We start from the raw sequence: 72,089 nt of genomic DNA, 5'->3' as shown, positions 1-72,089 counted from the left end.
CTCTCTGGAGTCACTGCACTGCATCACCATTGGTTCCAGTGCACTCTCTGGACTCACTGCACTGCAACCACAGTGGTGCCAGTGTAGTCTCTGGACTCACTGCACTGCATGAAAAGTGGTGCCAGTGCACTCTCTGGACTCACTGCAGTGCAGCTCTGTGGTGCCAGAGCACCCTATGGACTCACTGCAGTGCATCCCTAGTGGTGCCAGTGCACTCTCTGGACTCACTGCACTGCATCCCCAGTGGTGCCAGTGCACTCTCTGTACTCACTGCAGTGTATCCCCATTGGAGCCGGTGCACTCTCTGGACTCACTAAACTGCATCCCCAGTGGTGCCAGAGAACTCTCTGGACTCACTGCAGTGCATCCCCAGTGGTGCCAGTGCACTGTCTGGACTCACTGCAGTTTATCCCCAGTGGTGCCAGTGCACTCTCTGGACTCACTGCACTCCATCCCCTCTGGTGCCAGTCCACTCTCTGGACTCACTGCACTGCATCCCCAGTGGTGCCAGTGCACTCTCTGGACTCACTGCAGTGCATCCCCAGTGGTGCCAGTGCACTCTCTGCATTCACTGCAGTGCATCCCCAGTGGTGCCAGTGCACTCTCTGGACTCACTGCACTGCATCCCCAGTGGTGCCAGTGCACTCTCTGGACTCACTGAACTGCATCCCCATTAGTGCCAGTGCATTCTCTGGACTCACTGCACTGCATCCCCAGTGGTGCCAGTGCACTCTCTGGACTCACTGCAGTGCATCCCCAGTGGTGCCAGTGCACTCTCTGGACTCACTGCACTGCATCCCCAGTGCTGCCAGTGCACTCTCTGGACTCACTGCACTGCATCCCCAGTGGTGCCAGTGCACTCTCTGGACTCACTGCAGTGCATCCCCAGTGGTGCCAGTGCACTCTATGGACTCCCTGCACTGCATCCCCAGTGGTGCCAGTGCACTCTCTGGACTCACTGCAGTGCATCCCCAGTGGTGCCAGTGCACTCTCTAGACTCAGTGCGGTGCATCCCCAGTGGAGCCAGTGCACTCTCTGGACTCACTGCAGTGCATCCCCAGTGGTGCCAGTGCACTCTCTGGACTCACTGCACTGCATCCCCAGTGGTGCCAGTGCAATCTCTGGACTCACTGCACTGCATCCCCAGTGGTGCCAGTGAACTCTCTGGACTCACTGCAGTGCATCATCAGTGGTGCCAGTGCACTCTGTGGACTCACTGCACTGCATCCCCAGTGGTGCCAGTGCACTCTCTGGACTCACTGCAGTGTATCCCCTGTGGTGCCAGTGCACTCCGTGGACTCACTGCACTGCATCCCAGTGGTGCCAGTGCACTCTCTGGACTCACTGCAGTGCATCCCCAGTGGTGCCAGTGCACTCTCTGGACTCACTGCAGTGCAGCCCCAGTGGTGCCAGTGCACTCTCTGGACTCACTGCAGTGCAGCCCCTTAGGTGCCAGTGCACTCTCTGTACTCACTGCAGTGCATTCCCAGTGGTGCCAGTGCACTCTCTGGACTCCTTGCAGTGAATCCCCGGTGGTGCCAGTGCACTCTCTGGACTCACTGCACTACATCCCCAGTGGTGCCAGTTCACTCTCTGGACTCACTGAACTGCATCCCCAGTAGTGCCAGTGCACTCTCTGGACTCACTGTACTGCATCCCCAGTGGTGCCTGTGAAGTCTCTGGACTCACTGCAGTGCATCCCCAGTGGTGCCAGTGTAGTCTCTGGACTCACTGCACTGCAACCCCAGTGGTGCCAGTGCAATCTCAGGACTCACAGCAGTGCAGCACCAGTTGGTGCCAGTGCACTCTCTGGACTCACTGCACTGCATCCCCAGTGGTGCCAGTGCACTCTCTGGACTCAACTGCACTGCATCCCCAGTGGTGCCAGTGCACTCTCTGGACTCACCGGGGTGCATCCCCAGTGGTGCCAATGCACTCTCTGGACTCACTGCACTGCATCCCCAGTGGTGCCACTGCACTCTCTGGACTCACTGCAGTGCATCCCCAGTGGTGCCAGTGCACTATCTGGACTCACTGCACTGCATCCCCACTGGTGCCAGTGTACTCTCTGCACTCACTGCACTGCATCCCCAGTGGTGCCTGTGCACTCTCTGGAGTCGCTGCACTGCATCCCCAGTGGTGCCAGTGCACTCTCTGGACTCACTGCAGTGCATCCCCAGTGGTGCCAGTGCACTCTCTGGACTCACTGCACTGCATTCCCAGTGCTGCCAGTGCACTCTCTGGACTCACCGGGGTGCATCCCCAGTGGTGCCAGTGCACTCTCTGGACTCACCGGGGTGCATCCCCAGTGGTGCCAGTGCACTTTCTGGACTCACTGCACTGCATCCCAAGTGGTGCCAGTGCACTCTCTGCACTTACTGCAGTGCATCCCCAGTGTTGCCAGTGCACTCTCTGGACTCACTGCACTGCATCCCCAGTGGTGCCAGTGCACTCTCTGGACTCACTGCAGTGAAACCCCTTTGGTGCCAGTGCACTCTCTGGACTCACTGCAGTGCATCCCCAGTGGTGCCAGTGCACTCTCTGGACTCACTGAACTGCATCCCCAGTCGTGCCTGTGCAGTCTCTGGACTCACTGCAGTGCATCCCCAGTGGTGCCAGTGCACTCTCTGGACTCACTGCAGTGCATCCCCAGTGGTGCCAGTGCAGTCTCTGGACTCACAGCACTGCATTCCCAGTGGTGCCAGTGCACTCTCTGGACTCACTGCAGTGCATCCCCAGTGGTGCCAGTGCACTCTCTAGACTCACTAAACTGCAACCCCAGTGGTGCCAGTGCACTCTCTGGACTCACTGCAGTGAATCCCCGGTGGTGCCAGTGCACTCTCTCGACTCACTGCACTGCATCCCCAGTGTTCCCTGTGCACTCTCTGGACTCACTGCACTGCATCTCCAGTCGTGCCTGTGCCGTCTCTGGACTCACTGCAGTGCACCCCCAGTGGTGCCAGTGCACTCTCTGGACTCACTGCAGTGCATCCCCAGTGGTGCAAGTGCAGTCTCTGGACTCACTGCAGTGCATCTCCAGTGGTGCCAGTGCACTCTCTGGACTCACTCCACTGCATCCCCAGTGGTGCCAGTGTACTCTCTGTAGTCACTGCGCTGCATTCCCAGTGGTGACAATGCACTCTCTGGACTCACTGCACTGCATCCCCTGTGGTGCCAGTGCACTCTCTGGACTCACTGCACTGCATCCCCAGTGGTGCCAGTGCACTCTCTGGACTCACTGCAGTCCATCACCAGTGGTGCCAGTGCACTCTCTGAGTCACTGCACTGCATTCCCAGTGGTGCCAGTGCACTCTCTGGACTCACTGCAGTGCATCCCCAGTGGTGCCAGTGCACTCTCTGGACTCACTGCACTGCATCCCCAGTGGTGCCAGTGCACTCTCTGGACTCACTGCAGTGCATTCCCAGTGGTGCCAGTGCAGTCTCTGCACTCACTGCACTGCATCTCCAGTGGTGCCAGTGCACTCTCTGGACTCACTGCAGTGCATCCCTACTGGTGCCTGTGCACTCTCTGGACTCAACTGCACTGCATCCCCAGTGGTGCCAGTACACTCTCTGTAGTCACTGCACTGCATTCCCAGTGGTGCCAGTGCACTCTCTGGACTCACTGCACTGCCTCCCCAATGGTGCCAGTGCACTCTCTGGACTCACTGCACTGCATCCCCAGTGGTGCCAGTGCACTCTCTGGACTCACTGCACTGCATCCCCAGTGGTGCCAGTGCACTCTCTGGACTCAACTGCACTGCATCCCCAGTGGTGCCAGTGCACTCTCTGGACTCACTGCAGTGCATCCCCAGTGGTGCCAATGCACTCTCTGGACTCACTGCACTGCATCCCCAGTGGTGCCAGTGCACTCTCTGGACTCACTGCAGTGCATCCCCAGTGGTGCCAGTGCACTATCTGGACTCACTGCACTGCATCCCCAGTGGTGCCAGGGCACTCTCTGCACTCACTGCACTGCATCCCCAGTGGTGCCAGTGCACTCTCTGGAGTCACTGCACTGCATCCCCAGTGGTGCCAGTGCACTCTCTGAACTCACGGCAGTGCATCCCCAATGGTGCCAGTGCACTCTCTGTACTCACTGCACTGCATCCCCAGTGCTGCCAGTGCACTCTCTGGACTCACTGCACTGCATCCCCAGTGGTGCCAGTGCACTCTCTGGACTCACCGGGGTGCATCCCCAGTGGTGCCAGTGCACTATCTGGACTCACGGCACTGCATCCCCAGTGGTGCCAGTGCACTCTCTCCACTTACTGCAGTGCATCGCCACTGTTGCCAGTGCACTCTCTGGACTCACTGCAGTGAATCCCCGGTGGTGCCAGTGCACTCTCTCGACTCACTGCACTGCATCCCCACTGGTGCCAGTGCACTCTCTGGACTCACTGCACTGCATCCCCAGTCGTGCCTGTGCCGTCTCTGGACTCACTGCAGTGCATCTCCAGTGGTGCCAGTGCACTCTCTGGACTCACTGCAGTGCATCCCTACTGGTGCCTGTGCACTCTCTGGACTCACTGCACTGCATCCCCAGTGGTGCCAGTACACTCTCTGTAGTCACTGCACTGCATTCCCAGTGGTGCCAGTGCACTCTCTGGACTCACTGCACTGCCTCCCCAATGGTGCCAGTGCACTCTCTGGACTCACTGCACTGCATCCCCAGTGGTGCCAGTGCACTCTCTGGACTCACTGCACTGCATCCCCAGTGGTGGCAGTGCACTCTCTGGACTCAACTGCACTGCATCCCCAGTGGTGCCAGTGCACTCTCTGGACTCACTGCAGTGCATCCCCAGTGGTGCCAATGCACTCTCTGGACTCACTGCACTGCATCCCCAGTGGTGCCAGTGCACTCTCTGGACTCACTGCAGTGCATCCCCAGTGGTGCCAGTGCACTATCTGGACTCACTGCACTGCATCCCCACTGGTGCCAGTGCACTCTCTGCACTCACTGCACTGCATCCCCAGTGGTGCCAGTGCACTCTCTGGAGTCACTGCACTGCATCCGCAGTGGTGCCAGTGCACTCTCTGGACTCACTGCAGTGCATCCCCACTGGTGCCAGTGCACTCTCTGGACTCACTGCACTGCATCCCCAGTGCTGCCAGTGCACTCTCTGGACTCACCGGGGTGCATCCCCAGTGGTGCCAGTGCACTCTCTGGACTCACCGGGGTGCATCCCCAGTGGTGCCAGTGCACTTTCTGGACTCACTGCACTGCATCCCCAGTGGTGCCAGTGCACTCTCTGCACTTACTGCAGTGCATCCCCAGTGTTGCCAGTGCACTCTCTGGACTCACTGCACTGCATCCCCAGTGGTGCCAGTGCACTCTCTGCACTTACTGCAGTGCATCCCCAGTGTTGCCAGTGCACTCTCTGGACTCACTGCACTGCAACCCCAGTGGTGCCAGTGCACTCTCTGGACTCACTGCAGTGCATCCCCAGTGGTGCCAGTGCACTCTCTGGACTCCTTGCAGTGAATCCCCAGTGGTGCCAGTGCACTCTCTGGACTCACTGCACTGCATCCCCAGTGGTGCCAGTGCACTCTCTGCACTTACTGCAGTGCATCCCCAGTGTTGCCAGTGCACTCTCTGGACTCACTGCACTGCAACCCCAGTGTTGCCAGTGCACTCTCTGGACTCACTGCACTGCATCCCCAGTGGTGCCAGTGCACTCTCTGGACTCCTTGCAGTGAATCCCCAGTGGTGCCAGTGCACTCTCTGGACTCACTGCACTGCAACCCCAGTGGTGCCAGTGCACTCTCTGGACTCACTGCAGTGCATCCCCAGTGGTGCCAGTGCACTGTCTGGACTCACTGCAGTTTATCCCCAGTGGTGCCAGTGCACTCTCTGGACTCACTGCACTCCATCCCCTCTGGTGCCAGTCCACTCTCTGGACTCACTGCACTGCATCCCCAGTGGTGCCAGTGCACTCTCTGGACTCACTGCAGTGCATCCCCAGTGGTGCCAGTGCACTCTCTGCACTCACTGCAGTGCATCCCCAGTGGTGCCAGTGCACTCTCTGGACTCACTGCACTGCATCCCCAGTGGTGCCAGTGCACTCTCTGGACTCACTGAACTGCATCCCCATTAGTGCCAGTGCATTCTCTGGACTCACTGCACTGCATCCCCAGTGGTGCCAGTGCACTCTCTGGACTCACTGCAGTGCATCCCCAGTGGTGCCAGTGCACTCTCTGGACTCACTGCACTGCATCCCCAGTGCTGCCAGTGCACTCTCTGGACTCACTGCACTGCATCCCCAGTGATGCCAGTGCACTCTCTGGACTCACTGCAGTGCATCCCGAGTGGTGCCAGTGCACTCTATGGACTCCCTGCACTGCATCCCCAGTGGTGCCAGTGCACTCTCTGGACTCACCGGGGTGCATCCCCAGTGGTGCCAGTGCACTCCCTAGACTCAGTGCACTGCATCCCCAGTGGAGCCAGTGCACTCTCTGGACTCACTGGAGTGCATCCCCAGTGGTGCCAGTGCACTCTCTGGACTCACTGCACTGCATCCCCAGTGGTGCCACTGCAATCTCTGGACTCACTGCACTGCATCCCCAGTGGTGCCAGTGAACTCTCTGGACTCACTGCAGTGCATCACCAGTGGTGCCAGTGCACTCTGCGGACTCACTGCACTGCATCCCCAGTGGTGCCAGTGCACTCTCTGGACTCACTGCAGTGTATCCCCTGTGGTGCCAGTGCACTCAGTGGACTCTTTGCACTGCATCCCAGTGGTGCCAGTGCACTCTCTGGACTCACTGCAGTGCATCCCCAGTGGTGCCAGTGCACTCTCTGGACTCACTGCAGTGCAGCCCCAGTGGTGCCAGTGCACTCTCTGGACTCACTGCAGTGCAGCCCCTTAGGTGCCAGTGCACTCTCTGTACTCACTGCAGTGCATTCCCAGTGGTGCCAGTGCACTCTCTGGACTCCTTGCAGTGAATCCCCGGTGGTGCCAGTGCACTCTCTGGACTCACTGCACTACATCCCCAGTGGTGCCAGTTCACTCTCTGGACTCACTGAACTGCATCCCCAGTAGTGCCAGTGCACTCTCTGGACTCACTGTACTGCATCCCCAGTGGTGCCTGTGAAGTCTCTGGACTCACTGCAGTGCATCCCCAGTGGTGCCAGTGTAGTCTCTGGACTCACTGCACTGCAACCCCAGTGGTGCCAGTGCAATCTCAGGACTCACAGCAGTGCAGCACCAGTTGGTGCCAGTGCACTCTCTGGACTCACTGCACTGCATCCCCAGTGGTGCCAGTGCACTCTCTGGACTCACTGCACTGCATCCCCAGTGGTGCCAGTGCACTCTCTGGACTCAACTGCACTGCATCCCCAGTGGTGCCAGTGCACTCTCTGGACTCACCGGGGTGCATCCCCAGTGGTGCCAATGCACTCTCTGGACTCACTGCACTGCATCCCCAGTGGTGCCACTGCACTCTCTGGACTCACTGCAGTGCATCCCCAGTGGTGCCAGTGCACTATCTGGACTCACTGCACTGCATCCCCACTGGTGCCAGTGTACTCTCTGCACTCACTGCACTGCATCCCCAGTGGTGCCAGTGCACTCTCTGGAGTCACTGCACTGCATCCCCAGTGGTGCCAGTGCACTCTCTGGACTCACTGCAGTGCATCCCCAGTGGTGCCAGTGCACTCTCTGGACTCACTGCACTGCATTCCCAGTGCTGCCAGTGCACTCTCTGGACTCACCGGGGTGCATCCCCAGTGGTGCCAGTGCACTCTCTGGACTCACCGGGGTGCATCCCCAGTGGTGCCAGTGCACTTTCTGGACTCACTGCACTGCATCCCCAGTGGTGCCAGTGCACTCTCTGCACTTACTGCAGTGCATCCCCAGTGTTGCCAGTGCACTCTCTGGACTCACTGCACTGCATCCCCAGTGGTGCCAGTGCACTCTCTGGACTCACTGCAGTGAAACCCCTTTGGTGCCAGTGCACTCTCTGGACTCACTGCAGTGCATCCCCAGTGGTGCCAGTGCACTCTCTGGACTCACTGCAGTGCATCCCCAGTGGTGCCAGTGCAGTCTCTGGACTCACAGCACTGCATTCCCAGTGGTGCCAGTGCACTCTCTGGACTCACTGCAGTGCATCCCCAGTGGTGCCAGTGCACTCTCTAGACTCACTAAACTGCAACCCCAGTGGTGCCAGTGCACTCTCTGGACTCACTGCAGTGCACCCCCACTGGTGCCAGTGCACTCTCTGGACTCACTGCACAGCATCCCCAGTGGTGCCAGTGCACTCTCTGGACTCACTGCACTGCATCCCCAGTGGTGCCAGTGCACTCTCTGGACTCACGGCAGTGCATCCCCAATGGTGCCAGTGCACTCTCTGTACTCACTGCACTGCATCCCCAGTGCTGCCAGTGCACTCTCTGGACTCACTGCACTGCATCCCCAGTGGTGCCAGTGCACTCTCTGGACTCACCGGGGTGCATCCCCAGTGGTGCCAGTGCACTCTCTGGACTCACTGAACTGCATCCCCAGTGGTGCCAGTGCACTCTCTCCACTTACTGCAGTGCATCGCCACTGTTGCCAGTGCACTCTCTGGACTCACTGCAGTGAATCCCCGGTGGTGCCAGTGCACTCTCTCGACTCACTGCACTGCATCCCCAGTGTTCCCAGTGCACTCTCTGGACTCACTGCACTGCATCTCCAGTCGTGCCTGTGCCGTCTCTGGACTCACTGCAGTGCACCCCCAGTGGTGCCAGTGCACTCTCTGGACTCACTGCAGTGCATCCCCAGTGGTGCAAGTGCAGTCTCTGGACTCACTGCAGTGCATCTCCAGTGGTGCCAGTGCACTCTCTGGACTCACTCCACTGCATCCCCAGTGGTGCCAGTGTACTCTCTGTAGTCACTGCGCTGCATTCCCAGTGGTGACAATGCACTCTCTGGACTCACTGCACTGCATCCCCTGTGGTGCCAGTGCACTCTCTGGACTCACTGCACTGCATCCCCAGTGGTGCCAGTGCACTCTCTGGACTCACTGCAGTCCATCACCAGTGGTGCCAGTGCACTCTCTGAGTCACTGCACTGCATTCCCAGTGGTGCCAGTGCACTCTCTGGACTCACTGCAGTGCATCCCCAGTGGTGCCAGTGCACTCTCTGGACTCACTGCACTGCATCCCCAGTGGTGCCAGTGCAGTCTCTGCACTCACTGCAGTGCATCTCCAGTGGTGCCAGTGCACTCTCTGGACTCACTGCAGTGCATCCCTACTGGTGCCTGTGCACTCTCTGGACTCACTGCACTGCATCCCCAGTGGTGCCAGTACACTCTCTGTAGTCATTGCACTGCATTCCCAGTGGTGCCAGTGCACTCTCTGGACTCACTGCAGTTTATCCCCAGTGGTGCCAGTGCACTCTCTGGACTCACTGCACTCCATCCCCTCTGGTGCCAGTCCACTCTCTGGACTCACTGCACTGCATCCCCAGTGGTGCCAGTGCACTCTCTGGACTCACTGCAGTGCATCCCCAGTGGTGCCAGTGCACTCTCTGCACTCACTGCAGTGCATCCCCAGTGGTGCCAGTGCACTCTCTGGACTCACTGCACTGCATCCCCAGTGGTGCCAGTGCACTCTCTGGACTCACTGAACTGCATCCCCATTAGTGCCAGTGCATTCTCTGGACTCACTGCACTGCATCCCCAGTGGTGCCAGTGCACTCTCTGGACTCACTGCAGTGCATCCCCAGTGGTGCCAGTGCACTCTCTGGACTCACTGCACTGCATCCCCAGTGCTGCCAGTGCACTCTCTGGACTCACTGCACTGCATCCCCAGTGATGCCAGTGCACTCTCTGGACTCACTGCAGTGCATCCCGAGTGGTGCCAGTGCACTCTATGGACTCCCTGCACTGCATCCCCAGTGGTGCCAGTGCACTCTCTGGACTCACCGGGGTGCATCCCCAGTGGTGCCAGTGCACTCCCTAGACTCAGTGCACTGCATCCCCAGTGGAGCCAGTGCACTCTCTGGACTCACTGGAGTGCATCCCCAGTGGTGCCAGTGCACTCTCTGGACTCACTGCACTGCATCCCCAGTGGTGCCACTGCAATCTCTGGACTCACTGCACTGCATCCCCAGTGGTGCCAGTGAACTCTCTGGACTCACTGCAGTGCATCACCAGTGGTGCCAGTGCACTCTGCGGACTCACTGCACTGCATCCCCAGTGGTGCCAGTGCACTCTCTGGACTCACTGCAGTGTATCCCCTGTGGTGCCAGTGCACTCAGTGGACTCTTTGCACTGCATCCCAGTGGTGCCAGTGCACTCTCTGGACTCACTGCAGTGCATCCCCAGTGGTGCCAGTGCACTCTCTGGACTCACTGCAGTGCAGCCCCAGTGGTGCCAGTGCACTCTCTGGACTCACTGCAGTGCAGCCCCTTAGGTGCCAGTGCACTCTCTGTACTCACTGCAGTGCATTCCCAGTGGTGCCAGTGCACTCTCTGGACTCCTTGCAGTGAATCCCCGGTGGTGCCAGTGCACTCTCTGGACTCACTGCACTACATCCCCAGTGGTGCCAGTTCACTCTCTGGACTCACTGAACTGCATCCCCAGTAGTGCCAGTGCACTCTCTGGACTCACTGTACTGCATCCCCAGTGGTGCCTGTGAAGTCTCTGGACTCACTGCAGTGCATCCCCAGTGGTGCCAGTGTAGTCTCTGGACTCACTGCACTGCAACCCCAGTGGTGCCAGTGCAATCTCAGGACTCACAGCAGTGCAGCACCAGTTGGTGCCAGTGCACTCTCTGGACTCACTGCACTGCATCCCCAGTGGTGCCAGTGCACTCTCTGGACTCACTGCACTGCATCCCCAGTGGTGCCAGTGCACTCTCTGGACTCAACTGCACTGCATCCCCAGTGGTGCCAGTGCACTCTCTGGACTCACCGGGGTGCATCCCCAGTGGTGCCAATGCACTCTCTGGACTCACTGCACTGCATCCCCAGTGGTGCCACTGCACTCTCTGGACTCACTGCAGTGCATCCCCAGTGGTGCCAGTGCACTATCTGGACTCACTGCACTGCATCCCCACTGGTGCCAGTGTACTCTCTGCACTCACTGCACTGCATCCCCAGTGGTGCCAGTGCACTCTCTGGAGTCACTGCACTGCATCCCCAGTGGTGCCAGTGCACTCTCTGGACTCACTGCAGTGCATCCCCAGTGGTGCCAGTGCACTCTCTGGACTCACTGCACTGCATTCCCAGTGCTGCCAGTGCACTCTCTGGACTCACCGGGGTGCATCCCCAGTGGTGCCAGTGCACTCTCTGGACTCACCGGGGTGCATCCCCAGTGGTGCCAGTGCACTTTCTGGACTCACTGCACTGCATCCCCAGTGGTGCCAGTGCACTCTCTGCACTTACTGCAGTGCATCCCCAGTGTTGCCAGTGCACTCTCTGGACTCACTGCACTGCATCCCCAGTGGTGCCAGTGCACTCTCTGGACTCACTGCAGTGAAACCCCTTTGGTGCCAGTGCACTCTCTGGACTCACTGCAGTGCATCCCCAGTGGTGCCAGTGCACTCTCTGGACTCACTGCAGTGCATCCCCAGTGGTGCCAGTGCAGTCTCTGGACTCACAGCACTGCATTCCCAGTGGTGCCAGTGCACTCTCTGGACTCACTGCAGTGCATCCCCAGTGGTGCCAGTGCACTCTCTAGACTCACTAAACTGCAACCCCAGTGGTGCCAGTGCACTCTCTGGACTCACTGCAGTGCACCCCCACTGGTGCCAGTGCACTCTCTGGACTCACTGCACAGCATCCCCAGTGGTGCCAGTGCACTCTCTGGACTCACTGCACTGCATCCCCAGTGGTGCCAGTGCACTCTCTGGACTCACGGCAGTGCATCCCCAATGGTGCCAGTGCACTCTCTGTACTCACTGCAGTGCATCCCCAGTGCTGCCAGTGCACTCTCTGGACTCACTGCACTGCATCCCCAGTGGTGCCAGTGCACTCTCTGGACTCACCGGGGTGCATCCCCAGTGGTGCCAGTGCACTCTCTGGACTCACTGAACTGCATCCCCAGTGGTGCCAGTGCACTCTCTCCACTTACTGCAGTGCATCGCCACTGTTGCCAGTGCACTCTCTGGACTCACTGCAGTGAATCCCCGGTGGTGCCAGTGCACTCTCTCGACTCACTGCACTGCATCCCCAGTGTTCCCAGTGCACTCTCTGGACTCACTGCACTGCATCTCCAGTCGTGCCTGTGCCGTCTCTGGACTCACTGCAGTGCACCCCCAGTGGTGCCAGTGCACTCTCTGGACTCACTGCAGTGCATCCCCAGTGGTGCAAGTGCAGTCTCTGGACTCACTGCAGTGCATCTCCAGTGGTGCCAGTGCACTCTCTGGACTCACTCCACTGCATCCCCAGTGGTGCCAGTGTACTCTCTGTAGTCACTGCGCTGCATTCCCAGTGGTGACAATGCACTCTCTGGACTCACTGCACTGCATCCCCTGTGGTGCCAGTGCACTCTCTGGACTCACTGCACTGCATCCCCAGTGGTGCCAGTGCACTCTCTGGACTCACTGCAGTCCATCACCAGTGGTGCCAGTGCACTCTCTGAGTCACTGCACTGCATTCCCAGTGGTGCCAGTGCACTCTCTGGACTCACTGCAGTGCATCCCCAGTGGTGCCAGTGCACTCTCTGGACTCACTGCACTGCATCCCCAGTGGTGCCAGTGCAGTCTCTGCACTCACTGCAGTGCATCTCCAGTGGTGCCAGTGCACTCTCTGGACTCACTGCAGTGCATCCCTACTGGTGCCTGTGCACTCTCTGGACTCACTGCACTGCATCCCCAGTGGTGCCAGTACACTCTCTGTAGTCATTGCACTGCATTCCCAGTGGTGCCAGTGCACTCTCTGGACTCACTGCACTGCCTCCCCAATGGTGCCAGTGCACTCTCTGGACTCACTGCACTGCATCCCCAGTGGTGCCAGTGCACTCTCTGGACTCACTGCACTGCATCCCCAGTGGTGCCAGTGCACTCTCTGGACTCAACTGCACTGCATCCCCAGTGGTGCCAGTGCACTCTCTGGACTCACTGCAGTGCATCCCCAGTGGTGCCAATGCACTCTCTGGACTCACTGCACTGCATCCCCAGTGGTGCCAGTGCACTCTCTGGACTCACTGCAGTGCATCCCCTGTGGTGCCAGTGCACTATCTGGACTCACTGCACTGCATCCCCACTGGTGCCAGTGCACTCTCTGCACTCACTGCACTGCATCCCCAGTGGTGCCAGTGCACTCTCTGGAGTCACTGCACTGCATCCGCAGTGGTGCCAGTGCACTCTCTGGACTCACTGCAGTGCATCCCCAGTGGTGCCAGTGCACTCTCTGGACTCACTGCACTGCATCCGCAGTGGTGCCAGTGCACTCTCTGGACTCACCGGGGTGCATCCCCAGTGGTGCCAGTGCACTCTCTGGACTCACCGGGGTGCATCCCCAGTGGTGCCAGTGCACTTTCTGGACTCACTGCACTGCATCCCCAGTGGTGCCAGTGCACTCTCTGCACTTACTGCAGTGCATCCCCAGTGTTGCCAGTGCACTCTCTGGACTCACTGCAGTGCATCCCCAGTGGTGCCAGTGCACTCTCTGGACTCACTGCAGTGAAACCCCTTTGGTGCCAGTGCACTCTCTGGACTCCCTGCAGTGCATCCCCAGTGGTGCCAGTGCACTCTCTGGACTCACTGAACTGCATCCCCAGTAGTGCCTCTTCAGTCTCTGGACTCACTGCAGTGCATCCCCAGTGGTGCCAGTGCACTCTCTGGACTCACTGCAGTGCATCCCCAGTGGTGCCAGTGCAGTCTCTGGACTCACTGCACTGCATTCCCAGTGGTGCCAGTGCACTCTCTGGACTCCTTGCAGTGAATCCCCAGTGGTGCCAGTGCACTCTCTGGACTCACTGCACTGCAACCCCAGTGGTGCCAGTGCACTCTCTGGACTCACTGCAGTGCATCCCCAGTGGTGCCAGTGCACTCTCTGGACTCACTGCACTGCATCCCCAGTGGTGCCAGTGCACTCTCTGGACTCAACTGCACTGCATCCCCAGTGGTGCCAGTGCACTCTCTGGACTCACTGCAGTGCATCCCCAGTGGTGCCAATGCACTCTCTGGACTCACTGCACTGCATCCCCAGTGGTGCCAGTGCACTCTCTGGACTCACTGCAGTGCATCCCCAGTGGTGCCAGGGCACTCTCTGCACTCACTGCACTGCATCCCCAGTGGTGCCAGTGCACTCTCTGGAGTCACTGCACTGCATCCCCAGTGGTGCCAGTGCACTCTCTGGACTCACGGCAGTGCATCCCCAATGGTGCCAGTGCACTCTCTGTACTCACTGCACTGCATCCCCAGTGCTGCCAGTGCACTCTCTGGACTCACTGCACTGCATCCCCAGCGGTGCCAGTGCACTCTCTGGACTCACCGGGGTGCATCCCCAGTGGTGCCAGTGCACTATCTGGACTCACGGCACTGCATCCCCAGTGGTGCCAGTGCACTCTCTCCACTTACTGCAGTGCATCGCCACTGTTGCCAGTGCACTCTCTGGACTCACTGCAGTGAATCCCCGGTGGTGCCAGTGCACTCTCTCGACTCACTGCACTGCATCCCCACTGGTGCCAGTGCACTCTCTGGACTCACTGCACTGCATCCCCAGTCGTGCCTGTGCCGTCTCTGGACTCACTGCAGTGCACCCCCAGTGGTGCCAGTGCACTCTCTGGACTCACTGCACTGCATCCCCAGTGGTGCAAGTGCAGTCTCTGGACTCACTGCAGTGCATCTCCAGTGGTGCCAGTGCACTCTCTGGACTCACTCCACTGCATCCCCAGTGGTGCCAGTGTACTCTCTGTAGTCACTGCGCTGCATTCCCAGTGGTGACAATGCACTCTCTGGACTCACTGCACTGCATCCCCTGTGGTGCCAGTGCACTCTCTGGACTCACTGCACTGCATCCCCAGTGGTGCCAGTGCACTCTCTGGACTCACTGCAGTCCATCACCAGTGGTGCCAGTGCACTCTCTGAGTCACTGCACTGCATTCCCAGTGGTGCCAGTGCACTCTCTGGACTCACTGCAGTGCATCCCCAGTGGTGCCAGTGCACTCTCTGGACTCACTGCACTGCATCCCCAGTGGTGCCAGTGCACTCTCTGGACTCACTGCAGTGCATTCCCAGTGGTGCCAGTGCAGTCTCTGGACTCACTGCACTGCATCTCCAGTGGTGCCAGTGCACTCTCTGGACTAACTGCAGTGCATCCCTACTGGTGCCTGTGCACTCTCTGGACTCACTGCACTGCATCCCCAGTGGTGCCAGTACACTCTCTGTAGTCACTGCACTGCATTCCCAGTGGTGCCAGTGCACTCTCTGGACTCACTGCACTGCCTCCCCAATGGTGCCAGTGCACTCTCTGGACTCACTGCACTGCATCCCCAGTGGTGCCAGTGCACTCTCTGGACTCACTGCACTGCATCCCCAGTGGTGCCAGTGCACTCTCTGGACTCAACTGCACTGCATCCCCAGTGGTGCCAGTGCACTCTCTGGACTCACTGCAGTGCATCCCCAGTGGTGCCAATGCACTCTCTGGACTCACTGCACTGCATCCCCAGTGGTGCCAGTGCACTCTCTGGACTCACTGCAGTGCATCCCCAGTGGTGCCAGTGCACTATCTGGACTCACTGCACTGCATCCCCACTGGTGCCAGTGCACTCTCTGCACTCACTGCACTGCATCCCCAGTGGTGCCAGTGCACTCTCTGGAGTCACTGCACTGCATCCGCAGTGGTGCCAGTGCACTCTCTGGACTCACTGCAGTGCATCCCCACTGGTGCCAGTGCACTCTCTGGACTCACTGCACTGCATCCCCAGTGCTGCCAGTGCACTCTCTGGACTCACCGGGGTGCATCCCCAGTGGTGCCAGTGCACTCTCTGGACTCACTGAACTGCATCCCCAGTGGTGCCAGTGCACTTTCTGGACTCACTGCACTGCATCCCCAGTGGTGCCAGTGCACTCTCTGCACTTACTGCAGTGCATCCCCAGTGTTGCCAGTGCACTCTCTGGACTCACTGCACTGCATCCCCAGTGGTGCCAGTGCACTCTCTGCACTTACTGCAGTGCATCCCCAGTGGTGCCAGTGCACTCTCTGCACTCACTGCACTGCATTCCCAGTGGTGCCAGTGCACTCTCTGGACTCCTTGCAGTGAATCCCCAGTGGTGCCAGTGCACTCTCTGGACTCACTGCACTGCAACCCCAGTGGTGCCAGTGCACTCTCTGGACTCACTGCAGTGCATCCCCAGTGGTGCCAGTGCACTCTCTGGACTCACTGCACTGCATCCCCAGTGGTGCCAGTGCACTCTCTGGACTCAACTGCACTGCATCCCCAGTGGTGCCAGTGCACTCTCTGGACTCACTGCAGTGCATCGCCAGTGGTGCCAATGCATTCTCTGGACTCACTGCACTGCATCCCCAGTGGTGCCAGTGCACTCTCTGCACTCACTGCACTGCATCCCCAGTGGTGCCAGTGCACTCTCTGGACTCACTGCACTGCATCCCCAGTGGTGCCAGTGCACTCTCTGGACTCACCGGGGTGCATCCCCAGTGGTGCCAGTGCACTCTCTGGACTCACTGCACTGCATTCCCAGTGCTGCCAGTGCACTCTCTGGACTCACCGGGGTGCATCCCCAGTGGTGCCAGTGCACTCTCTGGACTCACCGGGGTGCATCCCCAGTGGTGCCAGTGCACTTTCTGGACTCACTGCACTGCATCCCCAGTGGTGCCAGTGCACTCTCTGCACTTACTGCAGTGCATCCCCAGTGTTGCCAGTGCACTCTCTGGACTCACTGCACTGCATCCCCAGTGGTGCCAGTGCACTCTCTGGACTCACTGCAGTGAAACCCCTTTGGTGCCAGTGCACTCTCTGGACTCACTGCAGTGCATCCCCAGTGGTGCCAGTGCACTCTCTGGACTCACTGAACTGCATCCCCAGTCGTGCCTGTGCAGTCTCTGGACTCACTGCAGTGCATCCCCAGTGGTGCCAGTGCACTCTCTGGACTCACTGCAGTGCATCCCCAGTGGTGCCAGTGCACTCTCTGGACTCACAGCTCTGCATTCCCAGTGGTGCCAGTGCACTCTCTGGACTCACTGCAGTGCATCCCCAGTGGTGCCAGTGCACTCTCTGGACTCACTAAACTGCAACCCCAGTGGTGCCAGTGCACTCTCTGGACTCACTGCAGTGCACCCCCACTGGTGCCAGTGCACTCTCTGGACTCACTGCACAGCATCCCCAGTGGTGCCAGTGCACTCTCTGGACTCACTGCACTGCATCCCCAGTGGTGCCAGTGCACTCTCTGGACTCACGGCAGTGCATCCCCAATGGTGCCAGTGCACTCTCTGTACTCACTGCACTGCATCCCCAGTGCTGCCAGTGCACTCTCTGGACTCACTGCACTGCATCCCCAGTGGTGCCAGTGCACTCTCTGGACTCACCGGTGTGCATCCCCAGTGGTGCCAGTGCACTCTCTGGACTCACTGAACTGCATCCCCAGTGGTGCCAGTGCACTCTCTGCACTTACTGCAGTGCATCGCCACTGTTGCCAGTGCACTCTCTGGACTCACTGCAGTGAATCCCCGGTGGTGCCAGTGCACTCTCTCGACTCACTGCACTGCATCCCCACTGGTGCCAGTGCACTCTCTGGACTCACTGCACTGCATCCCCAGTCGTGCCTGTGCCGTCTCTGGACTCACTGCAGTGCACCCCCAGTGGTGCCAGTGCACTCTCTGGACTCACTGCAGTGCATCCCCAGTGGTGCAAGTGCAGTCTCTGGACTCACTGCAGTGCATCTCCAGTGGTGCCAGTGCACTCTCTGGACTCACTCCACTGCATCCCCAGTGGTGCCAGTGTACTCTCTGTAGTCACTGCGCTGCATTCCCAGTGGTGACAATGCACTCTCTGGACTCACTGCACTGCATCCCCTGTGGTGCCAGTGCACTCTCTGGACTCACTGCACTGCATCCCCAGTGGTGCCAGTGCACTCTCTGGACTCACTGCAGTCCATCACCAGTGGTGCCAGTGCACTCTCTGAGTCACTGCACTGCATTCCCAGTGGTGCCAGTGCACTCTCTGGACTCACTGCAGTGCATCCCCAGTGGTGCCAGTACACTCTCTGTAGTCACTGCACTGCATTCCCAGTGGTGCCAGTGCACTCTCTGGACTCACTGCACTGCCTCCCCAATGGTGCCAGTGCACTCTCTGGACTCACTGCAGTGCATCCCCAGTGGTGCCAGTGCACTCTCTGGACTCACTGCACTGCATCCCCAGTGGTGCCAGTGCACTCTCTGGACTCAACTGCACTGCATCCCCAGTGGTGCCAGTGCACTCTCTGGACTCACTGCAGTGCATCCCCAGTGGTGCCAATGCACTCTCTGGACTCACTGCACTGCATCCCCAGTGGTGCCAGTGCACTCTCTGGACTCACTGCAGTGCATCCCCAGTGGTGCCAGTGCTCTATCTGGACTCACTGCACTGCACCCCCACTGGTGCCAGTGCACTCTCTGGACTCACTGCAGTGCATCCCCAGTAGTGCCAGTGCACTCTCTGGAGTCACTGCACAGCATCCCCAGTGGTGCCAGTGCACTCTCTGGACTCACTGCAGTGCATCCCCAGTGGTGCCAGTGCACGCTCTGGACTCACTGCACTGCATCCCCAGTGCTGCCAGTGCACTCTCTGGACTCACCGGGGTGCATCCCCAGTGGTGCCAGTGCACTCTCTGGACTCACTGCACTGCATCCCCAGTGGTGCCAGTGCACTTTCTGGACTCACTGCACTGCATCCCCAGTGGTGCCAGTGCACTCTCTGCACTTACTGCAGTGCATCCCCAGTGTTGCCAGTGCACTCTCTGGACTCACTGCACTGCATCCCCAGTGGTGCCAGTGCACTCTCTGGACTCACTGCAGTGAAACCCCTTTGGTGCCAGTGCACTCTCTGGACTCACTGCAGTGCATCCCCAGTGGTGCCAGTGCACTCTCTGGACTCACTGAACTGCATCCCCAGTGGTGCCAGTGCACTCTCTGGACTCACTGCAGTGCATCCCCAGTGGTGCCAGTGCACTCTCTGGACTCACTGCACTGCATCCCCAGTGGTGCCAGTGCAGTCTCTGGACTCACTGCACTGCATTCCCAGTGGTGCCAGTGCACTCTCTGGACTCCTTGCAGTGAATCCCCAGTGGTGCCAGTGCACTCTCTGGACTCACTGCACTGCAACCCCAGTGGTGCCAGTGCACTTTCTGGACTCACTGCAGTGCATCCCCAGTGCTGCCAGTGCACTTTCTGGACTCACTGCAGTGCATCCCCAGTGGTGCCAGTGCACTCTCTGGACTCAACTGCACTGCATCCCCAGTGGTGCCAGTGCACTCTCTGGACTCACTGCAGTGCATCCCCAGTGGTGCCAATGCACTCTCTGGACTCACTGCACTGCATCCCCAGTGGTGCCAGTGCACTCTCTGGACTCACTGCACTGCATCCCCAGTGGTGCCGGTGCACTATCTGGACTCACTGCACTGCATCCCCAGTGGTGCCAGGGCACTCTCTGCACTCACTGCACTGCATCCCCAGTGGTGCCAGTGCACTCTCTGGAGTCACTGCACTGCATCCCCAGTGGTGCCAGTGCACTCTCTGGACTCACTGCAGTGCATCCCCAGTGGTGCCAGTGCACTCTCTGGACTCACTGCACTGCATCCCCAGTGCTGCCGGTGCACTCTCTGGACTCACCGGGGTGCATCCCCAGTGGTGCCAGTGCACTCTCTGGACTCACAGGGGTGCATCCCCAGTGGTGCCAGTGCACTTTCTGGACTCACTGCACTGCATCCCCAGTGGTGCCAGTGCACTCTCTGCACTTACTGCAGTGCATCCCCAGTGTTGCCAGTGCACTCTCTGGACTCACTGCACTGCATCCCCAGTGGTGCCAGTGCACTCTCTGGACTCACTGCAGTGAAACCCCTTTGGTGCCAGTGCACTCTCTGGACTCACCGCAGTGCATCCCCAGTGGTGCCAGTGCACTCTCTGGACTCACTGAACTGAATCCCTAGTCGTGCCTGTGCAGTCTCTGGACTCACTGCACTGCATTCCCAGTGGTGCCAGTGCACTCTCTGGACTCACTGCAGTGCATCCCCAGTGGTGCCAGTGCACTCTCTGGACTCACTGCACTGCAACCCCAGTGGTGCCAGTGCACTCTCTGGACTCACTGCAGTGCACCCCCACTGGTGCCAGTGCACTCTCTGCACTCACTGCACTGCATCCCCAGTGGTGCCAGTGCACTCTCTGGACTCACTGCACTGCATCCCCAGTGGTGCCAGTGCACTCTCTGGACTCACTGCATTGCATCCCCAGTGGTGCCAGTGCACTCTCTGGATTCACTGTAGTGCATCCCCAGTGGTTCCAGTGCACTCTCTGCACTCACTGCACTGCATCCCCAGTGGAGCCTGTGCAGTCTCTGGACTCACGGCAGTGCATCCCCAATGGTGCCAGTGCACTCTCTGTACTCACTGCACTGCATCCCCAGTGCTGCCAGTGCACTCTCTGGACTCACCGGGGTGCATCCCCAGTGGTGCCAGTGCACTCTCTGGACTCACCGGGGTGCATCCCCGGTGGTGCCAGTGCACTCTCTGGACTCACTGCAGTGCATCCCCAGTGGTGCCAGTGCACTCTCTGCACTTACTGCAGTGCATCGCCACTGTTGCCAGTGCACTCTCTGGACTCACTGCAGTGAATCCCCGGTGGTGCCAGTGCACTCTCTCGACTCACTGCACTGCATCCCCACTGGTGCCAGTGCACTCTCTGGACTTACTGCACTGCATCCCCAGTCGTGCCTGTGCCGTCTCTGGACTCACTGCAGTGCACCCCCAGTGGTGCCAGTGCACTCTCTGGACTCACTGCAGTGCATCCCCAGTGGTGCAAGTGCAGTCTCTGGACTCACTGCAGTGCATCCCCAGTGGTGCCAGTGCACTCTCTGGACTCACTGCACTGCATCCCCAGTGGTGCCAGTGTACTCTCTGTAGTCACTGCGCTGCATTCCCAGTGGTGACAATGCACTCTCTGGACTCACTGCACTGCATCCCCTGCGGTGCCAGTGCACTCTCTGGACTCACTGCACTGCATCCCCAGTTGTGCCAGTGCACTCTCTGGACTCACTGCAGTCCATCACCAGTGGTGCCAGTGCACTCTCTGAGTCACTGCACTGCATTCCCAGTGGTGCCAGTGCACTCTCTGGACTCACTGCAGTGCATCCCCAGTGGTGCCAGTGCACTCTCTGGACTCACTACACTGCATCCCCAGTGGTGCCAGTGCACTCTCTGGACTCACTGCAGTGCATTCCCAGTGGTGCCAGTGCAGTCTCTGCACTCACTGCAGTGCATCTCCAGTGGTGCCAGTGCACTCTCTGGACTCACTGCACTGCATCCCCAGTGGTGCCAGTACACTCTCTGTAGTCACTGCGCTGCATTCCCAGTGGTGCCAGTGCACTCTCTGGACTCACTACACTGCCTCCCCAATGGTGCCAGTGCACTCTCTGGACTCACTGCACTGCACCCCCAGTGGTGCCAGTGCACTCTCTGGACTCACTGCACTGTATCCCCTGTGGTGCCAGGGCACTCTCTGGAATCACTGCACTGCATCCCCAGTGGTGCCAGTGCACTCTCTGTACTCACCGGGGTGCATCCCCAGTGGTGCCAGTGCACTCTCTGGACTCACTGCACTGCATCCCCAGTGGTGCCAGTGCACTCTTTCGAGTCACTGCAGTGCATCCCCAGTGGTGCCAGTGCACTCTCTGGACTCACTGCACTGCATCCCCAGTGGTGCCAGTGCACTCTCTGGACTCACTGCACTGCATCCCCAGTGGTGCCTCTGTAGTCTCTGGACTCACTACAGTGCATCCCCAGTGGTGCCAGTGCACTCTCTGGACTCACTGCACTGCATCCCCAGTGGTGCCAGTGCACTCTCTGGAGTCACAGCACTGCATCCCCAGTTGTGCCAGTGCTCTCTCTGGACTCACTGCAGTGCATCCGCAGTGGTGCCAGTGCATCTCTTTCGAGTCACTGCACTGCATCCCCATTAGTGCCAGTGCATTCTCTGGACTCATTGCAGTGCATCCCCTTAGGTGCAGTGCACTCTCTGGACTCACTGCACTGCATCAACAGTGGTGCCAGTGCACTCTCTGGACTCACTGCACTGCATCCCCAGTGGTGCCAGTGCACTCTCTGGACTCACTGCAGTGCATCCCCAGTGGTGCCAGTGCACTCTCTGGACTCACTGCACTGCATCCCCAGTGGTGCCAGTGCACTCTCTGGACTCACTGCAGTGCATCCCCAGTGGTGCCAGTGCACTCTCTGGAGTCACTGCACTGCATCCTCTGTTGTGCCAGTGCACTCTCTGGACTCACTGCAGTGCATCCCCAGTGGTGCCAGTGCACTCTCTGGAGTCACTGCACTGCATCCCCAGTGGTGCCAGTGCACTCTCTGGACTCACTGCATTGCATCCCCAGTGGTGCCAGTGCACTCTCTGGACTCACTGCACTGCATCCCCAGTGACGCCACTGCACTCTCTGGACTCACTGCACTGCATCACCATTGGTGCCACTGCACTCTTTCGAGTCACTGCAGTGCATCCCCAGTGGTGCCAGTGCACTCTCTGCACTCACTGCACTGCATCCCAAGTGTTCCCAGAGCACACTCTGGGCTCACTGCAGTGCATCCCCAGTGGTGCCAGTGCACTCTCTGGACTCACTGCAGTGCATCCCCAGTGTTGCCAGTGCACTCTCTGGACTCACTGCACTGCATCCCCAGTGGTGCAAGTGCACTCTCTGGACTAACTGCACTGCATCACCAGTGGTGCCAGTGCACTCTCTGGACTCACTGCAGTGCATCCCCAGTGGTGCCTGTGCAGTCTCTGGACTCACTACAGTGCATCCCCAGTGGTGCCAGTACACTCTCTGGACTCACTGCACTGCATCCCCAGTGGTGCCAGTGTACTCTCTGGAGTCACTACACTGCATCCCCACTGGTGCCAGTGCACTCTCTGAAATCACTGCACTGCATCACCAGTGGTGACAGTGCACTTTCTGGACTCACTGCAGTGCATCCCCTGTTGTGCTAGTGCACTCTCTGCACTCACTGCACTGCATCCCCAGTGGAGCCAGTGCACTCTCTGGACTCTCTGCAGTGCATCTCCAGTGGTGCCAGTGCACTCTCTGGACTCACTGCAGTGCATCCCCAGTGGTGCCAGTGCACTCTCTGGACTCACTGCAGTGAATCCCCAGTGGTGCCAGTGCACTCTCTGGACTCACTGCAGTGCATCCCCAGTGGTGCCAGTGCACTCTCTGGAGTCACAGCACTGCATCCCCAGTGGTGCCAGTGCACTCTCTGGACTCACTGCACTCCATCCCCACTGGTGCCAGTCCACTCTCTGGACTCACTGCACTGCATCCCCAGTGGTGCCAGTGCACTCTCTGCACTCATGCACTGCATCCCCAGTGGTGCCAGTGTACTCTCTGGACTCACTGCAGTGCATCCCCAGTGGTGCCAGTGCACTCTCTGCACTCACTGCACTGCATCCCCAGTGGTGCCAGTGCACTCTCTGCACTCACTGCACTGCATCACCAGTGGTGCCAGTGCACTCTCTGGACTCACTGCATTGCATCCCCAGTGGTGCCAGTGCACTCTCTGGACTCACTGCACTGCATCCCCAGTGGTGCCAGTGCACTCTCTGGACTCACTGCATTGCATCACCATTGGTGCCAGGGCACTCTCCGGACTCACTGCAGTGCATCCGCAGTGGTGCCAGTGCACTCTTTCGAGTCACTGCAGTGCATCCCCAGTGGTGCCAGTGCACTCTCTGCACTCACTGCACTGCATCTCCAGTGTTCCCAGAGCACACTCTGGACTCACTGCACTGCATCCCCAGTGGTGCCAGTGCACTCTCCGGACTCACTGCAGTGCATCCCCAGTGGTGCCAGTGCACTCTCTGGACTCACTGCATTGCATCCCCAGTGGTGCCAGTGCACTCTCTGGACTCACTGCACTGCATCCCCAGTGGTGCCACTGCACTCTCTGGACTGACTGCACTGCATCACCATTGGTGCCAGGGCACTCTCCGGACTCACTGCAGTGCATCCGCAGTGGTGCCAGTGCATCTCTTTCGAGTCACTGCACTGCATCCCCATTAGTGCCAGTGCATTCTCTGGACTCATTGCAGTGCATCCCCTTAGGTGCCAGTGCACTCTCTGGAATCACTGCACTGCATCAACAGTGGTGCCAGTGCACTCTCTGGACTCATTGCACTGCATCCCCAGTGCTGACAGTGCACTCTCTGTAGTCACTGCAGTGCATCCCCAGTGGTGCCAGTGCACTCTCTGGACTCACTGCAGTGCATCCCCAGTGGTGCCAGTGCACTCTCTGGACTCACTGCAGTGCATCCCCAGTGGTGCCAGTGCACTCTCTGGAGTCACTGCACTGCATCCCCTGTTGTGCCAGTGCACTCTCTGGACTCACTGCAGTGCATCCCCAGTGGTGCCAGTGCACTCTCTGGACTCACTGCAGTGCATCCCCAGTGGTGCCAGTGCACTCTCTGCACTCACTGCACTGCATCCCCAGTGTTCCCAGAGCACTCTCTGGACTCACCGAGGTGCATCCCCAGTGGTGCCAGTGCACTCTCTGGACTCACTGCACGGCATCCCCAGTGGTGCCAGTGCACTCTCTGAGCTCAATGTACTGCATCCCCAGTGGTGCCAGTGCACTCTCTGGACTCACTGCACTGCATCCCCAGTGGTGCCAGTGCACTCTCTGGAGTCACTGCACTGCATCAACAGTGGTGCCAGTGCACTCTCTGGACTCACTGCACTGCATCCCCAGGGTGCCAGTTTAGTCTCGGGTCTCACAGCAGTGCATCCCCAGTGGTGCCAGTGCACTCTCTGGACTCACTGCACTGCATCACCAGTGGTGCCAGTGCACTCTCTGGACTCACTGCACTGCATCCCCAGTGGTACCACTGCACTCTCTGGACTAACTGCACTGCATCCCCAGTGGTGCCAGTGCACTCTCTGGACTCACTGCAGTGCATCCCCAGTGGTGCCAGTGCACTCTTTGGACTCACTGCAATGCATCCCCAATGGTGCCAGTGCACTCTCTGGACTCACTGCAGTGCATCCCCAGTGGTGCCAGTGGCTCTCTGGACTCACTGCAGTGCATCCCCAGTGGTGCCAGTGCACTCTCTGGACTCACTGCAGTGCATCCCCAGTGGTGCCAGTGCACTCTCTGGACTCACTGCACTGCATCAACAGTGGTGCCAGTGCACTCTCTGCACTCACTGCACTGCATCCCCAGTGGTGCCAGTGTAGTCTCTGGACTCACTGCACTGCATCCCCTGTGGTGCCAGTGCACTCTTTGGACTCAGTGCACTGCATACCCATTAGTGCCAGTGCACTCTCTGGACTCAGTGCACTGCATCCGCAATGGTGCCACTGCACTCTCTGGACTCACTTCACTGCATCCCCGGTGGTGCCAGTGCACTCTCTGGACTCACTGTACTGCATCCCCAGTGGTGCCAGTGGCTCTCTGGACTCACTGCACTGCATCACCAGTGGTGCCAGTGCACTCTCTGTAGTCACTGCGCTGCGTCCCCAGTGGAGCCAGTGCACTCTCTGGAGTCACTGCACTGCATCACCATTGGTTCCAGTGCACTCTCTGGACTCACTGCACTGCATCCACAGTGGTGCCAGTGTAGTCTCTGGACTCCCTGCACTGCATGAAAAGTGGTGCCAGTGCAATCTCTGGACTCACTGCAGTGCAGCTCTGTGGTGCCAGAGCACTCTCTGGACTCACTGCAGTGCATCCCCAGTGGGGCCAGTGCACTCTCTGGACTCACTGCACTGCATCCCCAGTGGTGCCAGTGCACTCTCTGAACTCACTGCAGTGTATCCCCATTGGAGCCGGTGCACTCTCTGGACTCACTAAACTGCATCCCCAGTGGTGCCAGAGAACTCTCTGGACTCACTGCAGTGCATCCCCAGTGGTGCCAGTGCACTGTCTGGACTCACTGCAGTTTATCCCCAGTGGTGCCAGTGCACTCTCTGGACTCACTGCACTGCATCCCCATTGGTGCCAGTGCAGTCTCTGGACTCACTGCACTGCATCCCCAGTGGTGCCAGTGCACTCTCTGGACTCACTGCAGTGCATCCCCAGTAGTGCCAGTGCACTCTCTGCACTCACTGCAGTGCATCCCCAGTGGTGCCAGTGCACTCTCTGTACTCACTGCAGTGCATCCCCAGTGGTGCCAGTGCACTCTCTGGACTCACTGAACTGCATCGCCATTAGTGCCAGTGCATTCTCTGGACTCACTGCACTGCATCCCCAGTGGTGCCAGTGCACTCTCTGGACTCACTGCAGTGCATCCCCAGTGGTGCCAGTGCACTCTCTGGACTCACTGCACTGCATCCCCAGTGGTGCCACTGCACTCTCTGGACTGACTGCACTGCATCACCATTGGTGCCAGGGCACTCTCCGGACTCACTGCAGTGCATCCGCAGTGGTGCCAGTGCATCTCTTTCGAGTCACTGCACTGCATCCCCATTAGTGCCAGTGCATTCTCTGGACTCATTGCAGTGCATCCCCTTAGGTGCCAGTGCACTCTCTGGACTCAATGCACTACATCCCCTGTGGTGCCAGTGCACTCTCTGGACTCACTACACTGCATCCCCAGAGCTGACAGTGCACTCTCTGTAGTCACTGCAGTGCATCCCCAGTGGTGCCAGTGCACTCTCTGGAGTCACTGCACTGCATCCCCTGTTGTGCCAGTGCACTCTCTGGACTCACAGCAGTGCATCCCCAGTGGTGCCAGTGCACTCTCTGGACTCACTGCAGTGCATCCCCAGTGGTGCCAGTGCACTCTCTGCACTCACTGCACTGCATCCCCAGTGTTCCCAGAGCACTCTCTGGACTCACCGAGGTGCATCCCCAGTGGTGCCAGTGCACTCTCTGGAGTCACTGCACTGCATCAACAGTGGTGCCACTGCACTCTCTGGACTCAGTGCACTGCATCCCCAATGGTGCCACTGCACTCTCTGGACTCACTGCACTGCACCCCCAGTGGTGCCACTGCACTCTCTGGACTCACTGCACTGCATCCCCAGTGGTGCCCGTGCACTCTCTGGACTCACTGCACGGCATCCCCAGTGGTGCCAGTGCACTCTCTGAGCTCAATGCACTGCATCCCCAGTGGTGCCAGTGCACTCTCTGGACTCACTGCACTGCATCCCCAGTGGTGCCAGTGCACTCTCTGGAGTCACTGCACTGCATGAACAGTGGTGCCAGTGCACTCTCTGGACTCACTGCACTGCATCCCCAGGGTGCCAGTTTAGTCTCGGGTCTCAAAGCAGTGCATCCCCAGTGGTGCCAGTGCACTCTCTGGGCTCAGTGCACTGCATCCCCAGTGGTGCCAGTGCACTCTTTGGACTCACTGCAATGCATCCCCAATGGTGCCAGTGCACTCTCTGGACTCACTGCAGTGCATCCCCAGTGGTGCCAGTGGCTCTCTGGACTCACTGCAGTGCATCCCCAGTGGTGCCAGTGCACTCTCTGGACTCACTGCAGTGCATCCCCAGTGGTGCCAGTGCACTCTCTGCACTTACTGCACTGCATCAACAGTGGTGCCAGTGCACTCTCTGGACTCACTGCAGTGCATCACCACTGGTGCCAGTGTAGTCTCTGGACTCACTGCACTGCATCCCCTGTGGTGCCAGTGCACTCTTTGGACTCAGTGCACTGCATCCCCATTAGTGCCACTGCACTCTCTGGACTCACTTCACTGCATCCCCGGTGGTGCCAGTGCACTCTCTGGACTCACTGCACTGCATCCCCAGTGGTGCCAGTGGCTCTCTGGACTCACTGCACTGCATCACCAGTGGTGCCAGTGGCTCTCTCGACTCACTGCACTGCATCACCAGTGGTGCCAGTGCACTCTCTGTAGTCACTGCGCTGCGTCCCCAGTGGTGCCAGTGCACTCTCTGGAGTCACTGCACTGCATCACCATTGGTTCCAGTGCACTCTCTGGACTCACTGCACTGCAACCACAGTGGTGCCAGTGTAGTCTCTGGACTCACTGCACTGCATGAAAAGTGGTGCCAGTGCACTCTCTGGACTCACTGCAGTGCAGCTCTGTGGTGCCAGAGCACCCTATGGACTCACTGCAGTGCATCCCTAGTGGTGCCAGTGCACTCTCTGGACTCACTGCACTGCATCCCCAGTGGTGCCAGTGCACTCTCTGTACTCACTGCAGTGTATCCCCATTGGAGCCGGTGCACTCTCTGGACTCACTAAACTGCATCCCCAGTGGTGCCAGAGAACTCTCTGGACTCACTGCAGTGCATCCCCAGTGGTGCCAGTGCACTGTCTGGACTCACTGCAGTTTATCCCCAGTGGTGCCAGTGCACTCTCTGGACTCACTGCACTCCATCCCCTCTGGTGCCAGTCCACTCTCTGGACTCACTGCACTGCATCCCCAGTGGTGCCAGTGCACTCTCTGGACTCACTGCAGTGCATCCCCAGTGGTGCCAGTGCACTCTCTGCATTCACTGCAGTGCATCCCCAGTGGTGCCAGTGCACTCTCTGGACTCACTGCACTGCATCCCCAGTGGTGCCAGTGCACTCTCTGGACTCACTGCACTGCATCCCCAGTGGTGCCTCTGTAGTCTCTGGACTCACTACAGTGCATCCCCAGTGGTGCCAGTGCACTCTCTGGACTCACTGCACTGCATCCCCAGTGGTGCCAGTGCACTCTCTGGAGTCACAGCACTGCATCCCCAGTTGTGCCAGTGCTCTCTCTGGACTCACTGCAGTGCATCCGCAGTGGTGCCAGTGCATCTCTTTCGAGTCACTGCACTGCATCCCCATTAGTGCCAGTGCATTCTCTGGACTCATTGCAGTGCATCCCCTTAGGTGCAGTGCACTCTCTGGACTCACTGCACTGCATCAACAGTGGTGCCAGTGCACTCTCTGGACTCACTGCACTGCATCCCCAGTGGTGCCAGTGCACTCTCTGGACTCACTGCAGTGCATCCCCAGTGGTGCCAGTGCACTCTCTGGACTCACTGCACTGCATCCCCAGTGGTGCCAGTGCACTCTCTGGACTCACTGCAGTGCATCCCCAGTGGTGCCAGTGCACTCTCTGGAGTCACTGCACTGCATCCTCTGTTGTGCCAGTGCACTCTCTGGACTCACTGCAGTGCATCCCCAGTGGTGCCAGTGCACTCTCTGGAGTCACTGCACTGCATCCCCAGTGGTGCCAGTGCACTCTCTGGACTCACTGCATTGCATCCCCAGTGGTGCCAGTGCACTCTCTGGACTCACTGCACTGCATCCCCAGTGACGCCACTGCACTCTCTGGACTCACTGCACTGCATCACCATTGGTGCCACTGCACTCTTTCGAGTCACTGCAGTGCATCCCCAGTGGTGCCAGTGCACTCTCTGCACTCACTGCACTGCATCCCAAGTGTTCCCAGAGCACACTCTGGGCTCACTGCAGTGCATCCCCAGTGGTGCCAGTGCACTCTCTGGACTCACTGCAGTGCATCCCCAGTGTTGCCAGTGCACTCTCTGGACTCACTGCACTGCATCCCCAGTGGTGCAAGTGCACTCTCTGGACTAACTGCACTGCATCACCAGTGGTGCCAGTGCACTCTCTGGACTCACTGCAGTGCATCCCCAGTGGTGCCTGTGCAGTCTCTGGACTCACTACAGTGCATCCCCAGTGGTGCCAGTACACTCTCTGGACTCACTGCACTGCATCCCCAGTGGTGCCAGTGTACTCTCTGGAGTCACTACACTGCATCCCCACTGGTGCCAGTGCACTCTCTGAAATCACTGCACTGCATCACCAGTGGTGACAGTGCACTTTCTGGACTCACTGCAGTGCATCCCCTGTTGTGCTAGTGCACTCTCTGCACTCACTGCACTGCATCCCCAGTGGAGCCAGTGCACTCTCTGGACTCTCTGCAGTGCATCTCCAGTGGTGCCAGTGCACTCTCTGGACTCACTGCAGTGCATCCCCAGTGGTGCCAGTGCACTCTCTGGACTCACTGCAGTGAATCCCCAGTGGTGCCAGTGCACTCTCTGGACTCACTGCAGTGCATCCCCAGTGGTGCCAGTGCACTCTCTGGAGTCACAGCACTGCATCCCCAGTGGTGCCAGTGCACTCTCTGGACTCACTGCACTCCATCCCCACTGGTGCCAGTCCACTCTCTGGACTCACTGCACTGCATCCCCAGTGGTGCCAGTGCACTCTCTGCACTCATGCACTGCATCCCCAGTGGTGCCAGTGTACTCTCTGGACTCACTGCAGTGCATCCCCAGTGGTGCCAGTGCACTCTCTGCACTCACTGCACTGCATCCCCAGTGGTGCCAGTGCACTCTCTGCACTCACTGCACTGCATCACCAGTGGTGCCAGTGCACTCTCTGGACTCACTGCATTGCATCCCCAGTGGTGCCAGTGCACTCTCTGGACTCACTGCACTGCATCCCCAGTGGTGCCAGTGCACTCTCTGGACTCACTGCATTGCATCACCATTGGTGCCAGGGCACTCTCCGGACTCACTGCAGTGCATCCGCAGTGGTGCCAGTGCACTCTTTCGAGTCACTGCAGTGCATCCCCAGTGGTGCCAGTGCACTCTCTGCACTCACTGCACTGCATCTCCAGTGTTCCCAGAGCACACTCTGGACTCACTGCACTGCATCCCCAGTGGTGCCAGTGCACTCTCCGGACTCACTGCAGTGCATCCCCAGTGGTGCCAGTGCACTCTCTGGACTCACTGCATTGCATCCCCAGTGGTGCCAGTGCACTCTCTGGACTCACTGCACTGCATCCCCAGTGGTGCCACTGCACTCTCTGGACTGACTGCACTGCATCACCATTGGTGCCAGGGCACTCTCCGGACTCACTGCAGTGCATCCGCAGTGGTGCCAGTGCATCTCTTTCGAGTCACTGCACTGCATCCCCATTAGTGCCAGTGCATTCTCTGGACTCATTGCAGTGCATCCCCTTAGGTGCCAGTGCACTCTCTGGAATCACTGCACTGCATCAACAGTGGTGCCAGTGCACTCTCTGGACTCATTGCACTGCATCCCCAGTGCTGACAGTGCACTCTCTGTAGTCACTGCAGTGCATCCCCAGTGGTGCCAGTGCACTCTCTGGACTCACTGCAGTGCATCCCCAGTGGTGCCAGTGCACTCTCTGGACTCACTGCAGTGCATCCCCAGTGGTGCCAGTGCACTCTCTGGAGTCACTGCACTGCATCCCCTGTTGTGCCAGTGCACTCTCTGGACTCACTGCAGTGCATCCCCAGTGGTGCCAGTGCACTCTCTGGACTCACTGCAGTGCATCCCCAGTGGTGCCAGTGCACTCTCTGCACTCACTGCACTGCATCCCCAGTGTTCCCAGAGCACTCTCTGGACTCACCGAGGTGCATCCCCAGTGGTGCCAGTGCACTCTCTGGACTCACTGCACGGCATCCCCAGTGGTGCCAGTGCACTCTCTGAGCTCAATGTACTGCATCCCCAGTGGTGCCAGTGCACTCTCTGGACTCACTGCACTGCATCCCCAGTGGTGCCAGTGCACTCTCTGGAGTCACTGCACTGCATCAACAGTGGTGCCAGTGCACTCTCTGGACTCACTGCACTGCATCCCCAGGGTGCCAGTTTAGTCTCGGGTCTCACAGCAGTGCATCCCCAGTGGTGCCAGTGCACTCTCTGGACTCACTGCACTGCATCACCAGTGGTGCCAGTGCACTCTCTGGACTCACTGCACTGCATCCCCAGTGGTACCACTGCACTCTCTGGACTAACTGCACTGCATCCCCAGTGGTGCCAGTGCACTCTCTGGACTCACTGCAGTGCATCCCCAGTGGTGCCAGTGCACTCTTTGGACTCACTGCAATGCATCCCCAATGGTGCCAGTGCACTCTCTGGACTCACTGCAGTGCATCCCCAGTGGTGCCAGTGGCTCTCTGGACTCACTGCAGTGCATCCCCAGTGGTGCCAGTGCACTCTCTGGACTCACTGCAGTGCATCCCCAGTGGTGCCAGTGCACTCTCTGGACTCACTGCACTGCATCAACAGTGGTGCCAGTGCACTCTCTGCACTCACTGCACTGCATCCCCAGTGGTGCCAGTGTAGTCTCTGGACTCACTGCACTGCATCCCCTGTGGTGCCAGTGCACTCTTTGGACTCAGTGCACTGCATACCCATTAGTGCCAGTGCACTCTCTGGACTCAGTGCACTGCATCCGCAATGGTGCCACTGCACTCTCTGGACTCACTTCACTGCATCCCCGGTGGTGCCAGTGCACTCTCTGGACTCACTGTACTGCATCCCCAGTGGTGCCAGTGGCTCTCTGGACTCACTGCACTGCATCACCAGTGGTGCCAGTGCACTCTCTGTAGTCACTGCGCTGCGTCCCCAGTGGAGCCAGTGCACTCTCTGGAGTCACTGCACTGCATCACCATTGGTTCCAGTGCACTCTCTGGACTCACTGCACTGCATCCACAGTGGTGCCAGTGTAGTCTCTGGACTCCCTGCACTGCATGAAAAGTGGTGCCAGTGCAATCTCTGGACTCACTGCAGTGCAGCTCTGTGGTGCCAGAGCACTCTCTGGACTCACTGCAGTGCATCCCCAGTGGGGCCAGTGCACTCTCTGGACTCACTGCACTGCATCCCCAGTGGTGCCAGTGCACTCTCTGAACTCACTGCAGTGTATCCCCATTGGAGCCGGTGCACTCTCTGGACTCACTAAACTGCATCCCCAGTGGTGCCAGAGAACTCTCTGGACTCACTGCAGTGCATCCCCAGTGGTGCCAGTGCACTGTCTGGACTCACTGCAGTTTATCCCCAGTGGTGCCAGTGCACTCTCTGGACTCACTGCACTGCATCCCCATTGGTGCCAGTGCAGTCTCTGGACTCACTGCACTGCATCCCCAGTGGTGCCAGTGCACTCTCTGGACTCACTGCAGTGCATCCCCAGTAGTGCCAGTGCACTCTCTGCACTCACTGCAGTGCATCCCCAGTGGTGCCAGTGCACTCTCTGTACTCACTGCAGTGCATCCCCAGTGGTGCCAGTGCACTCTCTGGACTCACTGAACTGCATCGCCATTAGTGCCAGTGCATTCTCTGGACTCACTGCACTGCATCCCCAGTGGTGCCAGTGCACTCTCTGGACTCACTGCAGTGCATCCCCAGTGGTGCCAGTGCACTCTCTGGACTCACTGCACTGCATCCCCAGTGGTGCCACTGCACTCTCTGGACTGACTGCACTGCATCACCATTGGTGCCAGGGCACTCTCCGGACTCACTGCAGTGCATCCGCAGTGGTGCCAGTGCATCTCTTTCGAGTCACTGCACTGCATCCCCATTAGTGCCAGTGCATTCTCTGGACTCATTGCAGTGCATCCCCTTAGGTGCCAGTGCACTCTCTGGACTCAATGCACTACATCCCCTGTGGTGCCAGTGCACTCTCTGGACTCACTACACTGCATCCCCAGAGCTGACAGTGCACTCTCTGTAGTCACTGCAGTGCATCCCCAGTGGTGCCAGTGCACTCTCTGGAGTCACTGCACTGCATCCCCTGTTGTGCCAGTGCACTCTCTGGACTCACAGCAGTGCATCCCCAGTGGTGCCAGTGCACTCTCTGGACTCACTGCAGTGCATCCCCAGTGGTGCCAGTGCACTCTCTGCACTCACTGCACTGCATCCCCAGTGTTCCCAGAGCACTCTCTGGACTCACCGAGGTGCATCCCCAGTGGTGCCAGTGCACTCTCTGGAGTCACTGCACTGCATCAACAGTGGTGCCACTGCACTCTCTGGACTCAGTGCACTGCATCCCCAATGGTGCCACTGCACTCTCTGGACTCACTGCACTGCACCCCCAGTGGTGCCACTGCACTCTCTGGACTCACTGCACTGCATCCCCAGTGGTGCCCGTGCACTCTCTGGACTCACTGCACGGCATCCCCAGTGGTGCCAGTGCACTCTCTGAGCTCAATGCACTGCATCCCCAGTGGTGCCAGTGCACTCTCTGGACTCACTGCACTGCATCCCCAGTGGTGCCAGTGCACTCTCTGGAGTCACTGCACTGCATGAACAGTGGTGCCAGTGCACTCTCTGGACTCACTGCACTGCATCCCCAGGGTGCCAGTTTAGTCTCGGGTCTCAAAGCAGTGCATCCCCAGTGGTGCCAGTGCACTCTCTGGGCTCAGTGCACTGCATCCCCAGTGGTGCCAGTGCACTCTTTGGACTCACTGCAATGCATCCCCAATGGTGCCAGTGCACTCTCTGGACTCACTGCAGTGCATCCCCAGTGGTGCCAGTGGCTCTCTGGACTCACTGCAGTGCATCCCCAGTGGTGCCAGTGCACTCTCTGGACTCACTGCAGTGCATCCCCAGTGGTGCCAGTGCACTCTCTGCACTTACTGCACTGCATCAACAGTGGTGCCAGTGCACTCTCTGGACTCACTGCAGTGCATCACCACTGGTGCCAGTGTAGTCTCTGGACTCACTGCACTGCATCCCCTGTGGTGCCAGTGCACTCTTTGGACTCAGTGCACTGCATCCCCATTAGTGCCACTGCACTCTCTGGACTCACTTCACTGCATCCCCGGTGGTGCCAGTGCACTCTCTGGACTCACTGCACTGCATCCCCAGTGGTGCCAGTGGCTCTCTGGACTCACTGCACTGCATCACCAGTGGTGCCAGTGGCTCTCTCGACTCACTGCACTGCATCACCAGTGGTGCCAGTGCACTCTCTGTAGTCACTGCGCTGCGTCCCCAGTGGTGCCAGTGCACTCTCTGGAGTCACTGCACTGCATCACCATTGGTTCCAGTGCACTCTCTGGACTCACTGCACTGCAACCACAGTGGTGCCAGTGTAGTCTCTGGACTCACTGCACTGCATGAAAAGTGGTGCCAGTGCACTCTCTGGACTCACTGCAGTGCAGCTCTGTGGTGCCAGAGCACCCTATGGACTCACTGCAGTGCATCCCTAGTGGTGCCAGTGCACTCTCTGGACTCACTGCACTGCATCCCCAGTGGTGCCAGTGCACTCTCTGTACTCACTGCAGTGTATCCCCATTGGAGCCGGTGCACTCTCTGGACTCACTAAACTGCATCCCCAGTGGTGCCAGAGAACTCTCTGGACTCACTGCAGTGCATCCCCAGTGGTGCCAGTGCACTGTCTGGACTCACTGCAGTTTATCCCCAGTGGTGCCAGTGCACTCTCTGGACTCACTGCACTCCATCCCCTCTGGTGCCAGTCCACTCTCTGGACTCACTGCACTGCATCCCCAGTGGTGCCAGTGCACTCTCTGCATTCACTGCAGTGCATCCCCAGTGGTGCCAGTGCACTCTCTGGACTCACTGCACTGCATCCCCAGTGGTGCCAGTGCACTCTCTGGACTCACTGAACTGCATCCCCATTAGTGCCAGTGCATTCTCTGGACTCACTGCACTGCATCCCCAGTGGTGCCAGTGCACTCTCTGGACTCACTGCAGTGCATCCCCAGTGGTGCCAGTGCACTCTCTGGACTCACTGCACTGCATCCCCAGTGCTGCCAGTGCACTCTCTGGACTCACTGCACTGCATCCCCAGTGGTGCCAGTGCACTCTCTGGACTCACTGCAGTGCATCCCCAGTGGTGCCAGTGCACTCTATGGACTCCCTGCACTGCATCCCCAGTGGTGCCAGTGCACTCTCTGGACTCACTGCAGTGCATCCCCAGTGGTGCCAGTGCACTCTCTAGACTCAGTGCGGTGCATCCCCAGTGGAGCCAGTGCACTCTCTGGACTCACTGCAGTGCATCCCCAGTGGTGCCAGTGCACTCTCTGGACTCACTGCACTGCATCCCCAGTGGTGCCAGTGCAATCTCTGGACTCACTGCACTGCATCCCCAGTGGTGCCAGTGAACTCTCTGGACTCACTGCAGTGCATCATCAGTGGTGCCAGTGCACTCTGTGGACTCACTGCACTGCATCCCCAGTGGTGCCAGTGCACTCTCTGGACTCACTGCAGTGTATCCCCTGTGGTGCCAGTGCACTCCGTGGACTCACTGCACTGCATCCCAGTGGTGCCAGTGCACTCTCTGGACTCACTGCAGTGCATCCCCAGTGGTGCCAGTGCACTCTCTGGACTCACTGCAGTGCAGCCCCAGTGGTGCCAGTGCACTCTCTGGACTCACTGCAGTGCAGCCCCTTAGGTGCCAGTGCACTCTCTGTACTCACTGCAGTGCATTCCCAGTGGTGCCAGTGCACTCTCTGGACTCCTTGCAGTGAATCCCCGGTGGTGCCAGTGCACTCTCTGGACTCACTGCACTACATCCCCAGTGGTGCCAGTTCACTCTCTGGACTCACTGAACTGCATCCCCAGTAGTGCCAGTGCACTCTCTGGACTCACTGTACTGCATCCCCAGTGGTGCCTGTGAAGTCTCTGGACTCACTGCAGTGCATCCCCAGTGGTGCCAGTGTAGTCTCTGGACTCACTGCACTGCAACCCCAGTGGTGCCAGTGCAATCTCAGGACTCACAGCAGTGCAGCACCAGTTGGTGCCAGTGCACTCTCTGGACTCACTGCACTGCATCCCCAGTGGTGCCAGTGCACTCTCTGGACTCAACTGCACTGCATCCCCAGTGGTGCCAGTGCACTCTCTGGACTCACCGGGGTGCATCCCCAGTGGTGCCAATGCACTCTCTGGACTCACTGCACTGCATCCCCAGTGGTGCCACTGCACTCTCTGGACTCACTGCAGTGCATCCCCAGTGGTGCCAGTGCACTATCTGGACTCACTGCACTGCATCCCCACTGGTGCCAGTGTACTCTCTGCACTCACTGCACTGCATCCCCAGTGGTGCCTGTGCACTCTCTGGAGTCGCTGCACTGCATCCCCAGTGGTGCCAGTGCACTCTCTGGACTCACTGCAGTGCATCCCCAGTGGTGCCAGTGCACTCTCTGGACTCACTGCACTGCATTCCCAGTGCTGCCAGTGCACTCTCTGGACTCACCGGGGTGCATCCCCAGTGGTGCCAGTGCACTCTCTGGACTCACCGGGGTGCATCCCCAGTGGTGCCAGTGCACTTTCTGGACTCACTGCACTGCATCCCAAGTGGTGCCAGTGCACTCTCTGCACTTACTGCAGTGCATCCCCAGTGTTGCCAGTGCACTCTCTGGACTCACTGCACTGCATCCCCAGTGGTGCCAGTGCACTCTCTGGACTCACTGCAGTGAAACCCCTTTGGTGCCAGTGCACTCTCTGGACTCACTGCAGTGCATCCCCAGTGGTGCCAGTGCACTCTCTGGACTCACTGAACTGCATCCCCAGTCGTGCCTGTGCAGTCTCTGGACTCACTGCAGTGCATCCCCAGTGGTGCCAGTGCACTCTCTGGACTCACTGCAGTGCATCCCCAGTGGTGCCAGTGCAGTCTCTGGACTCACAGCACTGCATTCCCAGTGGTGCCAGTGCACTCTCTGGACTCACTGCAGTGCATCCCCAGTGGTGCCAGTGCACTCTCTAGACTCACTAAACTGCAACCCCAGTGGTGCCAGTGCACTCTCTGGACTCACTGCAGTGAATCCCCGGTGGTGCCAGTGCACTCTCTCGACTCACTGCACTGCATCCCCAGTGTTCCCTGTGCACTCTCTGGACTCACTGCACTGCATCTCCAGTCGTGCCTGTGCCGTCTCTGGACTCACTGCAGTGCACCCCCAGTGGTGCCAGTGCACTCTCTGGACTCACTGCAGTGCATCCCCAGTGGTGCAAGTGCAGTCTCTGGACTCACTGCAGTGCATCTCCAGTGGTGCCAGTGCACTCTCTGGACTCACTCCACTGCATCCCCAGTGGTGCCAGTGTACTCTCTGTAGTCACTGCGCTGCATTCCCAGTGGTGACAATGCACTCTCTGGACTCACTGCACTGCATCCCCTGTGGTGCCAGTGCACTCTCTGGACTCACTGCACTGCATCCCCAGTGGTGCCAGTGCACTCTCTGGACTCACTGCAGTCCATCACCAGTGGTGCCAGTGCACTCTCTGAGTCACTGCACTGCATTCCCAGTGGTGCCAGTGCACTCTCTGGACTCACTGCAGTGCATCCCCAGTGGTGCCAGTGCACTCTCTGGACTCACTGCACTGCATCCCCAGTGGTGCCAGTGCACTCTCTGGACTCACTGCAGTGCATTCCCAGTGGTGCCAGTGCAGTCTCTGCACTCACTGCACTGCATCTCCAGTGGTGCCAGTGCACTCTCTGGACTCACTGCAGTGCATCCCTACTGGTGCCTGTGCACTCTCTGGACTCAACTGCACTGCATCCCCAGTGGTGCCAGTACACTCTCTGTAGTCACTGCACTGCATTCCCAGTGGTGCCAGTGCACTCTCTGGACTCACTGCACTGCCTCCCCAATGGTGCCAGTGCACTCTCTGGACTCACTGCACTGCATCCCCAGTGGTGCCAGTGCACTCTCTGGACTCACTGCACTGCATCCCCAGTGGTGCCAGTGCACTCTCTGGACTCAACTGCACTGCATCCCCAGTGGTGCCAGTGCACTCTCTGGACTCACTGCAGTGCATCCCCAGTGGTGCCAATGCACTCTCTGGACTCACTGCACTGCATCCCCAGTGGTGCCAGTGCACTCTCTGGACTCACTGCAGTGCATCCCCAGTGGTGCCAGTGCACTATCTGGACTCACTGCACTGCATCCCCAGTGGTGCCAGGGCACTCTCTGCACTCACTGCACTGCATCCCCAGTGGTGCCAGTGCACTCTCTGGAGTCACTGCACTGCATCCCCAGTGGTGCCAGTGCACTCTCTGAACTCACGGCAGTGCATCCCCAATGGTGCCAGTGCACTCTCTGTACTCACTGCACTGCATCCCCAGTGCTGCCAGTGCACTCTCTGGACTCACTGCACTGCATCCCCAGTGGTGCCAGTGCACTCTCTGGACTCACCGGGGTGCATCCCCAGTGGTGCCAGTGCACTATCTGGACTCACGGCACTGCATCCCCAGTGGTGCCAGTGCACTCTCTCCACTTACTGCAGTGCATCGCCACTGTTGCCAGTGCACTCTCTGGACTCACTGCAGTGAATCCCCGGTGGTGCCAGTGCACTCTCTCGACTCACTGCACTGCATCCCCACTGGTGCCAGTGCACTCTCTGGACTCACTGCACTGCATCCCCAGTCGTGCCTGTGCCGTCTCTGGACTCACTGCAGTGCATCTCCAGTGGTGCCAGTGCACTCTCTGGACTCACTGCAGTGCATCCCTACTGGTGCCTGTGCACTCTCTGGACTCACTGCACTGCATCCCCAGTGGTGCCAGTACACTCTCTGTAGTCACTGCACTGCATTCCCAGTGGTGCCAGTGCACTCTCTGGACTCACTGCACTGCCTCCCCAATGGTGCCAGTGCACTCTCTGGACTCACTGCACTGCATCCCCAGTGGTGCCAGTGCACTCTCTGGACTCACTGCACTGCATCCCCAGTGGTGCCAGTGCACTCTCTGGACTCAACTGCACTGCATCCCCAGTGGTGCCAGTGCACTCTCTGGACTCACTGCAGTGCATCCCCAGTGGTGCCAATGCACTCTCTGGACTCACTGCACTGCATCCCCAGTGGTGCCAGTGCACTCTCTGGACTCACTGCAGTGCATCCCCAGTGGTGCCAGTGCACTATCTGGACTCACTGCACTGCATCCCCACTGGTGCCAGTGCACTCTCTGCACTCACTGCACTGCATCCCCAGTGGTGCCAGTGCACTCTCTGGAGTCACTGCACTGCATCCGCAGTGGTGCCAGTGCACTCTCTGGACTCACTGCAGTGCATCCCCACTGGTGCCAGTGCACTCTCTGGACTCACTGCACTGCATCCCCAGTGCTGCCAGTGCACTCTCTGGACTCACCGGGGTGCATCCCCAGTGGTGCCAGTGCACTCTCTGGACTCACCGGGGTGCATCCCCAGTGGTGCCAGTGCACTTTCTGGACTCACTGCACTGCATCCCCAGTGGTGCCAGTGCACTCTCTGCACTTACTGCAGTGCATCCCCAGTGTTGCCAGTGCACTCTCTGGACTCACTGCACTGCATCCCCAGTGGTGCCAGTGCACTCTCTGCACTTACTGCAGTGCATCCCCAGTGTTGCCAGTGCACTCTCTGGACTCACTGCACTGCAACCCCAGTGGTGCCAGTGCACTCTCTGGACTCACTGCAGTGCATCCCCAGTGGTGCCAGTGCACTCTCTGGACTCCTTGCAGTGAATCCCCAGTGGTGCCAGTGCACTCTCTGGACTCACTGCACTGCATCCCCAGTGGTGCCAGTGCACTCTCTGCACTTACTGCAGTGCATCCCCAGTGTTGCCAGTGCACTCTCTGGACTCACTGCACTGCAACCCCAGTGTTGCCAGTGCACTCTCTGGACTCACTGCACTGCATCCCCAGTGGTGCCAGTGCACTCTCTGGACTCCTTGCAGTGAATCCCCAGTGGTGCCAGTGCACTCTCTGGACTCACTGCACTGCAACCCCAGTGGTGCCAGTGCACTCTCTGGACTCACTGCAGTGCATCCCCAGTGGTGCCAGTGCACTGTCTGGACTCACTGCAGTTTATCCCCAGTGGTGCCAGTGCACTCTCTGGACTCACTGCACTCCATCCCCTCTGGTGCCAGTCCACTCTCTGGACTCACTGCACTGCATCCCCAGTGGTGCCAGTGCACTCTCTGGACTCACTGCAGTGCATCCCCAGTGGTGCCAGTGCACTCTCTGCACTCACTGCAGTGCATCCCCAGTGGTGCCAGTGCACTCTCTGGACTCACTGCACTGCATCCCCAGTGGTGCCAGTGCACTCTCTGGACTCACTGAACTGCATCCCCATTAGTGCCAGTGCATTCTCTGGACTCACTGCACTGCATCCCCAGTGGTGCCAGTGCACTCTCTGGACTCACTGCAGTGCATCCCCAGTGGTGCCAGTGCACTCTCTGGACTCACTGCACTGCATCCCCAGTGCTGCCAGTGCACTCTCTGGACTCACTGCACTGCATCCCCAGTGATGCCAGTGCACTCTCTGGACTCACTGCAGTGCATCCCGAGTGGTGCCAGTGCACTCTATGGACTCCCTGCACTGCATCCCCAGTGGTGCCAGTGCACTCTCTGGACTCACCGGGGTGCATCCCCAGTGGTGCCAGTGCACTCCCTAGACTCAGTGCACTGCATCCCCAGTGGAGCCAGTGCACTCTCTGGACTCACTGGAGTGCATCCCCAGTGGTGCCAGTGCACTCTCTGGACTCACTGCACTGCATCCCCAGTGGTGCCACTGCAATCTCTGGACTCACTGCACTGCATCCCCAGTGGTGCCAGTGAACTCTCTGGACTCACTGAACTGCATCCCCAGTAGTGCCAGTGCACTCTCTGGACTCACTGTACTGCATCCCCAGTGGTGCCTGTGAAGTCTCTGGACTCACTGCAGTGCATCCCCAGTGGTGCCAGTGTAGTCTCTGGACTCACTGCACTGCAACCCCAGTGGTGCCAGTGCAATCTCAGGACTCACAGCAGTGCAGCACCAGTTGGTGCCAGTGCACTCTCTGGACTCACTGCACTGCATCCCCAGTGGTGCCAGTGCACTCTCTGGACTCACTGCACTGCATCCCCAGTGGTGCCAGTGCACTCTCTGGACTCAACTGCACTGCATCCCCAGTGGTGCCAGTGCACTCTCTGGACTCACCGGGGTGCATCCCCAGTGGTGCCAATGCACTCTCTGGACTCACTGCACTGCATCCCCAGTGGTGCCACTGCACTCTCTGGACTCACTGCAGTGCATCCCCAGTGGTGCCAGTGCACTATCTGGACTCACTGCACTGCATCCCCACTGGTGCCAGTGTACTCTCTGCACTCACTGCACTGCATCCCCAGTGGTGCCAGTGCACTCTCTGGAGTCACTGCACTGCATCCCCAGTGGTGCCAGTGCACTCTCTGGACTCACTGCAGTGCATCCCCAGTGGTGCCAGTGCACTCTCTGGACTCACTGCACTGCATTCCCAGTGCTGCCAGTGCACTCTCTGGACTCACCGGGGTGCATCCCCAGTGGTGCCAGTGCACTCTCTGGACTCACCGGGGTGCATCCCCAGTGGTGCCAGTGCACTTTCTGGACTCACTGCACTGCATCCCCAGTGGTGCCAGTGCACTCTCTGCACTTACTGCAGTGCATCCCCAGTGTTGCCAGTGCACTCTCTGGACTCACTGCACTGCATCCCCAGTGGTGCCAGTGCACTCTCTGGACTCACTGCAGTGAAACCCCTTTGGTGCCAGTGCACTCTCTGGACTCACTGCAGTGCATCCCCAGTGGTGCCAGTGCACTCTCTGGACTCACTGCAGTGCATCCCCAGTGGTGCCAGTGCAGTCTCTGGACTCACAGCACTGCATTCCCAGTGGTGCCAGTGCACTCTCTGGACTCACTGCAGTGCATCCCCAGTGGTGCCAGTGCACTCTCTAGACTCACTAAACTGCAACCCCAGTGGTGCCAGTGCACTCTCTGGACTCACTGCAGTGCACCCCCACTGGTGCCAGTGCACTCTCTGGACTCACTGCACAGCATCCCCAGTGGTGCCAGTGCACTCTCTGGACTCACTGCACTGCATCCCCAGTGGTGCCAGTGCACTCTCTGGACTCACGGCAGTGCATCCCCAATGGTGCCAGTGCACTCTCTGTACTCACTGCACTGCATCCCCAGTGCTGCCAGTGCACTCTCTGGACTCACTGCACTGCATCCCCAGTGGTGCCAGTGCACTCTCTGGACTCACCGGGGTGCATCCCCAGTGGTGCCAGTGCACTCTCTGGACTCACTGAACTGCATCCCCAGTGGTGCCAGTGCACTCTCTCCACTTACTGCAGTGCATCGCCACTGTTGCCAGTGCACTCTCTGGACTCACTGCAGTGAATCCCCGGTGGTGCCAGTGCACTCTCTCGACTCACTGCACTGCATCCCCAGTGTTCCCAGTGCACTCTCTGGACTCACTGCACTGCATCTCCAGTCGTGCCTGTGCCGTCTCTGGACTCACTGCAGTGCACCCCCAGTGGTGCCAGTGCACTCTCTGGACTCACTGCAGTGCATCCCCAGTGGTGCAAGTGCAGTCTCTGGACTCACTGCAGTGCATCTCCAGTGGTGCCAGTGCACTCTCTGGACTCACTCCACTGCATCCCCAGTGGTGCCAGTGTACTCTCTGTAGTCACTGCGCTGCATTCCCAGTGGTGACAATGCACTCTCTGGACTCACTGCACTGCATCCCCTGTGGTGCCAGTGCACTCTCTGGACTCACTGCACTGCATCCCCAGTGGTGCCAGTGCACTCTCTGGACTCACTGCAGTCCATCACCAGTGGTGCCAGTGCACTCTCTGAGTCACTGCACTGCATTCCCAGTGGTGCCAGTGCACTCTCTGGACTCACTGCACTGCATCCCCAGTGGTGCCAGTGCACTCTCTGGACTCACTGCACTGCATCCCCAGTGGTGCCAGTGCAGTCTCTGCACTCACTGCAGTGCATCTCCAGTGGTGCCAGTGCACTCTCTGGACTCACTGCAGTGCATCCCTACTGGTGCCTGTGCACTCTCTGGACTCACTGCACTGCATCCCCAGTGGTGCCAGTACACTCTCTGTAGTCATTGCACTGCATTCCCAGTGGTGCCAGTGCACTCTCTGGACTCACTGCACTGCCTCCCCAATGGTGCCAGTGCACTCTCTGGACTCACTGCACTGCATCCCCAGTGGTGCCAGTGCACTCTCTGGACTCACTGCACTGCATCCCCAGTGGTGCCAGTGCACTCTCTGGACTCAACTGCACTGCATCCCCAGTGGTGCCAGTGCACTCTCTGGACTCACTGCAGTGCATCCCCAGTGGTGCCAATGCACTCTCTGGACTCACTGCACTGCATCCCCAGTGGTGCCTGTGCACTCTCTGGACTCACTGCAGTGCATCCCCAGTGGTGCCAGTGCACTATCTGGACTCACTGCACTGCATCCCCACTGGTGCCAGTGCACTCTCTGCACTCACTGCACTGCATCCCCAGTGGTGCCAGTGCACTCTCTGGAGTCACTGCACTGCATCCGCAGTGGTGCCAGTGCACTCTCTGGACTCACTGCAGTGCATCCCCAGTGGTGCCAGTGCACTCTCTGGACTCACTGCACTGCATCCCCAGTGCTGCCAGTGCACTCTCTGGACTCACCGGGGTGCATCCCCAGTGGTGCCAGTGCACTCTCTGGACTCACCGGGGTGCATCCCCAGTGGTGCCAGTGCACTTTCTGGACTCACTGCACTGCATCCCCAGTGGTGCCAGTGCACTCTCTGCACTTACTGCAGTGCATCCCCAGTGTTGCCAGTGCACTCTCTGGACTCACTGCAGTGCATCCCCAGTGGTGCCAGTGCACTCTCTGGACTCACTGCAGTGAAACCCCTTTGGTGCCAGTGCACTCTCTGGACTCCCTGCAGTGCATCCCCAGTGGTGCCAGTGCACTCTCTGGACTCACTGAACTGCATCCCCAGTAGTGCCTCTTCAGTCTCTGGACTCACTGCAGTGCATCCCCAGTGGTGCCAGTGCACTCTCTGGACTCACTGCAGTGCATCCCCAGTGGTGCCAGTGCAGTCTCTGGACTCACTGCACTGCATTCCCAGTGGTGCCAGTGCACTCTCTGGACTCCTTGCAGTGAATCCCCAGTGGTGCCAGTGCACTCTCTGGACTCACTGCACTGCAACCCCAGTGGTGCCAGTGCACTCTCTGGACTCACTGCAGTGCATCCCCAGTGGTGCCAGTGCACTCTCTGGACTCACTGCACTGCATCCCCAGTGGTGCCAGTGCACTCTCTGGACTCAACTGCACTGCATCCCCAGTGGTGCCAGTGCACTCTCTGGACTCACTGCAGTGCATCCCCAGTGGTGCCAATGCACTCTCTGGACTCACTGCACTGCATCCCCAGTGGTGCCAGTGCACTCTCTGGACTCACTGCACTGCATCCCCAGTGGTGCCAGTGCACTATCTGGACTCACTGCACTGCATCCCCAGTGGTGCCAGGGCACTCTCTGCACTCACTGCACTGCATCCCCAGTGGTGCCAGTGCACTCTCTGGAGTCACTGCACTGCATCCCCAGTGGTGCCAGTGCACTCTCTGGACTCACGGCAGTGCATCCCCAATGGTGCCAGTGCACTCTCTGTACTCACTGCACTGCATCCCCAGTGCTGCCAGTGCACTCTCTGGACTCACTGCACTGCATCCCCAGCGGTGCCAGTGCACTCTCTGGACTCACCGGGGTGCATCCCCAGTGGTGCCAGTGCACTATCTGGACTCACGGCACTGCATCCCCAGTGGTGCCAGTGCACTCTCTCCACTTACTGCAGTGCATCGCCACTGTTGCCAGTGCACTCTCTGGACTCACTGCAGTGAATCCCCGGTGGTGCCAGTGCACTCTCTCGACTCACTGCACTGCATCCCCACTGGTGCCAGTGCACTCTCTGGACTCACTGCACTGCATCCCCAGTCGTGCCTGTGCCGTCTCTGGACTCACTGCAGTGCACCCCCAGTGGTGCCAGTGCACTCTCTGGACTCACTGCACTGCATCCCCAGTGGTGCAAGTGCAGTCTCTGGACTCACTGCAGTGCATCTCCAGTGGTGCCAGTGCACTCTCTGGACTCACTCCACTGCATCCCCAGTGGTGCCAGTGTACTCTCTGTAGTCACTGCGCTGCATTCCCAGTGGTGACAATGCACTCTCTGGACTCACTGCACTGCATCCCCTGTGGTGCCAGTGCACTCTCTGGACTCACTGCACTGCATCCCCAGTGGTGCCAGTGCACTCTCTGGACTCACTGCAGTCCATCACCAGTGGTGCCAGTGCACTCTCTGAGTCACTGCACTGCATTCCCAGTGGTGCCAGTGCACTCTCTGGACTCACTGCAGTGCATCCCCAGTGGTGCCAGTGCACTCTCTGGACTCACTGCACTGCATCCCCAGTGGTGCCAGTGCACTCTCTGGACTCACTGCAGTGCATTCCCAGTGGTGCCAGTGCAGTCTCTGGACTCACTGCACTGCATCTCCAGTGGTGCCAGTGCACTCTCTGGACTAACTGCAGTGCATCCCTACTGGTGCCTGTGCACTCTCTGGACTCACTGCACTGCATCCCCAGTGGTGCCAGTACACTCTCTGTAGTCACTGCACTGCATTCCCAGTGGTGCCAGTGCACTCTCTGGACTCACTGCACTGCCTCCCCAATGGTGCCAGTGCACTCTCTGGACTCACTGCACTGCATCCCCAGTGGTGCCAGTGCACTCTCTGGACTCACTGCACTGCATCCCCAGTGGTGCCAGTGCACTCTCTGGACTCAACTGCACTGCATCCCCAGTGGTGCCAGTGCACTCTCTGGACTCACTGCAGTGCATAACCAGTGGTGCCAATGCACTCTCTGGACTCACTGCACTGCATCCCCAGTGGTGCCAGTGCACTCTCTGGACTCACTGCAGTGCATCCCCAGTGGTGCCAGTGCACTATCTGGACTCACTGCACTGCATCCCCACTGGTGCCAGTGCACTCTCTGCACTCACTGCACTGCATCCCCAGTGGTGCCAGTGCACTCTCTGGAGTCACTGCACTGCATCCGCAGTGGTGCCAGTGCACTCTCTGGACTCACTGCAGTGCATCCCCACTGGTGCCAGTGCACTCTCTGGACTCACTGCACTGCATCCCCAGTGCTGCCAGTGCACTCTCTGGACTCACCGGGGTGCATCCCCAGTGGTGCCAGTGCACTCTCTGGACTCACCGGGGTGCATCCCCAGTGGTGCCAGTGCACTTTCTGGACTCACTGCACTGCATCCCCAGTGGTGCCAGTGCACTCTCTGCACTTACTGCAGTGCATCCCCAGTGTTGCCAGTGCACTCTCTGGACTCACTGCACTGCATCCCCAGTGGTGCCAGTGCACTCTCTGCACTTACTGCAGTGCATCCCCAGTGGTGCCAGTGCACTCTCTGCACTCACTGCACTGCATTCCCAGTGGTGCCAGTGCACTCTCTGGACTCCTTGCAGTGAATCCCCAGTGGTGCCAGTGCACTCTCTGGACTCACTGCACTGCAACCCCAGTGGTGCCAGTGCACTCTCTGGACTCACTGCAGTGCATCCCCAGTGGTGCCAGTGCACTCTCTGGACTCACTGCACTGCATCCCCAGTGGTGCCAGTGCACTCTCTGGACTCAACTGCACTGCATCCCCAGTGGTGCCAGTGCACTCTCTGGACTCACTGCAGTGCATCGCCAGTGGTGCCAATGCATTCTCTGGACTCACTGCACTGCATCCCCAGTGGTGCCAGTGCACTCTCTGCACTCACTGCACTGCATCCCCAGTGGTGCCAGTGCACTCTCTGGACTCACTGCACTGCATCCCCAGTGGTGCCAGTGCACTCTCTGGACTCAGTGCACTGCATCCCCAGTGGTGCCAGTGCACTCTCTGGACTCACTGCACTGCATTCCCAGTGCTGCCAGTGCACTCTCTGGACTCACCGGGGTGCATCCCCAGTGGTGCCAGTGCACTCTCTGGACTCACCGGGGTGCATCCCCAGTGGTGCCAGTGCACTTTCTGGACTCACTGCACTGCATCCCCAGTGGTGCCAGTGCACTCTCTGCACTTACTGCAGTGCATCCCCAGTGTTGCCAGTGCACTCTCTGGACTCACTGCACTGCATCCCCAGTGGTGCCAGTGCACTCTCTGGACTCACTGCAGTGAAACCCCTTTGGTGCCAGTGCACTCTCTGGACTCACTGCAGTGCATCCCCAGTGGTGCCAGTGCACTCTCTGGACTCACTGAACTGCATCCCCAGTCGTGCCTGTGCAGTCTCTGGACTCACTGCAGTGCATCCCCAGTGGTGCCAGTGCACTCTCTGGACTCACTGCAGTGCATCCCCAGTGGTGCCAGTGCACTCTCTGGACTCACAGCTCTGCATTCCCAGTGGTGCCAGAGCACTCTCTGGACTCACTGCAGTGCATCCCCAGTGGTGCCAGTGCACTCTCTGGACTCACTAAACTGCAACCCCAGTGGTGCCAGTGCACTCTCTGGACTCACTGCAGTGCACCCCCACTGGTGCCAGTGCACTCTCTGGACTCACTGCACAGCATCCCCAGTGGTGCCAGTGCACTCTCTGGACTCACTGCACTGCATCCCCAGTGGTGCCAGTGCACTCTCTGGACTCACGGCAGTGCATCCCCAATGGTGCCAGTGCACTCTCTGTACTCACTGCACTGCATCCCCAGTGCTGCCAGTGCACTCTCTGGACTCACTGCACTGCATCCCCAGTGGTGCCAGTGCACTCTCTGGACTCACCGGTGTGCATCCCCAGTGGTGCCAGTGCACTCTCTGGACTCACTGAACTGCATCCCCAGTGGTGCCAGTGCACTCTCTGCACTTACTGCAGTGCATCGCCACTGTTGCCAGTGCACTCTCTGGACTCACTGCAGTGAATCCCCGGTGGTGCCAGTGCACTCTCTCGACTCACTGCACTGCATCCCCACTGGTGCCAGTGCACTCTCTGGACTCACTGCACTGCATCCCCAGTCGTGCCTGTGCCGTCTCTGGACTCACTGCAGTGCACCCCCAGTGGTGCCAGTGCACTCTCTGGACTCACTGCAGTGCATCCCCAGTGGTGCAAGTGCAGTCTCTGGACTCACTGCAGTGCATCTCCAGTGGTGCCAGTGCACTCTCTGGACTCACTCCACTGCATCCCCAGTGGTGCCAGTGTACTCTCTGTAGTCACTGCGCTGCATTCCCAGTGGTGACAATGCACTCTCTGGACTCACTGCACTGCATCCCCTGTGGTGCCAGTGCACTCTCTGGACTCACTGCACTGCATCCCCAGTGGTGCCAGTGCACTCTCTGGACTCACTGCAGTCCATCACCAGTGGTGCCAGTGCACTCTCTGAGTCACTGCACTGCATTCCCAGTGGTGCCAGTGCACTCTCTGGACTCACTGCAGTGCATCCCCAGTGGTGCCAGTACACTCTCTGTAGTCACTGCACTGCATTCCCAGTGGTGCCAGTGCACTCTCTGGACTCACTGCACTGCCTCCCCAATGGTGCCAGTGCACTCTCTGGACTCACTGCAGTGCATCCCCAGTGGTGCCAGTGCACTCTCTGGACTCACTGCACTGCATCCCCAGTGGTGCCAGTGCACTCTCTGGACTCAACTGCACTGCATCCCCAGTGGTGCCAGTGCACTCTCTGGACTCACTGCAGTGCATCCCCAGTGGTGCCAATGCACTCTCTGGACTCACTGCACTGCATCCCCAGTGGTGCCAGTGCACTCTCTGGACTCACTGCAGTGCATCCCCAGTGGTGCCAGTGCTCTATCTGGACTCACTGCACTGCACCCCCACTGGTGCCAGTGCACTCTCTGGACTCACTGCAGTGCATCCCCAGTAGTGCCAGTGCACTCTCTGGAGTCACTGCACAGCATCCCCAGTGGTGCCAGTGCACTCTCTGGACTCACTGCACTGCATCCCCAGTGGTGCCAGTGCACGCTCTGGACTCACTGCACTGCATCCCCAGTGCTGCCAGTGCACTCTCTGGACTCACCGGGGTGCATCCCCAGTGGTGCCAGTGCACTCTCTGGACTCACTGCACTGCATCCCCAGTGGTGCCAGTGCACTTTCTGGACTCACTGCACTGCATCCCCAGTGGTGCCAGTGCACTCTCTGCACTTACTGCAGTGCATCCCCAGTGTTGCCAGTGCACTCTCTGGACTCACTGCACTGCATCCCCAGTGGTGCCAGTGCACTCTCTGGACTCACTGCAGTGAAACCCCTTTGGTGCCAGTGCACTCTCTGGACTCACTGCAGTGCATCCCCAGTGGTGCCAGTGCACTCTCTGGACTCACTGAACTGCATCCCCAGTGGTGCCAGTGCACTCTCTGGACTCACTGCAGTGCATCCCCAGTGGTGCCAGTGCACTCTCTGGACTCACTGCACTGCATCCCCAGTGGTGCCAGTGCAGTCTCTGGACTCACTGCACTGCATTCCCAGTGGTGCCAGTGCACTCTCTGGACTCCTTGCAGTGAATCCCCAGTGGTGCCAGTGCACTCTCTGGACTCACTGCACTGCAACCCCAGTGGTGCCAGTGCACTTTCTGGACTCACTGCAGTGCATCCCCAGTGCTGCCAGTGCACTTTCTGGACTCACTGCAGTGCATCCCCAGTGGTGCCAGTGCACTCTCTGGACTCAACTGCACTGCATCCCCAGTGGTGCCAGTGCACTCTCTGGACTCACTGCAGTGCATCCCCAGTGGTGCCAATGCACTCTCTGGACTCACTGCACTGCATCCCCAGTGGTGCCAGTGCACTCTCTGGACTCACTGCACTGCATCCCCAGTGGTGCCGGTGCACTATCTGGACTCACTGCACTGCATCCCCAGTGGTGCCAGGGCACTCTCTGCACTCACTGCACTGCATCCCCAGTGGTGCCAGTGCACTCTCTGGAGTCACTGCACTGCATCCCCAGTGGTGCCAGTGCACTCTCTGGACTCACTGCAGTGCATCCCCAGTGGTGCCAGTGCACTCTCTGGACTCACTGCACTGCATCCCCAGTGCTGCCAGTGCACTCTCTGGACTCACCGGGGTGCATCCCCAGTGGTGCCAGTGCACTCTCTGGACTCACAGGGGTGCATCCCCAGTGGTGCCAGTGCACTTTCTGGACTCACTGCACTGCATCCCCAGTGGTGCCAGTGCACTCTCTGCACTTACTGCAGTGCATCCCCAGTGTTGCCAGTGCACTCTCTGGACTCACTGCACTGCATCCCCAGTGGTGCCAGTGCACTCTCTGGACTCACTGCAGTGAAACCCCTTTGGTGCCAGTGCACTCTCTGGACTCACCGCAGTGCATCCCCAGTGGTGCCAGTGCACTCTCTGGACTCACTGAACTGAATCCCTAGTCGTGCCTGTGCAGTCTCTGGACTCACTGCACTGCATTCCCAGTGGTGCCAGTGCACTCTCTGGACTCACTGCAGTGCATCCCCAGTGGTGCCAGTGCACTCTCTGGACTCACTGCACTGCAACCCCAGTGGTGCCAGTGCACTCTCTGGACTCACTGCAGTGCACCCCCACTGGTGCCAGTGCACTCTCTGCACTCACTGCACTGCATCCCCAGTGGTGCCAGTGCACTCTCTGGACTCACTGCACTGCATCCCCAGTGGTGCCAGTGCACTCTCTGGACTCACTGCATTGCATCCCCAGTGGTGCCAGTGCACTCTCTGGATTCAATGTAGTGCATCCCCAGTGGTTCCAGTGCACTCTCTGCACTCACTGCACTGCATCCCCAGTGGAGCCTGTGCAGTCTCTGGACTCACGGCAGTGCATCTCCAATGGTGCCAGTGCACTCTCTGTACTCACTGCACTGCATCCCCAGTGCTGCCAGTGCACTCTCTGGACTCACTGCACTGCATCCCCAGTGGTGCCAGTGCACTCTCTGGACTCACCGGGGTGCATCCCCGGTGGTGCCAGTGCACTCTCTGGACTCACTGCAGTGCATCCCCAGTGGTGCCAGTGCACTCTCTGCACTTACTGCAGTGCATCGCCACTGTTGCCAGTGCACTCTCTGGACTCACTGCAGTGAATCCCCCGTGGTGCCAGTGCACTCTCTCGACTCACTGCACTGCATCCCCACTGGTGCCAGTGCACTCTCTGGACTTACTGCACTGCATCCCCAGTCGTGCCTGTGCCGTCTCTGGACTCACTGCAGTGCACCCCCAGTGGTGCCAGTGCACTCTCTGGACTCACTGCAGTGCATCCCCAGTGGTGCAAGTGCAGTCTCTGGACTCACTGCAGTGCATCCCCAGTGGTGCCAGTGCACTCTCTGGACTCACTGCACTGCATCCCCAGTGGTGCCAGTGTACTCTCTGTAGTCACTGCGCTGCATTCCCAGTGGTGACAATGCACTCTCTGGACTCACTGCACTGCATCCCCTGTGGTGCCAGTGCACTCTCTGGACTCACTGCACTGCATCCCCAGTTGTGCCAGTGCACTCTCTGGACTCACTGCAGTCCATCACCAGTGGTGCCAGTGCACTCTCTGAGTCACTGCACTGCATTCCCAGTGGTGCCAGTGCACTCTCTGGACTCACTGCAGTGCATCCCCAGTGGTGCCAGTGCACTCTCTGGACTCACTACACTGCATCCCCAGTGGTGCCAGTGCACTCTCTGGACTCACTGCAGTGCATTCCCAGTGGTGCCAGTGCAGTCTCTGCACTCACTGCAGTGCATCTCCAGTGGTGCCAGTGCACTCTCTGGACTCACTGCACTGCATCCCCAGTGGTGCCAGTACACTCTCTGTAGTCACTGCGCTGCATTCCCAGTGGTGCCAGTGCACTCTCTGGACTCACTACACTGCCTCCCCAATGGTGCCAGTGCACTCTCTGGACTCACTGCACTGCACCCCCAGTGGTGCCAGTGCACTCTCTGGACTCACTGCACTGTATCCCCTGTGGTGCCAGGGCACTCTCTGGAATCACTGCACTGCATCCCCAGTGGTGCCAGTGCACTCTCTGTACTCACCGGGGTGCATCCCCAGTGGTGCCAGTGCACTCTCTGGACTCACTGCACTGCATCCCCAGTGGTGCCAGTGCACTCTTTCGAGTCACTGCAGTGCATCCCCAGTGGTGCCAGTGCACTCTCTGGACTCACTGCACTGCATCCCCAGTGGTGCCAGTGCACTCTCTGGACTCACTGCACTGCATCCCCAGTGGTGCCTCTGTAGTCTCTGGACTCACTACAGTGCATCCCCAGTGGTGCCAGTGCACTCTCTGGACTCACTGCACTGCATCCCCAGTGGTGCCAGTGCACTCTCTGGAGTCACAGCACTGCATCCCCAGTTGTGCCAGTGCTCTCTCTGGACTCACTGCAGTGCATCCGCAGTGGTGCCAGTGCATCTCTTTCGAGTCACTGCACTGCATCCCCATTAGTGCCAGTGCATTCTCTGGACTCATTGCAGTGCATCCCCTTAGGTGCAGTGCACTCTCTGGACTCACTGCACTGCATCAACAGTGGTGCCAGTGCACTCTCTGGACTCACTGCACTGCATCCCCAGTGGTGCCAGTGCACTCTCTGGACTCACTGCAGTGCATCCCCAGTGGTGCCAGTGCACTCTCTGGACTCACTGCACTGCATCCCCAGTGGTGCCAGTGCACTCTCTGGACTCACTGCAGTGCATCCCCAGTGGTGCCAGTGCACTCTCTGGAGTCACTGCACTGCATCCTCTGTTGTGCCAGTGCACTCTCTGGACTCACTGCAGTGCATCCCCAGTGGTGCCAGTGCACTCTCTGGAGTCACTGCACTGCATCCCCAGTGGTGCCAGTGCACTCTCTGGACTCACTGCATTGCATCCCCAGTGGTGCCAGTGCACTCTCTGGACTCACTGCACTGCATCCCCAGTGACGCCACTGCACTCTCTGGACTCACTGCACTGCATCACCATTGGTGCCACTGCACTCTTTCGAGTCACTGCAGTGCATCCCCAGTGGTGCCAGTGCACTCTCTGCACTCACTGCACTGCATCCCAAGTGTTCCCAGAGCACACTCTGGGCTCACTGCAGTGCATCCCCAGTGGTGCCAGTGCACTCTCTGGACTCACTGCAGTGCATCCCCAGTGTTGCCAGTGCACTCTCTGGACTCACTGCACTGCATCCCCAGTGGTGCAAGTGCACTCTCTGGACTAACTGCACTGCATCACCAGTGGTGCCAGTGCACTCTCTGGACTCACTGCAGTGCATCCCCAGTGGTGCCTGTGCAGTCTCTGGACTCACTACAGTGCATCCCCAGTGGTGCCAGTACACTCTCTGGACTCACTGCACTGCATCCCCAGTGGTGCCAGTGTACTCTCTGGAGTCACTACACTGCATCCCCACTGGTGCCAGTGCACTCTCTGAAATCACTGCACTGCATCACCAGTGGTGACAGTGCACTTTCTGGACTCACTGCAGTGCATCCCCTGTTGTGCTAGTGCACTCTCTGCACTCACTGCACTGCATCCCCAGTGGAGCCAGTGCACTCTCTGGACTCTCTGCAGTGCATCTCCAGTGGTGCCAGTGCACTCTCTGGACTCACTGCAGTGCATCCCCAGTGGTGCCAGTGCACTCTCTGGACTCACTGCAGTGAATCCCCAGTGGTGCCAGTGCACTCTCTGGACTCACTGCAGTGCATCCCCAGTGGTGCCAGTGCACTCTCTGGAGTCACAGCACTGCATCCCCAGTGGTGCCAGTGCACTCTCTGGACTCACTGCACTCCATCCCCACTGGTGCCAGTCCACTCTCTGGACTCACTGCACTGCATCCCCAGTGGTGCCAGTGCACTCTCTGCACTCATGCACTGCATCCCCAGTGGTGCCAGTGTACTCTCTGGACTCACTGCAGTGCATCCCCAGTGGTGCCAGTGCACTCTCTGCACTCACTGCACTGCATCCCCAGTGGTGCCAGTGCACTCTCTGCACTCACTGCACTGCATCACCAGTGGTGCCAGTGCACTCTCTGGACTCACTGCACTGCATCCCCAGTGGAGCCTGTGCAGTCTCTGGACTCACGGCAGTGCATCCCCAATGGTGCCAGTGCACTCTCTGGACTCACTGCAGTGCACCCCCACTGGTGCCAGTGCACTCTCTGCACTCACTGCACTGCATCCCCAGTGGTGCCAGTGCACTCTCTGGACTCACTGCACTGCATCCCCAGTGGTGCCAGTGCACTCTCTGGACTCACTGCATTGCATCCCCAGTGGTGCCAGTGCACTCTCTGGATTCACTGTAGTGCATCCCCAGTGGTTCCAGTGCACTCTCTGCACTCACTGCACTGCATCCCCAGTGGAGCCTGTGCAGTCTCTGGACTCACGGCAGTGCATCCCCAATGGTGCCAGTGCACTCTCTGTACTCACTGCACTGCATCCCCAGTGCTGCCAGTGCACTCTCTGGACTCACCGGGGTGCATCCCCAGTGGTGCCAGTGCACTCTCTGGACTCACCGGGGTGCATCCCCGGTGGTGCCAGTGCACTCTCTGGACTCACTGCAGTGCATCCCCAGTGGTGCCAGTGCACTCTCTGCACTTACTGCAGTGCATCGCCACTGTTGCCAGTGCACTCTCTGGACTCACTGCAGTGAATCCCCGGTGGTGCCAGTGCACTCTCTCGACTCACTGCACTGCATCCCCACTGGTGCCAGTGCACTCTCTGGACTTACTGCACTGCATCCCCAGTCGTGCCTGTGCCGTCTCTGGACTCACTGCAGTGCACCCCCAGTGGTGCCAGTGCACTCTCTGGACTCACTGCAGTGCATCCCCAGTGGTGCAAGTGCAGTCTCTGGACTCACTGCAGTGCATCCCCAGTGGTGCCAGTGCACTCTCTGGACTCACTGCACTGCATCCCCAGTGGTGCCAGTGTACTCTCTGTAGTCACTGCGCTGCATTCCCAGTGGTGACAATGCACTCTCTGGACTCACTGCACTGCATCCCCTGTGGTGCCAGTGCACTCTCTGGACTCACTGCACTGCATCCCCAGTTGTGCCAGTGCACTCTCTGGACTCACTGCAGTCCATCACCAGTGGTGCCAGTGCACTCTCTGAGTCACTGCACTGCATTCCCAGTGGTGCCAGTGCACTCTCTGGACTCACTGCAGTGCATCCCCAGTGGTGCCAGTGCACTCTCTGGACTCACTACACTGCATCCCCAGTGGTGCCAGTGCACTCTCTGGACTCACTGCAGTGCATTCCCAGTGGTGCCAGTGCAGTCTCTGCACTCACTGCAGTGCATCTCCAGTGGTGCCAGTGCACTCTCTGGACTCACTGCACTGCATCCCCAGTGGTGCCAGTACACTCTCTGTAGTCACTGCGCTGCATTCCCAGTGGTGCCAGTGCACTCTCTGGACTCACTACACTGCCTCCCCAATGGTGCCAGTGCACTCTCTGGACTCACTGCACTGCACCCCCAGTGGTGCCAGTGCACTCTCTGGACTCACTGCACTGTATCCCCTGTGGTGCCAGGGCACTCTCTGGAATCACTGCACTGCATCCCCAGTGGTGCCAGTGCACTCTCTGTACTCACCGGGGTGCATCCCCAGTGGTGCCAGTGCACTCTCTGGACTCACTGCACTGCATCCCCAGTGGTGCCAGTGCACTCTTTCGAGTCACTGCAGTGCATCCCCAGTGGTGCCAGTGCACTCTCTGGACTCACTGCACTGCATCCCCAGTGGTGCCAGTGCACTCTCTGGACTCACTGCACTGCATCCCCAGTGGTGCCTCTGTAGTCTCTGGACTCACTACAGTGCATCCCCAGTGGTGCCAGTGCACTCTCTGGACTCACTGCACTGCATCCCCAGTGGTGCCAGTGCACTCTCTGGAGTCACAGCACTGCATCCCCAGTTGTGCCAGTGCTCTCTCTGGACTCACTGCAGTGCATCCGCAGTGGTGCCAGTGCATCTCTTTCGAGTCACTGCACTGCATCCCCATTAGTGCCAGTGCATTCTCTGGACTCATTGCAGTGCATCCCCTTAGGTGCAGTGCACTCTCTGGACTCACTGCACTGCATCAACAGTGGTGCCAGTGCACTCTCTGGACTCACTGCACTGCATCCCCAGTGGTGCCAGTGCACTCTCTGGACTCACTGCAGTGCATCCCCAGTGGTGCCAGTGCACTCTCTGGACTCACTGCACTGCATCCCCAGTGGTGCCAGTGCACTCTCTGGACTCACTGCAGTGCATCCCCAGTGGTGCCAGTGCACTCTCTGGAGTCACTGCACTGCATCCTCTGTTGTGCCAGTGCACTCTCTGGACTCACTGCAGTGCATCCCCAGTGGTGCCAGTGCACTCTCTGGAGTCACTGCACTGCATCCCCAGTGGTGCCAGTGCACTCTCTGGACTCACTGCATTGCATCCCCAGTGGTGCCAGTGCACTCTCTGGACTCACTGCACTGCATCCCCAGTGACGCCACTGCACTCTCTGGACTCACTGCACTGCATCACCATTGGTGCCACTGCACTCTTTCGAGTCACTGCAGTGCATCCCCAGTGGTGCCAGTGCACTCTCTGCACTCACTGCACTGCATCCCAAGTGTTCCCAGAGCACACTCTGGGCTCACTGCAGTGCATCCCCAGTGGTGCCAGTGCACTCTCTGGACTCACTGCAGTGCATCCCCAGTGTTGCCAGTGCACTCTCTGGACTCACTGCACTGCATCCCCAGTGGTGCAAGTGCACTCTCTGGACTAACTGCACTGCATCACCAGTGGTGCCAGTGCACTCTCTGGACTCACTGCAGTGCATCCCCAGTGGTGCCTGTGCAGTCTCTGGACTCACTACAGTGCATCCCCAGTGGTGCCAGTACACTCTCTGGACTCACTGCACTGCATCCCCAGTGGTGCCAGTGTACTCTCTGGAGTCACTACACTGCATCCCCACTGGTGCCAGTGCACTCTCTGAAATCACTGCACTGCATCACCAGTGGTGACAGTGCACTTTCTGGACTCACTGCAGTGCATCCCCTGTTGTGCTAGTGCACTCTCTGCACTCACTGCACTGCATCCCCAGTGGAGCCAGTGCACTCTCTGGACTCTCTGCAGTGCATCTCCAGTGGTGCCAGTGCACTCTCTGGACTCACTGCAGTGCATCCCCAGTGGTGCCAGTGCACTCTCTGGACTCACTGCAGTGAATCCCCAGTGGTGCCAGTGCACTCTCTGGACTCACTGCAGTGCATCCCCAGTGGTGCAAGTGCACTCTCTGGAGTCACAGCACTGCATCCCCAGTGGTGCCAGTGCACTCTCTGGACTCACTGCACTCCATCCCCACTGGTGCCAGTCCACTCTCTGGACTCACTGCACTGCATCCCCAGTGGTGCCAGTGCACTCTCTGCACTCATGCACTGCATCCCCAGTGGTGCCAGTGTACTCTCTGGACTCACTGCAGTGCATCCCCAGTGGTGCCAGTGCACTCTCTGCACTCACTGCACTGCATCCCCAGTGGTGCCAGTGCACTCTCTGCACTCACTGCACTGCATCACCAGTGGTGCCAGTGCACTCTCTGGACTCACTGCACTGCATCCCCAGTGGTGCCTGTGCACTCTCTGGAGTCACAGCACTGCATCCCCAGTGGTGCCAGTGCTCTCTCTGGACTCACTGCACTGCATCCCCAGTGGTGCCAGTGCACTCTCTGGACTCACTGCACTGCATCCCCAGTGGTGCCAGTGCACTCTCTGGAATCACTGCAGTGCATCCCAAGTGGTGCCAGTGCACTCTCTGGAGTCACTGCACTGCATCCCCAGTGGTGCCAGTGCACTCTCTGGACTCACTGCAGTGCAGCCCCTGAGGTGCCAGTGCACTCTCTGGACTCACTGCACTGCATCCCCAGTGGTGCCAGTGCACTCTCTGGACTCACTGCACTGCATCACCATTGGTGCCAGGGCACTCTCCGGACTCACTGCAGTGCATCCGCAGTGGTGCCAGTGCACTCTTTCGAGTCACTGCAGTGCATCCCCAGTGGTGCCAGTGCACTCTCTGCACTCACTGCACTGCATCCCCAGTGTTCCCAGAGCACACTCTGGACTCACTGCACTGCATCCCCAGTGGTGCCAGTGCACTCTCTGGACTCACTGCAGTGCATCCCCAGTGGTGCCAGTGCACTCTCTGGACTCACTGCATTGCATCCCCAGTGGTGCCAGTGCACTCTCTGGACTCACTGCACTGCATCCCCAGTGGTGCCACTGCACTCTCTGGACTGACTGCACTGCATCACCATTGGTGCCAGGGCACTCTCCGGACTCACTGCAGTGCATCCGCAGTGGTGCCAGTGCATCTCTTTCGAGTCACTGCACTGCATCCCCATTAGTGCCAGTGCATTCTCTGGACTCATTGCAGTGCATCCCCTTAGGTGCCAGTGCACTCTCTGGACTCACTGCACTGCATCAACAGTGGTGCCAGTGCACTCTCTGGACTCACTGCACTGCATCCCCAGTGCTGACAGTGCACTCTCTGTAGTCACTGCAGTGCATCCCCAGTGGTGCCAGTGCACTCTCTGGACTCACTGCAGTGCATCCCCAGTGGTGCCAGTGCACTCTCTGGACTCACTGCAGTGCATCCCCAGTGGTGCCAGTGCACTCTCTGGACTCACTGCACTGCATCCCCAGTGCTGACAGTGCACTCTCTGTAGTCACTGCAGTGCATCCCCAGTGGTGCCAGTGCACTCTCTGGAGTCACTGCACTGCATCCCCAGTGGTGCCAGTGCACTCTCTGGACTCACTGCACTGCATCCCCAGTGGTGCCAGTGCACGCTCTGAACCCACTGCAGTGCATCCCCAGTGGTGCCAGTGCACTCTCTGGACTCACTGCACTGCATCCCCAGTGGTGCCAGGGCACTCTCTAGAGTCACTGCGCTGCGTCCCCGGTGGTGACAGTTCACTCTCTGGACTCACTGCAGTGCAGCCCCTGAGGTGCCAGTGTACTCTCTGGACTCACTGCACTGCATCCCCAGTGGTGCAAGTGCACTCTCTGGACTAACTGCACTGCATCACCAGTGGTGCCAGTGCACTCTCTGGACTCACTGCAGTGCATCCCCAGTGGTGCCTGTGCAGTCTCTGGACTCACTACAGTGCATCCCCAGTGGTGCCAGTACACTCTCTGGACTCACTGCACTGCATCCCCAGTGGTGCCAGTGTACTCTCTGGAGTCACTACACTGCATCCCCACTGGTGCCAGTGCACTCTCTGAAATCACTGCACTGCATCACCAGTGGTGACAGTGCACTTTCTGGACTCACTGCAGTGCATCCCCTGTTGTGCTAGTGCACTCTCTGCACTCACTGCACTGCATCCCCAGTGGAGCCAGTGCACTCTCTGGACTCTCTGCAGTGCATCTCCAGTGGTGCCAGTGCACTCTCTGGACTCACTGCAGTGCATCCCCAGTGGTGCCAGTGCACTCTCTGGACTCACTGCAGTGAATCCCCAGTGGTGCCAGTGCACTCTCTGGACTCACTGCAGTGCATCCCCAGTGGTGCCAGTGCACTCTCTGGAGTCACAGCACTGCATCCCCAGTGGTGCCAGTGCACTCTCTGGACTCACTGCACTCCATCCCCACTGGTGCCAGTCCACTCTCTGGACTCACTGCACTGCATCCCCAGTGGTGCCAGTGCACTCTCTGCACTCATGCACTGCATCCCCAGTGGTGCCAGTGTACTCTCTGGACTCACTGCAGTGCATCCCCAGTGGTGCCAGTGCACTCTCTGCACTCACTGCACTGCATCCCCAGTGGTGCCAGTGCACTCTCTGCACTCACTGCACTGCATCACCAGTGGTGCCAGTGCACTCTCTGGACTCACTGCACTGCATCCCCAGTGGAGCCTGTGCAGTCTCTGGACTCACGGCAGTGCATCCCCAATGGTGCCAGTGCACTCTCTGGACTCACTGCAGTGCACCCCCACTGGTGCCAGTGCACTCTCTGGACTCACTGCACTGCATCCCCAGTGGTGCCAGTGCACTCTCTGGACTCACTGCACTGCATCCCCAGTGGTGCCAGTGCACTCTCTGGACTCACTGCATTGCATCCCCAGTGGTGCCAGTGCACTCTCTGGATTCACTGTAGTGCATCCCCAGTGGTTCCAGTGCACTCTCTGCACTCACTGCACTGCATCCCCAGTGGAGCCTGTGCAGTCTCTGGACTCACGGCAGTGCATCCCCAATGGTGCCAGTGCACTCTCTGTACTCACTGCACTGCATCCCCAGTGCTGCCAGTGCACTCTCTGGACTCACCGGGGTGCATCCCCAGTGGTGCCAGTGCACTCTCTGGACTCACCGGGGTGCATCCCCGGTGGTGCCAGTGCACTCTCTGGACTCACTGCAGTGCATCCCCAGTGGTGCCAGTGCACTCTCTGCACTTACTGCAGTGCATCGCCACTGTTGCCAGTGCACTCTCTGGACTCACTGCAGTGAATCCCCGGTGGTGCCAGTGCACTCTCTCGACTCACTGCACTGCATCCCCACTGGTGCCAGTGCACTCTCTGGACTTACTGCACTGCATCCCCAGTCGTGCCTGTGCCGTCTCTGGACTCACTGCAGTGCACCCCCAGTGGTGCCAGTGCACTCTCTGGACTCACTGCAGTGCATCCCCAGTGGTGCAAGTGCAGTCTCTGGACTCACTGCAGTGCATCCCCAGTGGTGCCAGTGCACTCTCTGGACTCACTGCACTGCATCCCCAGTGGTGCCAGTGTACTCTCTGTAGTCACTGCGCTGCATTCCCAGTGGTGACAATGCACTCTCTGGACTCACTGCACTGCATCCCCTGTGGTGCCAGTGCACTCTCTGGACTCACTGCACTGCATCCCCAGTTGTGCCAGTGCACTCTCTGGACTCACTGCAGTCCATCACCAGTGGTGCCAGTGCACTCTCTGAGTCACTGCACTGCATTCCCAGTGGTGCCAGTGCACTCTCTGGACTCACTGCAGTGCATCCCCAGTGGTGCCAGTGCACTCTCTGGACTCACTACACTGCATCCCCAGTGGTGCCAGTGCACTCTCTGGACTCACTGCAGTGCATTCCCAGTGGTGCCAGTGCAGTCTCTGCACTCACTGCAGTGCATCTCCAGTGGTGCCAGTGCACTCTCTGGACTCACTGCACTGCATCCCCAGTGGTGCCAGTACACTCTCTGTAGTCACTGCGCTGCATTCCCAGTGGTGCCAGTGCACTCTCTGGACTCACTACACTGCCTCCCCAATGGTGCCAGTGCACTCTCTGGACTCACTGCACTGCACCCCCAGTGGTGCCAGTGCACTCTCTGGACTCACTGCACTGTATCCCCTGTGGTGCCAGGGCACTCTCTGGAATCACTGCACTGCATCCCCAGTGGTGCCAGTGCACTCTCTGTACTCACCGGGGTGCATCCCCAGTGGTGCCAGTGCACTCTCTGGACTCACTGCACTGCATCCCCAGTGGTGCCAGTGCACTCTTTCGAGTCACTGCAGTGCATCCCCAGTGGTGCCAGTGCACTCTCTGGACTCACTGCACTGCATCCCCAGTGGTGCCAGTGCACTCTCTGGACTCACTGCACTGCATCCCCAGTGGTGCCTCTGTAGTCTCTGGACTCACTACAGTGCATCCCCAGTGGTGCCAGTGCACTCTCTGGACTCACTGCACTGCATCCCCAGTGGTGCCAGTGCACTCTCTGGAGTCACAGCACTGCATCCCCAGTTGTGCCAGTGCTCTCTCTGGACTCACTGCAGTGCATCCGCAGTGGTGCCAGTGCATCTCTTTCGAGTCACTGCACTGCATCCCCATTAGTGCCAGTGCATTCTCTGGACTCATTGCAGTGCATCCCCTTAGGTGCAGTGCACTCTCTGGACTCACTGCACTGCATCAACAGTGGTGCCAGTGCACTCTCTGGACTCACTGCACTGCATCCCCAGTGGTGCCAGTGCACTCTCTGGACTCACTGCAGTGCATCCCCAGTGGTGCCAGTGCACTCTCTGGACTCACTGCACTGCATCCCCAGTGGTGCCAGTGCACTCTCTGGACTCACTGCAGTGCATCCCCAGTGGTGCCAGTGCACTCTCTGGAGTCACTGCACTGCATCCTCTGTTGTGCCAGTGCACTCTCTGGACTCACTGCAGTGCATCCCCAGTGGTGCCAGTGCACTCTCTGGAGTCACTGCACTGCATCCCCAGTGGTGCCAGTGCACTCTCTGGACTCACTGCATTGCATCCCCAGTGGTGCCAGTGCACTCTCTGGACTCACTGCACTGCATCCCCAGTGACGCCACTGCACTCTCTGGACTCACTGCACTGCATCACCATTGGTGCCACTGCACTCTTTCGAGTCACTGCAGTGCATCCCCAGTGGTGCCAGTGCACTCTCTGCACTCACTGCACTGCATCCCAAGTGTTCCCAGAGCACACTCTGGGCTCACTGCAGTGCATCCCCAGTGGTGCCAGTGCACTCTCTGGACTCACTGCAGTGCATCCCCAGTGTTGCCAGTGCACTCTCTGGACTCACTGCACTGCATCCCCAGTGGTGCAAGTGCACTCTCTGGACTAACTGCACTGCATCACCAGTGGTGCCAGTGCACTCTCTGGACTCACTGCAGTGCATCCCCAGTGGTGCCTGTGCAGTCTCTGGACTCACTACAGTGCATCCCCAGTGGTGCCAGTACACTCTCTGGACTCACTGCACTGCATCCCCAGTGGTGCCAGTGTACTCTCTGGAGTCACTACACTGCATCCCCACTGGTGCCAGTGCACTCTCTGAAATCACTGCACTGCATCACCAGTGGTGACAGTGCACTTTCTGGACTCACTGCAGTGCATCCCCTGTTGTGCTAGTGCACTCTCTGCACTCACTGCACTGCATCCCCAGTGGAGCCAGTGCACTCTCTGGACTCTCTGCAGTGCATCTCCAGTGGTGCCAGTGCACTCTCTGGACTCACTGCAGTGCATCCCCAGTGGTGCCAGTGCACTCTCTGGACTCACTGCAGTGAATCCCCAGTGGTGCCAGTGCACTCTCTGGACTCACTGCAGTGCATCCCCAGTGGTGCCAGTGCACTCTCTGGAGTCACAGCACTGCATCCCCAGTGGTGCCAGTGCACTCTCTGGACTCACTGCACTCCATCCCCACTGGTGCCAGTCCACTCTCTGGACTCACTGCACTGCATCCCCAGTGGTGCCAGTGCACTCTCTGCACTCATGCACTGCATCCCCAGTGGTGCCAGTGTACTCTCTGGACTCACTGCAGTGCATCCCCAGTGGTGCCAGTGCACTCTCTGCACTCACTGCACTGCATCCCCAGTGGTGCCAGTGCACTCTCTGCACTCACTGCACTGCATCACCAGTGGTGCCAGTGCACTCTCTGGACTCACTGCACTGCATCCCCAGTGGTGCCAGTGCACTCTCTGGAGTCACAGCACTGCATCCCCAGTGGTGCCAGTGCTCTCTCTGGACTCACTGCACTGCATCCCCAGTGGTGCCAGTGCACTCTCTGGACTCACTGCACTGCATCCCCAGTGGTGCCAGTGCACTCTCTGGAATCACTGCAGTGCATCCCAAGTGGTGCCAGTGCACTCTCTGGAGTCACTGCACTGCATCCCCAGTGGTGCCAGTGCACTCTCTGGACTCACTGCAGTGCAGCCCCTGAGGTGCCAGTGCACTCTCTGGACTCACTGCACTGCATCCCCAGTGGTGCCAGTGCACTCTCTGGACTCACTGCACTGCATCACCATTGGTGCCAGGGCACTCTCCGGACTCACTGCAGTGCATCCGCAGTGGTGCCAGTGCACTCTTTCGAGTCACTGCAGTGCATCCCCAGTGGTGCCAGTGCACTCTCTGCACTCACTGCACTGCATCCCCAGTGTTCCCAGAGCACACTCTGGACTCACTGCACTGCATCCCCAGTGGTGCCAGTGCACTCTCTGGACTCACTGCAGTGCATCCCCAGTGGTGCCAGTGCACTCTCTGGACTCACTGCATTGCATCCCCAGTGGTGCCAGTGCACTCTCTGGACTCACTGCACTGCATCCCCAGTGGTGCCACTGCACTCTCTGGACTGACTGCACTGCATCACCATTGGTGCCAGGGCACTCTCCGGACTCACTGCAGTGCATCCGCAGTGGTGCCAGTGCATCTCTTTCGAGTCACTGCACTGCATCCCCATTAGTGCCAGTGCATTCTCTGGACTCATTGCAGTGCATCCCCTTAGGTGCCAGTGCACTCTCTGGACTCACTGCACTGCATCAACAGTGGTGCCAGTGCACTCTCTGGACTCACTGCACTGCATCCCCAGTGCTGACAGTGCACTCTCTGTAGTCACTGCAGTGCATCCCCAGTGGTGCCAGTGCACTCTCTGGACTCACTGCAGTGCATCCCCAGTGGTGCCAGTGCACTCTCTGGACTCACTGCAGTGCATCCCCAGTGGTGCCAGTGCACTCTCTGGACTCACTGCACTGCATCCCCAGTGCTGACAGTGCACTCTCTGTAGTCACTGCAGTGCATCCCCAGTGGTGCCAGTGCACTCTCTGGAGTCACTGCACTGCATCCCCAGTGGTGCCAGTGCACTCTCTGGACTCACTGCACTGCATCCCCAGTGGTGCCAGTGCACGCTCTGAACCCACTGCAGTGCATCCCCAGTGGTGCCAGTGCACTCTCTGGACTCACTGCACTGCATCCCCAGTGGTGCCAGGGCACTCTCTAGAGTCACTGCGCTGCGTCCCCGGTGGTGACAGTTCACTCTCTGGACTCACTGCAGTGCAGCCCCTGAGGTGCCAGTGTACTCTCTGGACTCACTGCAGTGCAGCCCCTGAGGTGCCAGTGTACTCTCTGGACTCACTGCACTGCATCCCCAGTGGTGCCAGTACACTCTCTGGCGTCACTGCACTGCATCCCCAGTTGTGCCAGTGCACTCTCTGGACTCACTGCAGTGCATCCCCAGTGGTGCCAGTGCACTCTCTGGACTCACTGCACTGCATCCCCAGGGGTGCCAGTACACTCTCTGGCGTCACTGCACTGCATCCCCAGTGGTGCCTGTGCAGTCTCTGGACTCACTGCACTGCATCCCCAGTGGTGCCAGTGCACTCTCTGGACTCACTGCAGTGCAGCCCCTGAGGTGCCAGTATACTCTCTGGACTCACTACACTGCATCCCCAGGGGTGCCAGTACACTCTCTGGCGTCACTGCACTGCATCCCCAGTGGTGCCTGTGCAGTCTCTGGACTCACTGCACTGCATCCCCAGTGGTGCCAGTGCACTCTCTGGACTCACTGCACTGCATCCCCAGTGGTGCCAGTGCACTCTCTGGACTCACTGCAGTCCATCACCAGTGGTGCCAGAGCACTCTCTGAGTCACTGCACTGCATTCCCAGTGGTGCCAGTGCACGCTCTGGACTCACTGCAGTGCATCCCCAGTGGTGCCAGTGCACTCTCTGGACTCACTGCACTGCAACCCCAGTGGTGCCAGTGCACTCTCTGGACTCACTGCAGTGCACCCCCACTGGTGCCAGTGCACTCTCTGGACTCACTGCACTGCATACCCAGTGGTGCCTGTGCACTCTCTGGACTCACTGCACTGCATCCCCAAGGTGCCAGTGCACTCTCTGGACTCAACTGCACTGCATCCCCAGTGGTGCCAGTGCACTCTCTAGACTCACTGGAGTGCATCCCCAGTGGTGCCAGTGCACTCTCTGGACTCACTGCACTGCATCCCCAGTGGTGCCTGTGCAGTCTCTGGACTCACTGCACTGCATCCCCTGTGGAGCCAGTGCACTCTCTGGACTCACTGCAGTGCATCCCCAGTGGTGCCTGTGCAGTCTCTGGACTCACTGCAGTGCATCCCCAGTGGTGCCTGTGCAGTCTCTGGACTCACTACAGTGCATCCCCAGTGGTGCCAGTGCACTCTCTGGACTCACTGCACTGCATCCCCAGTGGTGCCAGTGTACTCTCTGGAGTCACTACACTGCATCCCCACTGGTGCCAGTGCACTCTCTGAAATCACTGCACTGCATCACCAGTGGTGACAGTGCACTTTCTGGACTCACTGCAGTGCATCCCCTGTTGTGCTAGTGCACTCTCTGCACTCACTGCACTGCATCCCCAGTGGAGCCAGTGCACTCTCTGGACTCTCTGCCGTGCATCTCCAGTGGTGCCAGTGCACTCTCTGGACTCACTGCAGTGCATCCCCAGTGGTGCCAGTGCACTCTCTGGACTCACTGCAGTGAATCCCCAGTGGTGCCAGTGCACTCTCTGGACTCACTGCAGTGCATCCCCAGTGGTGCCAGTGCACTCTCTGGAGTCACAGCACTGCATCCCCAGTGGTGCCAGTGCACTCTCTGGACTCACTGCACTGCATCCCCAGTGGTGCCAGTGCACTCTGTGGACTCACTGCACTGCATTCCCAGTGGTGCCTGTGCACTCTCTGGACTCACTGCAGTGCATCCCCAGTGGTGCCAGTGCACTCTCTGGACTCACTGCAGTACATTCCCAGTGGTGCCAGTGCAGTCTCTGCACTCACTGCAGTGCATCTCCAGTGGTGCCAGTGCACTCTCTGGACTCACTGCAGTGCATCCCTACTGGTGCCTGTGCACTCTCTGGACTCACTGCACTGCATCCCCAGTGGTGCCAGTGCACTCTCTGTAGTCACTGCGCTGCATTCCCAGTGGTGCCAGTGCACTCTCTGGACTCACTGCACTGCCTCCCCAATGGTGACAATGCACTCTCTGGACTCACTGCACTGCACCTCCAGTGGTGCCAGTGCACTCTCTGGACTCACTGCAGTGTATCCCCCAGTGGTGCCAGGGCACTCTGTGGACTCACTGCACTGCATCCCCAGTGGTGCCACTGCACTCTCTGGACTCACTGCAGTGCATCCCCAGTGGTGCCAGTGCACTCTCTGGACTCACTGCACTGCATCAACAGTGGTGCCAGTGCACTCTTTCGAGTCACTGCAGTGCATCCCCAGTGGTGCCAGTGCACTCTCTGGACTCACTGCACTGCATCCCCAGTGGTGCCAGTGCACTCTCTGGACTCACTGCACTCCATCCCCACTGGTGCCAGTCCACTCTCTGGACTCACTGCACTGCATCCCCAGTGGTGCCAGTGCACTCTCTGCACTCATGCACTGCATCCCCAGTGGTGCCAGTGCACTCTCTGGACTCACTGCAGTGCATCCCCAGTGGTGCCAGTGCACTCTCTGCACTCACTGCACTGCATCCCCAGTGGTGCCAGTGCACTCTCTGCACTCACTGCACTGCATCACCAGTGGTGCCAGTGCACTCTCTGGACTCACTGCACTGCATCCCCAGTGGTGCCAGTGCACTCTCTGGAGTCACAGCACTGCATCCCCAGTGGTGCCAGTGCTCTCTCTGGACTCACTGCACTGCATCCCCAGTGGTGCCAGTGCACTCTCTGGACTCACTGCACTGCATCCCCAGTGGTGCCAGTGCACTCTCTGGAATCACTGCAGTGCATCCCAAGTGGTGCCAGTGCACTCTCTGGAGTCACTGCACTGCATCCCCAGTGGTGCCAGTGCACTCTCTGGACTCACTGCAGTGCAGCCCCTGAGGTGCCAGTGCACTCTCTGGACTCACTGCACTGCATCCCAAGTGGTGCCAGTGCACTCTCTGGACTCACTGCACTGCATCCCCAGTGGTGCCAGTGCACTCTCTGGACTCACTGCAGTGCAGCCCCTGAGGTGCCAGTGCACTCTCTGGACTCACTGCACTGCATCCCCAGTGGTGCCAGGGCACTCTCCGGACTCACTGCAGTGCATCCGCAGTGGTGCCAGTGCACTCTTTCAAGTCACTGCAGTGCATCCCCAGTGGTGCCAGTGCACTCTCTGCACTCACTGCACTGCATCCCCAGTGTTCCCAGAGCACACTCTGGACTCACTGCACTGCATCCCCAGTGGTGCCAGTGCACTCTCTGGACTCACTGCAGTGCATCCCCAGTGGTGCCAGTGCACTCTCTGAAATCACTGCACTGCATCACCAGTGGTGACAGTGCACTTTCTGGACTCACTGCAGTGCATCCCCTGTTGTGCTAGTGCACTCTCTGCACTCACTGCACTGCATCCCCAGTGGAGCCAGTGCACTCTCTGGACTCTCTGCCGTGCATCTCCAGTGGTGCCAGTGCACTCTCTGGACTCACTGCAGTGCATCCCCAGTGGTGCCAGTGCACTCTCTGGACTCACTGCAGTGAATCCCCAGTGGTGCCAGTGCACTCTCTGGACTCACTGCAGTGCATCCCCAGTGGTGCCAGTGCACTCTCTGGAGTCACAGCACTGCATCCCCAGTGGTGCCAGTGCACTCTCTGGACTCACTGCACTGCATCCCCAGTGGTGCCAGTGCACTCTGTGGACTCACTGCACTGCATTCCCAGTGGTGCCTGTGCACTCTCTGGACTCACTGCAGTGCATCCCCAGTGGTGCCAGTGCACTCTCTGGACTCACTGCAGTACATTCCCAGTGGTGCCAGTGCAGTCTCTGCACTCACTGCAGTGCATCTCCAGTGGTGCCAGTGCACTCTCTGGACTCACTGCAGTGCATCCCTACTGGTGCCTGTGCACTCTCTGGACTCACTGCACTGCATCCCCAGTGGTGCCAGTGCACTCTCTGTAGTCACTGCGCTGCATTCCCAGTGGTGCCAGTGCACTCTCTGGACTCACTGCACTGCCTCCCCAATGGTGACAATGCACTCTCTGGACTCACTGCACTGCACCTCCAGTGGTGCCAGTGCACTCTCTGGACTCACTGCAGTGTATCCCCCAGTGGTGCCAGGGCACTCTGTGGACTCACTGCACTGCATCCCCAGTGGTGCCACTGCACTCTCTGGACTCACTGCAGTGCATCCCCAGTGGTGCCAGTGCACTCTCTGGACTCACTGCACTGCATCAACAGTGGTGCCAGTGCACTCTTTCGAGTCACTGCAGTGCATCCCCAGTGGTGCCAGTGCACTCTCTGGACTCACTGCACTGCATCCCCAGTGGTGCCAGTGCACTCTCTGGACTCACTGCACTCCATCCCCACTGGTGCCAGTCCACTCTCTGGACTCACTGCACTGCATCCCCAGTGGTGCCAGTGCACTCTCTGCACTCATGCACTGCATCCCCAGTGGTGCCAGTGCACTCTCTGGACTCACTGCAGTGCATCCCCAGTGGTGCCAGTGCACTCTCTGCACTCACTGCACTGCATCCCCAGTGGTGCCAGTGCACTCTCTGCACTCACTGCACTGCATCACCAGTGGTGCCAGTGCACTCTCTGGACTCACTGCACTGCATCCCCAGTGGTGCCAGTGCACTCTCTGGAGTCACAGCACTGCATCCCCAGTGGTGCCAGTGCTCTCTCTGGACTCACTGCACTGCATCCCCAGTGGTGTCAGTGCACTCTCTGGACTCACTGCACTGCATCCCCAGTGGTGCCAGTGCACTCTCTGGAATCACTGCAGTGCATCCCAAGTGGTGCCAGTGCACTCTCTGGAGTCACTGCACTGCATCCCCAGTGGTGCCAGTGCACTCTCTGGACTCACTGCAGTGCAGCCCCTGAGGTGCCAGTGCACTCTCTGGACTCACTGCACTGCATCCCAAGTGGTGCCAGTGCACTCTCTGGACTCACTGCACTGCATCCCCAGTGGTGCCAGTGCACTCTCTGGACTCACTGCAGTGCAGCCCCTGAGGTGCCAGTGCACTCTCTGGACTCACTGCACTGCATCCCCAGTGGTGCCAGGGCACTCTCCGGACTCACTGCAGTGCATCCGCAGTGGTGCCAGTGCACTCTTTCAAGTCACTGCAGTGCATCCCCAGTGGTGCCAGTGCACTCTCTGCACTCACTGCACTGCATCCCCAGTGTTCCCAGAGCACACTCTGGACTCACTGCACTGCATCCCCAGTGGTGCCAGTGCACTCTCTGGACTCACTGCAGTGCATCCCCAGTGGTGCCAGTGCACTCTCTGGACTCACTGCATTGCATCCCCAGTGGTGCCAGTGCACTCTCTGGACTCACTGCACTGCATCCCCAGTGGTGCCACTGCACTCTCTGGACTGACTGCACTGCATCACCATTGGTGCCAGGGCACTCTCCGGACTCACTGCAGTGCATCCGCAGTGGTGCCAGTGCATCTCTTTCGAGTCACTGCACTGCATCCCCATTAGTGCCAGTGCATTCTCTGGACTCATTGCAGTGCATCCCCTTAGGTGCCAGTGCACTCTCTGGACTCACTGCACTGCATCAACAGTGGTGCCAGTGCACTCTCTGGACTCACTGCACTGCATCCCCAGTGCTGACAGTGCACTCTCTGTAGTCACTGCAGTGCATCCCCAGTGGTGCCAGTGCACTCTCTGGACTCACTGCAGTGCATCCCCAGTGGTGCCAGTGCACTCTCTGGACTCACTGTAGTGCATCCCCAGTGGTGCCAGTGCACTCTCTGGACTCACTGCACTACATCCCCAGTGGTGCCAGTGCACGCTCTGAACCCACTGCAGTGCATCCCCAGTGGTGCCAGTGCACTCTCTGGACTCACTGCACTGCATCCCCAGTGGTGCCAGTGCACGCTCTGGACTCACTGCACTACATCCCCAGTGGTGCCAGTGCACGCTCTGAACCCACTGCAGTGCATTCCCAGTGGTGCCAGTGCACTCTCTGGACTCACTGCACTGCATCCCCAGTGGTGCCAGTGCACTCTCTAGAGTCACTGCGCTGCGTCCCCAGTGGTGACAGTTCACTCTCTGGACTCACTGCAGTGCAGCCCCTGAGGTGCCAGTGTACTCTCTGGACTCACTGCACTGCATCCCCAGTGGTGCCAGTACACTCTCTGGCGTCACTGCACTGCATCCCCAGTGGTGCCTGTGCAGTCTCTGGACTCACTGCACTGCATCCCCAGTGGTGCCAGTGCACTCTCTGGACTCACTGCAGTGCAGCCCCTGAGGTGCCAGTGTACTCTCTGGACTCACTACACTGCATCCCCAGGGGTGCCAGTACACTCTCTGGCGTCACTGCACTGCATCCCCAGTGGTGCCTGTGCAGTCTCTGGACTCACTGCACTGCATCCCCAGTGGTGCCAGTGCACTCTCTGGACTCACTGCACTGCATCCCCAGTGGTGCCAGTGCACTCTCTGGACTCACTGCAGTCCATCACCAGTGGTGCCAGTGCACTCTCTGGACTCACTGCACTGCATCACCAGTGGTGCCAGTGCACGCTCTGGACTCACTGCAGTGCATCCCCAGTGGTGCCAGTGCACTCTCTGGACTCACTGCACTGCAACCCCAGTGGTGCCAGTGCACTCTCTGGACTCACTGCAGTGCACCCCCAGTGGTGCCAGTGCACTCTCTGGACTCACTGCACTGCATACCCAGTGGTGCCTGTGCACTCTCTGGACTCACTGCACTGCATCCCCAAGGTTCCAGTGCACTCTCTGGACTCAACTGCACTGCATCCCCAGTGGTGCCAGTGCACTCTCTAGACTCACTGGAGTGCATCCCCAGTGGTGCCAGTGCACTCTCTGGACTCACTGCAGTGCATCTCCAGTGGTGCCAGTGCACTCTCTGGACTCACTGCACTGCATCCCCA

Source organism: Anser anser (genome assembly GCF_964211835.1).
Source record: "Anser anser genome assembly, chromosome: 10".
Taxonomy (NCBI): domain Eukaryota; kingdom Metazoa; phylum Chordata; class Aves; order Anseriformes; family Anatidae; genus Anser; species Anser anser.
This window is presented reverse-complemented; position numbering follows the sequence as displayed.